This window comes from Oratosquilla oratoria, chromosome 2 (genome assembly GCF_046742065.1).
Source record: "Oratosquilla oratoria isolate Oo_2021 chromosome 2, ASM4674206v1, whole genome shotgun sequence".
NCBI lineage: Eukaryota > Metazoa > Arthropoda > Malacostraca > Stomatopoda > Squillidae > Oratosquilla > Oratosquilla oratoria.
Window position 1 is genome coordinate 61,529,803 of NC_134778.1, and position 57,500 is coordinate 61,587,302.

General features: G+C 38.9%; 2 protein-coding genes across 5 annotated transcripts; one reads left to right on the forward strand and one right to left on the reverse strand.

The window, feature by feature from the left end:
• The first annotated feature begins 18,201 nt into the window (after window positions 1–18,201).
• Window positions 18,202–44,885, forward strand: mldr (mitochondrial ribonuclease P catalytic subunit). Of its 4 annotated transcripts, none has more exons than XM_076209579.1 (8): window positions 18,202–18,308; window positions 28,079–29,093; window positions 29,214–29,286; window positions 29,499–29,675; window positions 32,979–33,118; window positions 33,394–33,462; window positions 35,885–36,005; window positions 44,332–44,885. In XM_076209579.1, exons 2-8 carry the CDS (start codon window positions 28,108–28,110, stop codon window positions 44,701–44,703), a joined length of 1,938 nt encoding a protein of 645 aa, XP_076065694.1. In that variant the 5' UTR covers window positions 18,202–18,308; window positions 28,079–28,107; the 3' UTR covers window positions 44,704–44,885. The 4 variants fall into 4 exon arrangements, with proteins under 4 accessions (XP_076065694.1, XP_076065685.1, XP_076065678.1 ...); XM_076209570.1 differs by lacking the exon at window positions 18,202–18,308 and adding an exon at window positions 18,509–18,637; XM_076209563.1 differs by lacking the exon at window positions 18,202–18,308 and adding an exon at window positions 18,783–18,860.
• A 4,969-nt stretch (window positions 44,886–49,854) lies between these two features.
• Hsc70-3 (heat shock protein 70 cognate 3) lies at window positions 49,855–53,643 on the reverse strand. Its single transcript, XM_076209592.1, has 3 exons — window positions 53,485–53,643; window positions 52,072–52,188; window positions 49,855–51,919 (listed from the first exon to the last, which is right to left on the reverse strand). The coding sequence occupies exons 2-3, from the start codon at window positions 52,185–52,187 to the stop codon at window positions 50,077–50,079; spliced, it is 1,959 nt and encodes a 652-aa protein (XP_076065707.1). The 5' UTR covers window position 52,188; window positions 53,485–53,643; the 3' UTR covers window positions 49,855–50,076.
• Window positions 53,644–57,500: the final 3,857 nt, after the last annotated feature.

The window sequence follows — 57,500 nt, forward strand, 5'->3', positions numbered from 1 at the left end:
ATAAAAATAATAAAAAATGACAATAATAATAATAATAATAATAATAGTAATTAATAATAATAATGATAATAATGATCAATAATAAATAATAATAATAAATAATAATAATAAATAATAATAATAAATAATAATAATAAATAATAATAATAAATAATAATAATAACTAATAATAATAAATAATAATAATAAATAATAATTATAAATAATAATAATAATTAATAATAATAAATAATAATAATAAATAATAATAATAAATAATAATAATAAATAATAATAATAAATAATAATAATAAATAATAATAATAAATAATAATAATAAATAATAATAATAAATAATAATAAATAATGAATGATAATGAATAATAATAATTAATAATAATAATACATAATAATAATAAATAATAATAATAAATAATAATAATAAATAATAATAATAAATAATAATAATAATAATAATAATAATAATAATAATAAATAATAATAATAAATAATAATAATATATAATAATAATAGATAATAATAATAAATAATAATAATAAATAATAATAAATAATAATAATAATAAATAATAATAGTAAATAATAATAATAAATAATAATAATAAATAATAATAATAAATAATAATCATAAATAATAATAATAAATAATAATAATAAATAATAATAATAAATAATAATAATAAATAATAATAATAAATAATAATAATAAATAATAATAATAAATAATAATAATAAATAATAATAATAAATAATAATAATAAATAATGATAATAAATAATAATAATAAATAATGATAATAAATAATAATAATAAATAATAATAATAAATAATAATAATAAATAATAATAATAAATAATAATAATAAATAATTATAATAAATAATAATAAAAATGAAAATTATAATTAATAATAATAATAAATAATAATAATAAATAATACTAATAAATAATAATAATAAATAATAATAATAAATAATAATAATAATAAATAATAATAATAAATAATAATAATAAATAATAATAATAAATAATAATAATGAATAATAATAATAAATAATAATAATAAATAATAATAATAAATAATAATAATAAATAATAATAATAAATAATAATAATAAATAATAATAATAAATAATAATAATAAATAATAATAATAAATAATAATAATAAATAATAATAATAAATAATAATAATAAATAATAATGATAAATAATAATAATAAATAATAATAATAAATAATAATAATAATAAATAATAATAATAAATAATAATAATAATATATAATAATAATAAATAATTATAATAAATAATAATAATAAATTATAATAAATAATAATAATAATAAATAATAAGAAGAAATAATAATAATAAAGAATAATAATAAATAATAATAATAATAAATAATAATAGTAGTAATAATAATTAATGATAATAATTGATAATAAATTATAATGATAATTGATAATAATAATTGATAATAATAATTGATAATAATAATAATGATAATAATAATGATAATAATAATATTGATAATAATAATGATGATAATAATGATGATAATAATAATGATAATAATAATAATGATAATAATAATTGATAATAATAATTGATAATAATAATTGATAATAATAATTGATAATAATAATTGATAATAATAATTGATAATAATAATTGATAATAATAATTGATAATAATAATTGATAATAATAATTGATAATAATAAATTGACAATAATAATTGATGATAGTAATTGATAATAATAATTGATAATAATTGATAATAATTGATGATAATAATTAATTGATAATAATAATTAATTGATGATAATAATTGATAATAATAGTAATGATAATAATAATAATGATGATAAAAATTGATGATAGTAATTGATAATAATTGATAATAATTGATAATAATTTATAATAATTGATAATAATAATTAATTGATAATGATAATAATTGATAATAATAGTAATGATAATAATAATAATGATAATAATAATTGATAATAATAATTGATAATAATAATTGATAATAATAATTGATAATAATAATTGATAATAATAATTGATAATAATAATTGATAATAATAATTGATAATAATAATTGATAATAATAATTGATAATAATAATTGATAATAATAATTGATAATAATAATTGATAATAATAATTGATAATAATAATTGATAATAATAATTGATAATAATAATTGATAATAATAATTGATAATAATAATTGATAATAATAATTGATAATAATAATTGATAATAATAATTGATAATAATAATTGATAATAATAATTGATAATAATAATTGATAATAATAATTGATAATAATAATTGATAATAATAATTGATAATAATAATTGATAATAATAATTGATAATAATAATTGATAATAATAATTGATAATAATAATTGATAATAATAATTGATAATAATAATTGATGATAGTAATTTATAATAATAATTGATAATAATTGATAATAATAATTGATGATAATAATTAATTGATAATAATTAATTGATAATGATAATAATTGATAATAATAGTAATGATGATAATAATAATGATGATAAAAATTGATGATAGTAATTGATAATAATAATTGATAATGATACCCCCAATAATGAAATGATAATAATAATAACTACAATAATAATGATAATAATAATAATAATGATAATAATGATAATAATGATAATAATGATAATAATGATAATAATGATAATAATGATAATAATGATAATAATGATAATAATGATAATAATGATAATAATGATAATAATGATAATAATGATAATAATGATGATAATGATAATAATAACAATAATAATAATAATGATGATAATAATAAAAATAATGATAAGATAATAATGATAATAAATAATAGTAATAATAATGACATAATAGTAATAATAAGTTTATTTGGCATTGAATCAATGTACATGAAGTGCAGATAGTGAAAAGAACACATTGTCATGGCCCCGACAAGTGAGAGGGGGGGGAGTCAATGCCACGCGGCGACACGTTTTTTTTTTTTGGGGGGGGGAGGGGGCGGCACTTTTGGTGAAAAGAAGGTAAAGCAAATTCCCCCTAGTGTACTTTTAATGCATCATTTATTTATCATGAGTTGTGTGTATGAATGTTGTGTGTATAAACGTTGTTTTGTGGATGGATGTTACATGTGAATCGTGCTACTAATGACCATCAGATGTGGAAGGTGGTGGTAGTGGTGGTGTGTGTGGGGGGGGGGGGCGGAACTTACCCACGTCGGGGCCCTGATCATGGTTCGAAATAACAACTACAAATGCCGAGTATAACACCATCTCATCAGTCTACAAAGACAAGAGATAACCACGAAATTAAATCTGCTCACAAAGCATTTTTTTTTTCTTTATGGCAACTACATATCCCCACACAGCAAGATTAGTCATAAACAGTCGTCAGAAAAGTATTTTAAATTGATTCATCCTTCAAAGTACAAAATAGTCTTGAGAAAGGGTAAGAAACTTGTCTATCACAATCCAGTCTTTAAAAAGTGTCGATTATTTCTATTATGGAGTCGAAAAACTTTTATCTATCAAATACTCTTTAGAAAGACTGGATCATGTCAAGATTAGCAACCCAACATTATAAGAATATTATTCTAAAAATCATCCTGCAAATAAAGCTAAATTACCTAACCTAACCTACCCTTACCTAACCTAATTTAGTTAAAGGATAAAATTTAGAATAGTATCTTCATAATGTTGGGTTCGCTAATCTTGACATGATCAGAAACTGTTGAATATTTTACAAAACATAGTCTTCAGAAAGACTGTCTGTTTTTGGATTAGGCAGAAAGTCGTTAGAAAACTGTTTGGAGCAGAAGATTCATTGAGATAAGAGTAATCACAGGACGTGTAAAGAACTTCGGGGGCTTCCAAAGGGAGTGATTTATCTTCTCCATCTCTTATCTTTCGCCCCATCTTCATGATATTATTTCTACCCTGCCATAGTCATGGTTCTCTAGCATTACAGGCTCCGCTGTTTCATCCTCATTTACGTTGCACACCTGTCAGACTGTCGTGTTGTCGGAACACCTGTTATTTTTTATCATTCCTTGCGTTCACGACCAGTGACTCACGTATTGAGCAGCATAGACTATTGAGCAGCATAGATGAATAATGATGAATATGATGATAGACCTTATATACCCTTGTTTTGTTTTCACAAGACGAAAATGTAGTAGCACATTTAGTAAAATGTTTTAATTACCCACTGTCGGAGAAACAAAGCAAAAGAAACAGACGAACTGTATATTTCGACCACTACTGTGGTCCTCTTCAGCAGATAGATACAAGGTAAGATGTACTTCCTTATTACTATAACTTAATTATCTATAAGATATTTGAAAATTACTAACATATTATAGACATTATAGCAAATTCTGTAAATAACTGAATTACACAGGGGAACACTTTTTCAGTAACTTTGAGTTGCATTGGATATTTTAACGGATTTTGAAAGAGGCGCTGATTTCAAATCTGAAATTAGTTTTTCTCTACAAGCTCTAGTTTGTATGCAATTTGAGGTTAATGAAATTGTACATATGTGAACTTGCGTAAACCATGTATAAGCATTTTAACGTCCATATATATAGATAGCTTCTAATATTTTGATCATTCTTCTTTTGTTTCAGTTCAAACATGGCTTCCAGAATGAGACATCATTGCAGAAACAAGCCTGATGCCTTCTGCTACATATGTGGATGCTACACACTCAATCGTCAGAGACGTAACATATCCTCGTTCGTCAAGCGTGCCTACAAGGCATATTTTGAATTTCATCTTGGTGATCAAGACAAGCAATGGGCTCCTCATGTTGTGTGCCACAATTGTGAGGAAATGCTTCGAGACTGGACCAAAGGAAAACACAAAGGTCTGCCTTTTGGAGTTCCAATGATTTGGCGCGAACCCACCAACCATGTAACTGACTGTTATTTCTGCATGGTAAACACAACGGGTGTTGGGAAGAAAAACCGACATAAGATTACGTATCCGAACATTCCCTCAGCTATTCGGCCTGTTCCGCACTCTGAAGAAGTACCTGTTCCAGTTTTCAAAGGCTTGCCTTCATTGGACGATAAAGACATTGGACATGGTACAAGCCAGCAAGACAGTTGTGACAGTGAATTGTCAGAAAAGTGTTCACAATCGGAGGACTGTTCTTCAGACACTGAACCTTTCCCCGTCCCTAAGCCTCTTCCCCAGGCTGAACTGAATGATTTAGTGCGGGATTTAGGTCTTTCAAAGAAAGCAGCAGAGCTTTTGGCATCAAGATTACAAGGCAGAAATCTTGTTGATCACTCTGTTAAAGTATCATATTTCAGAAAGCGTGACCAGCTTTTTGTGACCTTCTTTTCAAAAGACAGACAGTTTGTTTACTGCCATGACATCCCAGGGCTTCTCAAAGAACTGGGTGTACCTTACTATAGTCCTGCTGAATGGAGACTCTTTTTAGACAGTTCAAAACGCAGTCTAAAGTGTGTTCTTTTACATAATGGCAATGTTTATGGAGCAGTACCTGTCGGTCACTCAGTGCATTTGCGGGAAGACTATGATGATATGAGAATGGTCATGGACTTATTAAAGTATCATGAGCACAATTGAATAATTTGTGTAGACTTAAAGATGGTCAACTTTCTTCTAGGACAACAGAAAGGTTTCACCAAGTTTCCATGTTTCCTCTGTATGTGGGACAGCCGAGCACGAGACAGACATTGGGTCCAGAAGGACTGGCCTATTCGTGACACCCTTGAAGCAGGCATGCCAAATATCATACAAGACCCAATTGTAAACAGAGATAAGATCATCTTTCCTCCTCTTCACATCAAATTAGGTTTGATGAAACAATTTGTCAAGGCACTGGAAACCGAAGGTGAATGTTTCCAACACATCATCACAGCTTTACCAGGGTTATCATTTGAGAAGATCAAAGCAGGCGTGTTTGATGGCCCACAGATTCGAACCCTAATTCGTGATGATCAGTTTGTTGCTAAGATGACCGCTTTAGAAAGGGCAGCATGGTTATCCTTTGTGGCAGTCGTTCAGAACTTCCTTGGAAACAATAAGGCGGAGAACTACAGTGAAGTTGTGAACAGAATGCTCCTCGCTTTTCGTGATCTCGGGTGCAACATGAGCATCAAGCTTCATTTTTTGAACAGCCACCTTGATCAGTTCCCTGACAACCTGGGGGCTGTGAGTGACGAACAAGGAGAACGATTCCACCAAGACCTAAAGATCATGGAAGAACGCTACCAAGGGCGCTGGGACAAAAGTATGATGGCTGACTACTGCTGGAGCATTAAACGAAATTGCCCAGATGAAATGTACACACGCAAAAGTTACAAACGCAAATTCCTGCCTGAAAAAAATACACAAAGAAATTGATAAGCTTCCATCAGCTGTGGTGATGTTCTGAAGGATGCTAATCTAACTTTGGGATAGATGTTCTGTTAATGTTCTGTTTCTTTTGCCTTAATAAATGTACAGAAATGGCTTTCATACTGTTTTAAGATTCAAGTGAACAAAAGAATTGTGGCTGATATTGCAATTTCCTATAATAACGAAAATCTAAAAAATAAATAAAAATGTCAAATTGCATAAAATCTGTAGCTTGCAGACAAAACCCGACTTCAGATTTGAAATCAGCACACTCAAGTTGACTATAGAAAAGTCTTTTTTTAAATGCAACAAAATGAGTGTTCCCCAGTGTTATCTAAGCAAATTCTAGTTTTCTTCCTTTAGAAGTTGGACAACATTTTCTTTTCTTTTACAGCAGTGACCATATATTATACCAATCTTAGTCAATTTTTCGGAGAATTGAAAAAATAATAATTTGTTGATATGTGGCATACTATTCTGTTAGGGTTTTACATATTCTAAAAAGTTTTATAGCCCGCTGTAGTTTTTGTAATGACAGGCTTCATTTGCTAGAAGGAATATTAACGAATACCAGATAAGCATGGTATTGTTACGGATCTCTGCAGTTAACTTGTGGCAAGCCCTTCCTTACTTAATTATTGTATATGCATCTCCTTTATTGTATATGTAACACCTCTTTATTATACATGAGTATTTAATATCAACATATATTTATTGTAAATGTATTGTATGAGTAAGCTTATGTAGTCATTACATTATATAAGTGCCCTATGCACAATCATATAACCGATTATATATACGTCATTAGGCGCACGCTACATGCGTATGCGTCCATGCCAATTTTACGTGCCATAGCATTAAGGTATTTAGTATATGTTACCCTTAACCATTTTGCATGTATATTACAAAGGATTACAAAGGCGGAGCATGCCGACAGGAGACCTTTTGATCCATATCTAGGTCGGATGCGAAAAAAAATCATATTAATAATAAAATAATAAGTAAAAACTATGATAATGTAAATAACAAATAAAATACATAAATAAATGCATAGGTATAGTTAGATAATAAACAAACAGGTAAATAGTAAATAATAATAAATTGACATATAACTAATGATAAATGAAAATCAAACAGACAAATGATAACAAAACAAAAACAAATAATGTAAGATAAATTATAATCATTACAGCATCTTAGGTATTTATCTAAATGATTCTTAAAGCTTCGAACTGAACTACATTGCACTACCAGTGCAGGAAGTTTATTCCATTCATTAACTACACGGTTGGCAAAGTTGTTTCTACCTACTTCCAAATTGAATCTATTTCCGGACAGTTTGAGACCATTGTTTCTTGTCTGATTCTCATTCAATGTGAAAATTTGGTCACTTTTGATGTTGTCAATTCCCTTTAGAATTTTAAAAACCTGTATCAAGTCACCTCTGAGTCTACGTTTTTTTAGGGAAAACAGATTCATGTGTTTTAGTCGATTTTCGTATGATTTATTTTTGATATTTGGAATGAGTTTTGTGGTTCGCCGTTGTACTTTTTCCAGTCTGTCAATGTCTTTAATGAGATTGGGTGACCATACGGAAACAGCATATTCTAAATGTGGACGAACTAACGATTTATATAGTTTGTTAATGCGTGATGGACTTTTGAAATCAAAAGATCGCGCAATGAGTCCTAGAATCTTATTTGCTTTCTCAGAGGCTGAAATACACTGCTTGGATGATTTGAGGTCGTTACTGATAATTACGCCGAGATCTTTTTCACTATCCACTATTGTTAACGAATTTCCAAATAACTTGTAATCGTACTTACTGTTATTTTTACCTATGTGCATTACCTTGCATTTACTTGTGTTAAATTTCATTAGCCTCTTTTCAGACCATTGCTGTAATTGATCTAAATCTTCTTTAATATCTAATTGGTTTGAGTGATCATTTGCCACTCCGCACAGTTTTGTATCATCAGCAAATTTGGAAACAGTAGATATTCCTCAGTATATGTACTTGTTCTCTTGTTTCTGTATATTCTTATGTATTTACCTAGGGATGTTTATATGTATTGTTTTACCTAATCTTTTTCCCGCCTGTCAACAATGTATCAGGAAGAGGGCGTGAGCGCGTCATGATGCCAAGGCTAGGCCCCCTAGCATTCGCTGGTGACAGATCACTTCCTGCCATACTTGTGTGTAGACCTACGCAATAAACTCCTACCAGAAAGTACAGTGTGTTTGGCACTTACCACAAACTCACCTTTTCTATTGCACATGGGTCGTGATCAGTGTGTCACGAGCGATGGACGAATCTTTCATGGAATTGTCCGGGGCAGGGAAAGGCAGGAGTGTCACTTTCTTCACTTTATTCTAACTAACGAATATGAGGATTTTATACGCGTGCTCAACACCGGTTCTAGGCTTACTCTGCATGCTATCCGGGCAGTGCATCCACAGCAAAAAAAATTCGTTACCCAAGACAGGTGTGTCAATTAGCATATATTACCCTGAATTATAACTTAATCATATATATATCAGAGTCGCCTCTGATATATGTTCGAATCCCGTGCGCTACTGTCAAGGAGATTGTCTGATATATATATATATATATATATATATATATATATATATATATATATATATATATATATATATATGTATATATATATATATTTCTTTTTTTTCTGGCAAATAATAGAACTGCATAAGAACAGTATTATGTAAGTCAAAGTCACGTTTATGTAAAGATTTAGGTATTTCTATAAAAACAACAAGTACAATACTGAGCGTCATCCAGAAAATAAAGACAGAACTCCTGCTTCCAAATAGGTGTAACATGCTATTTTATGAAGTACTGGAGACCGTAATCCAGAAAATGAAGACAGAACTCCTGGTTCCAAATAGGTGCAACATGCTATTTTATGAAGTACTGGAGCTAGGTTCTCCCCTTAGAGCAGCAGATTCTTTGCAAGTAGCACTGCTCTTCACATTTCTAACAGCTTTAAGTAAACTTTCGTCAATAATTAAGGTATTTGCTTTTGCATTGATGTTCTTCATGTGGTAAATTGCGTGCATGAGCCCACAGATTGTTTCATTTTTCAGATTGTTCCTCTGGGATGTTTGGGTTAAATTTAGTTTGCTAAAAAACCTTTCAACAGCTGAGCTGCCGGGCCAACGGTCCAATTCTAAAAGGGCAAGGAGTTATTCTAAATTGCTTTTGTTCTAAAGGAATGTGAATGTGTCTGATTGCCCTAGATTCTCTATTTGTACCCCAAAATTTGCCCAATAACCTTAAAAAAAAAAATTACCCTAAACTCTACCCCAGCATAGGCTTACATACATACATACATACATATACCAAGGCTTTTTTTCCCCTTACAAGGGAGGTAACCAAAAAGAAAAAGGCATAAAATCATTTCCACCCATTCCATCCCTGAATACACTCCACACCCCTCCATCCTCCCTCTTATCTTAGCACCTCCCGGCTGGCGAGTCATCCCTGCACCTTGTCCACTGCCCTGGGTCAGAAGCAGTGTCGCAAGACACAGCACATCCACAGCAAGGCCGCTTCATTAAATCAGCGACCCCCCGCCTCTCCGTCCCCCTATTGCATAAAAGGAGAAGACGGGGAGAAATCCCTTCGGGCTGCGTCAAATTTTGCTCACACATACTACCTCACCCCCCATCCCCCCACCCATTCCACCTCATGCATCACAACATCCTCCATATACAACCATTCTCCATTCACCCCTGTCTTCTGTCCTCTCCCGTCCTTCCTCAACAGACATTCCCCTCTTCCCCAAAGCCCCCTTCACCCCATCCATCCACATCTGCCTTCCACACCTCTTTTACTAGTCTTTCTTCACTCATTCTTTCCATGTGTCTAAACCATCCTAATACTCTTTCATCAACCCTATCTCCCAACTCCCTTTCCACCCCCGTTCTCCTCCTCACCTCATCATTTCTCACTCTATCTAGCCTAGTAACCCCCATCATACTTCTCAGACACCTCATCTCAAACACATTCAAACTCCTTCTCTCTTCCTCTCTTATGTTCCATGTTTCTACCCCATACAGTGCTGTTGGCACAATCACTCCTTCATACAGTCTCCTCTAAAATAGGGTAATTACCCTAAAAGTGGAAGCACTGTATCTGGGGTATGGCGGGCGACGCCGGGACCCCCCCTGGCGTCCCCCCACGCATACCCTCGCTACATACCCCTTGCTTTCTCTCCGAATCACGCATCACTCACACGTTACAAATCACGTCACATCCATACTAACCATCCAGGCGCACTATGCAACATTCATTCATGCTCTTTCGCCACATTATCCCTCTCTACAAAGCTTGACGACCCGTCAGCTTTCATCTACAAAACAGACTTACAAAAGAACTTAAACAAAACATTTTGTATCAAAACTAAAACATCACTTCTACATATACAAAGAACACATTAATCAAATCCAATATCATATCCAAATAACACATTAATAACATCAAATGGCATATCCAAATAACACATTAATCACATCAAATGTCAATCACATAGTCCGTTAACCACGCTGGTAGCTTCCTATTTCTGGGAAGTCGACCAGGTCTCTGATCTCTCTCTACTTCAACTTCACTTTCTTTCTCCGAGTCTTCATATGCTACACCTTCGTCACCCTCAGTGTCACTATCACTATCATGTTCACGTTCAACACCAGGACTATGATCACCATTATCACAATTACTATCACTGCTGTCACTGTCTCTCGAATCTACATCACGTTCACCCCCAGGTAAACTTCTCCCTCGCCTGGGTGTTTCCATAACCGATCGACATGCACTATTTTACTCGCCCGTTTTCTGCCAGGCATTTCTAGTCGGTAATTCACTGCGGATATTACTTCCGTCACTTTATATGGTCCTTCCCAGTCAGATTGGAGTTTTGGTGACTTGGCAGGCTTTCTCTGTGGATTATGCAGCCAGACCAACCCGCCGGGCTGATGTTCTGCATTTCTGGCGCGACCTTGGTACTGCCTCCACATAGCCTGACCTGACACTCGCAGATGCTGCCTCGCCCAGCGGGAAGCCCCCTCCAGGCGCCGCTGCATTGTCATCACGTAATCACTATAGGTATGTGGGAGTTCTGCTCCCGGTGGTCGACCGGTAGAGAGGTCGACTGGCAGACGAATTTCCCTGCACAAACATTAACTTGGCTGGCGTGAATCCCGTGGCCTCATGCTCAGCTGAACGATAGGCCATGAGAACGTACGGCACCCACAAGTCCCAATCGCGCTGGTCCTCCTGACAGTACTTGGCCAGCTGCTGGACAATCGTCGCGTTAAATCTCTCCACCATACCGTCGCTCTGGGGCCTCAGGGGAGAAGTACGAGTCTCATTGATGCCAAGCAGACTGCAGCATTCCTTAAAGACCCGCGACTCAAACTCTCGTCCTTGGTCTGAGTGCAGTTCCCCTGGGACTCCATAGCGCACGAACACCTCTTACACGAGGAACTGAGCCACAGTCTTTGCCTCGTGGTTAGGTAGAGCACAGACTTCCGGCCACTTCGTGAAGTAGTCCATTACCACGCACAGGTACTTGTTTCCCCTCTCTGTGCACAGGAAAGGGCCGGCGATATCCACAGCCAGGCGTTCCATCGGCGCCCCGGTGTGATATAACTGCAGGGAGGCACGAGTCTTGTGGGCGGGGCCTCTCTTGGCTGCGCACACACGGCAAGTCTTGCACCACTCCTGAACGTCTCGTCGTAGGCCCACCCAGTAGACTCGCTGCCCCAACTTTTCGAGAGTGCGTTTCACTCCCAGGTGGCAGCTGGTATTTCCCTCGTCCATCTCTTTCAGCAGCTCCTGCCGCCGAGAGCATGGCACTACTACCAGCCAGCTTACCTCTCCTGTTCGTGCGTGCGTCCAACGCCGGTGTAGGATTCCTCCTCGCAGACTCAGTGCCTCCCACCGGTCAACAAGGCACTTGGGGTAGCAGGACTTTCGGGTAATACTGTCTCTTTGGGAGGCCTTTCGCTGCTGGCCTCTAACCACCCAATCACCAGAGACAGGTCAGAGTCCTCTCGCTGGTTCCTCTTCCACTTCTCGTCTGCCTCGGTGGTGCTGTGAGCGACGGTTACTTTCCGCACAGCCACCTCAGGCTCCCACCGTGAGCAATGCACACACTCGGGTGGGTTGGGACAGTTACTTAGGCTGTCGGCGTTGTTATGCACCCGGCCAGGTCGGTGCTTGATCTCATAGTTGTACTGCTCCAGTTTTCCAATGCACCTGGCCAGCTGTCCTTCCGGTTCCTTCATCGTCTTCAACCATCTCAGGGCGGCGTGATCCGTACGAATGGTGAAGCGCGTGCCATACAGGTAGTGATGGAAGTGGGCGAGTGCTTTCATCACCGCTACCAGCTCCTTCTGTGTGACGCAGTAGTTCCTTTCCGCCTTGCTAAACTTAGCACTGTAGTAACCCACGACATACTCCTTTCCATCACGAAGCTGTGACAACACGGCTCCCACACCCTCTTGGCTAGCGTCCGTGTCCACAATGTACGGCAAGCCCATCTGGGAGTAGGGAAGCACTGGCGCTTCCACCAACGCTCGCTTCAGTGCCACGAAAGCTTGCTGGCACTCTCGTTCCACTCGAAAGCTACTCCCTTCCTCGTCAGATGGTGCAGTGGGGCGGCGGTAGTGGTGAACCCTGCCACAAACCTCCGGTAGTACATGCACAAGCCCAGGAAACTGCGCAGCTCCGAGACATTCTGAGGGACTGGCCATCCTTCCACAGCGGTGACCATGAGTGAGTCCGTCCTCACACCTTCCCTGCCGACGACATGTCCCAAGAACGGCACTTCTGACTTGAATAGAGTGCACTTCTTTGGATTCAGCTTCAGGTCAGCCTTCCTCATGCGGCTGAACACTTATGTGAGCCTAGCCAGCTCTTCCTCGAAGCTGTTTCCAAACACCAGCACATCAGAACATAAGAATAAAGGAGACTGCAAAAGACCATAAGGCCTACACTAGGCAACTCCGAATCCATCACCACCTGTCGTCCCCATCCATAAAGCTGTCTAATCGTTTTTAAAACAACTGATAGTTTCAGCGCTTACTACATAGTTACTAAGTTTATTCCATTCATCGACCACCCTATTAGTAAACTAATTCTTGCCTATTTCCTTCTTAAATCTAAATTTGTCCAGTTTATACCCATTACTGCGAACCCTGCCCTGTCGTTTTATTATGATGACCTTGTTTACATCACCCTTGTTATAGCCTTTGATCCACTTGAACACTTCTATTAGATCACCCCGCACTCTGCGTCTTTCCAGAGAGTGTAAGTTTAGGTGCCTAAGCCTCTCTTCGTAAGGCAAATTTCTGAGTCCATGTATCATTTTAGTCATTTTTCTCTGTACTGATTCTAGTGAATTTATGTCCATTCTGTAGGATGGAGACCAAAACTGTACCGCATAGTCGAGGATGGGTCTAACTATCGCTAGATAGAGTTTAATAATTACCTCTGCACTTCTATTCGTTACCGTCCTAGCAATGAAACCTAATGCTCTGTTAGCTTTATTTCTGGTGCTAATGCACTGCTTCCTGGTTTTAAGGTCCGGACTCACCAGAACTCCCAAGTCCCTCTCGCACTCAGATTTTTCTAAAAACGTGTTATCTAAGATGTATCTATTTTCGGGGTTGTGTAGCCCTACGTTTAACACGCTACACTTAGAGATATTGAAGATCATTTGCCATTTTACCGACGACTGCCGCCTTCCATTGCATACCGTCGAGTACACGTTCCATGAGTCGCTCAAAGACTCCAGGGGCGTTCATGAGGCCAAAGGGCATCACGTTCCAGTGCCACAGGCCTTGCCCAATCGAGAAGGCTGTCTTCTTTTTGTCCTCAGGCGCCATCTCGACTTGATGATAGCCTGACTTCAAGTCCAGCGTGGAGAACCACTGGACCCCACTGAGAGCGTCTAGCGTCTCGTCGATGCGGGGGAGAGGGTAAGCGTCAGGGACAGTGACGGCGTTCAGCGCCCGGTAATCTACGCAGAACCTCCGGCTTCCGTCCTTCTTCGTCACTAGGACTACCGGCGAGCACCACGGGCTGTCTGACCGCTCAATCACTCCCGTTGCTGCCAACTCTCGGACCAGCTTCTCCATTTCTTCTCTCTTCGCTGGTGGGACCCGACGAGGCGCCTGCTTGATGGGAGGACTATCTCTAGTATAGATGCTGTGTTGAACCAATGACGTGCGACCCAAGTCCATGTCTCCACTGCTGAACACGTCACGGTACTGTGCAAGTAATGCCTTCACTCTACTCGCCTGCTCAGCTGTCAGCTGCGTGATACTCCTCTCCGCCAAGTCTTCCAAGTACTCAGGCAGGCCCTCTGGTCGGTCCTTCTGTTTCTTCTCCTCCTTCGGTGGCTCCATCTTGCTGTTAGCGGTGGTGATAGTGGTGGATGCGGTGCGGTGCAAGGTCGTAGTAGCAGAGGTGCGGGCCACTCTTCCCTTCCGCGCTTTACCTTGGCTGGGTGACTTGACGGCCTGAGATCTCTGCCCTCTGGGTTCCCTTACCTCATCCCTCGTGGCGAGCTCTCCATTAGGATTCAAAGGCACTTCATAGCCTCTCACTGACATCCTACCCTCCTGGAGATCAACACACGCCCCCACGCGATTAAGGAAATCCAACCCCAACAGGCATTCATCTCCCATCTCCGCCACAAGTATAGGTAGGCGTTCAGTCACCCTACCTACGACCAGATTCACCCACATCGGTCCCTTCACCGGTACACAGTCTCCTGTAACTCCGCACAGTAGCTGACCCACGCACTTCGCACCACGTTCCGGTAGGGCTCCCTCTCGTACGAAGGTCCTCTCTGCCCCCGTATCCACTACCATCTCCACTTGGCGTCCATTGATACTTCCCGTCACCTTGAAGGCGTCGGACGCCGCCACCTGACGACACCTTAGATGGCTTGGGGCGCCTGAGTGCTCTGCTGGGAAGGTGCCCCGGCCCCCAGCTGCTTCAAGTTTACCGCCGACGGCGTCACCCCCTTGGGCTGGCGGCACTCAAAGGAACTGTGCCCTCGTATTCCACAACTCCAGCAGCAGGGCTCGAACACCGGTCGCATTCCGTCCTCCAGCGACCATGCCCTCCTCTTGCAGTCGTGCTTTTTGTGACCTACCTAACCATAGTTGAAGCACGATCCTTTGAAAGGCTTGGAGCTTACCTTCCCACCAGGTTGGGACGCCTTGCCACTTGCCTGCGCACGCTTGGCCCAAGCACGGCTCGGGCGACGCTTCCACCCCGACGCGTCGCTGGGAGGTGGGGGAGCAGCAGGGCTGACGCTCATGAGAAAGGCTTCAAACTCCGCTGCCCTTGCCAAAGCCTCTCGCACGTTCTTGGGCGCAGCCTGCTTAACGTGTATCTGTAACTGCCGGTCTTGAAGGGCGTCCACGAAGCAGTCCTTGGCCAACATATCCACGGTGTCCTCCGTGGCCATGGGGTAAGCGCCCCTCACTAGCGCCTCCACGTCCTGCGCTAGTAAGGGAAGGGCCTCGTCCTTCCCTCGCCTCCTCGTCCTTCCCTCGCCTCCTCGTCTTCAGTTGAGCCCGGAACACCTCCGGTTGCCGCCTCCTGCCGAAGCGACGCCGGAGAGCCCCAGCCACACTGTCGTAACATCGCAGTTGAGCGGGGGTTAAGTGCTCCAGCACTTCCAACGCCTGTCCTTTCAGCACACTCACCAGCTGAAAGGCCTTCTCTTCCTGTGACCAATTTTGACGAGCTGCAACCACATCGTACTGTGCCTGGTACGCGTCCCAAGACACCTTCCCGTCATATTCAATCACCTTCCTCTCTTTCTCGTACCGCGTGACCTCACCACCTCCACAGGACCCCCTGGGTTGCAGTTCAACTGAACGACTCCCCAGACGTCTCCCTGTGAGGTCATCTTCTGGGTTCACGTGGCAACAGTCGCCCCTCGGCCGTAGAGACGCCGGTGGCGGCGAGAGGCTACGAGGAGGTGAGGGTGGAAGTGAGGGTGGTAGGGTAATTGTGCCCACCGCTACGCGACGCTTAGCAAAATTGCACCATGTCACGGTATCGAGATTTGCTGCAATCTCCCCATTTTCCTGTCTCAATAAAACCGCTTCAAGTGCCAATACCTTGTCAAGGCACGTCTGCATGTGCTCACGGTACCTCTCTTCTATTGCTTTCATCTCCTCCTTAACCTCTTCCTTTACTGCCACCACCTCTTCCTTAACCGCTTCCTTCATTGCCACTACCTCTTCCTTAACCTCCTCTTTCACACGGTGGTACACGTTGTCAGTATACTGGTTAGCACGTGTTTCTAACGATCCCATATTCTCCCCCATAATAGCCCTCAGTTCCTCTTTCACTTCAGTCATGACCTGTTTTTGCTGATCCATTTGGATCGCAAGCATATCTGCCATAACCTGTTGTTGGTGTTTCAACATCTCGGCCACTGAACGTTGTGCCAAGAGCAACACTGACTGAGGAACGTGTTCTGTAGCCTCCCGGTGCAACACCGTGTCATCCTCACATTCACTCGACGCCATGACACTCGACGCCATGACACTCGCCTCCTGCCTTCCCTCAATTTCTCTGTCTTTACCATCACCGGTGGCATCCATGATCACTTGAGTCACTTATCACTTCAATATCAAATCACTTATCACTTCGATATCAAGTCACTTATCACTTCGATATCAAATCACTTATCATTTCAACATCATCCCACTTCTGACACCAATTGTTACGGATCTCTGCAATTAACTCACCTTTTCTATTGCACATGGGTCGTGATCATGGTGTCACGAGCGAATGGAAGAAGATCACCTCTACAATTGTCCGGGTCAGGGAAAGGCAGGAATGTCACTTTCTTCACTTTATTCTAACTAACGAATATGAGGATTTTACACGTGTGTTCAACACCGGTTCTAGGCTTACTCTGCATGCTATCCGGGGTATGGCGGGCGACGCCGGGACCCCCCCCCCCTGGCGTCCCCCCACGCATACCCTCGCTACATACCCCTTGCTTTCTCTCCGAATCACGCATCACTCACACGTTACAAATCACGTCACGTCCATACTAACCATCCAGGCGCACTATGCAACATTCATTCATGCTCTTTCGCCACAGTACAGTATATTATACTAGGCAATGATAACATTGTCATCATCAAATAAAGTTTATATGTAAACTAGTTCCCGATGATACCTAAATATATAATAAGAGCCAGAAATCTAACCCTTTGTGGATAAGAAACAGAGAAATTGTTGGGGGAGTTTTTTGCAGATAATATAATTTTAAAAACATTCTTTGTATTCTTTCTGTCCTTATATTGACTTGCATCATTATAATACTACAAAAGAAAATTATTATCTATTTGTCATCAACTTTGCCTTTATATTTTATTTGTAGTCAGCGAAATATTAAAATTCTTGCCACTGTAGTGCGTATTTGTTTAGTTGTGTACATGCACGCGATATAGCGTTAGAAAATTAAATATTAATTTTGTAAATTATAATATATGAACGTAATATGCGATTTTCTTGGCGGAAATAGAAATAAAAAGTACCTTGCAACAAGTAAATAGACTAATGAACGAAATCGGTAGCATAGGATCGGGACGCCATCTTGTCGTTTGTCAAGTGTCTGACTGGTCTAGTTGAGGCCTGGAATACGCCCTCGGTACTTCCGCCAGTACCTCGCGAGGCATATATTCTTGATGGAATGTTATGGAGCTGAAATCCATGCATTCCTTCAAGCCAAGGAAACCTATATACCCCGCAATCAGAAAGAGTGCCAACATCTGTGACGACGGCGACGACGACGATCCGGATGACCTTAAATTACAGGTACCGATTTACTAAATACGTTAGGTTAGGTTAGGTTAGGTTAGGTTAGACGAATTTATCATCCTTTCATTTCTTCGACGTCGGCATCTATCATAACAAGCATGGCGTACCATTCGTCCGGCGCGACTTCGTTACTTACGAAATCTGTTTTAGCAACTTTTTTGGTTTTTATTTCCGCCAAGAAAATTGCACATTACGTTGATACATTATAATTTACAAAATTGATATTTAATTTTCTAACGCTATATTGCGTCCATGTACACAACTGAACATTTAACCTTTTGTGTGGCCAGACGTCTAGAAATATGACATAATATCAGTTCTTTCAAGTAAGTTTTGATAATTTGTTTTAGTTAAAAAAGAAGCTTCTTGAAATGTGTATCTCATAGACATATGAGTTGCTTGACAAGTTGTTTGTTCTTCATATTAGTTTAAAAACGATCTTGCACTATCTATCATTTGGTAAAACAGGGTTACTGCAGCAGATTGCCGTAAGATTGTAAATAAACAAACTTTGTAAATGTAGCCGACGGTTCTTAAATATAAGCCAGCGTAATTATTGTTATATTTGTGTGCGGTTATACTAGTATATGTAAAGACCCACCAAAGCATATTGATGGTTCAATTAATTCCATTTAGATATTTCAAAATATAGATGAATATTACCGAAGGTGATAGTTACCTAGCCTAGCCTAAAATCATAAAATGTAAGTGGCAGTGGGCGAATAGTTCAATACTAATAATAGGGGTTTGATTTGATATGATTTGATTTGATTCGGATTCAATCATATATACAATAAAATACAATACATGTAAGACTCATATTATTCATAGTAAATACAATTGTATTTCATAGTCGTACAGGGAGAAAGCCATAAGTGCATACATGTATACTCATACATGATACTCAGATACTGTAAGTGTGTCTGCAGGGAATTGTCAAGAAGGAAAATTGGGTAAAATTTTACTTTCGACCACTGTAGGAATATAGCAATACAAAATGAAATAGTCATTTTGTAAATTAAAATGTATGAACGTAATATGCAATTTTGTGTGCGGAAATGAAAATAAAAAAAGTTGCTAAAACAGATTTCTTAAGTAACGAAGTCGTGTACTACGAATGATACGCCATGATTGTTGTGGTAGATTCCGACGTCGGAGAAATGAAAGGACGATAAATTTGTCTAAACTAAAGTAAACTAACCTAACCTAACTTAACCTAACCGGTAAAATTTTACTTTCGACCATTGGAGGAATATAGCCATACAAAAGCTGAGAGAGTGGTTGAAAAGCCCGCCAACGTCTCTCACGACGATGACGACGAGGACCAGCCGGATGATATCTAATTTGCAGGTAATGATTTATTAAACACAGGGTAGGTTAGTTTAGTTTAGACAAATTTATCGTCCTTTCATTTTCTGACGTCGGCATCTACCTTAACAAACATGGCGTACCATTCGTCGTACACGACTTCGTTACTTAAGAAATCTGTTTTAGCAACTTTTTTATTTTCATTTCCGCACACAAAATTGCATATTTCGTTCATACATCTTAATTTACAAAATTACTATTTAATTTTGTATTGCTATATTCCTACAATGGTCGAAAGTAAAATTTTACCGAAAATTGTCATAATCATAAGGCAGTATTTCTCAACCAGGGTTCCCCGGAACCCTAATGTTCCGCAAAAGGTCCCTAAGGGATCTGCGAGAACAAATGAGATAAGCAAATACACTTTTGAGTTTTTATCTAATTTTAAATATGTAACATAAACAAGCATGACATACTCTTAGTTATTGTAATAATGTAATATAGACATCATCCTATCTAACCCATTATGATGAAAATAAAATGAGGAAGATATGGTAAATGTGTTCTTTTTGTATGCAAGGGTTCCTTGAGACATGCAATTTATTTTAAAGGTTCCAAAAGGGTTAAAAGGTTGAGAAATGCTGTCATACAGTATGATACATTGTTTTACTTACTCTGTATAATTTTGTCCATCTAAGGACATAGCTGACGTGGGTGTCCATGGTTTGCAGGCATCTCCACGTTTCCTAAGTCTGCTGTAATGATTGGAGTGTGTTAGTCATATGTCTGATGTATTTTGGAATAGGGGGCTGGTCAGGCACTGTTTGTACCCACTTGTCCAGCTGTTTTTGAAGCAATCTGGTGTGATGACAGTCAGGCTTCTTATCTTTACTGGGACAGAATTAAAGAGGCACGTCCTTGTAAATGTGAAGCTGCAGTTGATTATGATCTTAACTCTCTGAGACAAGCCTTCTGCTCTTTAGATGTGGCATAGTCAGCCCTGTCACGGGTGATTGTTGACTTATAAGCTGATATTTTCCTCACACATATACTTGTTTTATATGTTGGAAGTTCTGGTAGAATCACCACAGCCAACTTGATAGTCCACTGCCTCCACACATTTTTTTAATGTGTATACTGCAAATAGCTAAATAGGTAAATTTTCAGTAGTGCACACTTATGTAATATAGCATTAGAAAATTATATATTAATTTTGTAAATTATAATACATCAGTGTAATATATGTTTTCTCAGCAGAAATCAGTAACAAAAAATGTTGCTAAAAGTGATACACAAATGAACGGAGATGTGTAGGTTGTTTGAGACACCATGTTTGTTTTGATAGATGCAGAGGTTGAAGAAATTAAAGTATGATAAATTCATCTATTCTAAGCTAACCTACCTAACCTAATCTAACCTAAACTACCTAATCTAACCTGAACTTAGTAATGTGATACCTGTAATTCTAGAGGTAAGCAGGGTTGTCATTGTCTTTGACCTCCAAATCCATCATAAAAAAAGATGGTGTCTCAAGGAGTTGCCACAGTTCCTTTCATTTATGTACCAGTCTTAGCAACTTTTTCTGTTATTGATATGATATGTTATGTGAAGGTGGAGGTAGAATGTAGATTGAGAGAAGCGAGTAAATGCCTTGGTGGTTTAAAAAGTGTAATGAGGAATAGGAATCTGGGAATGGATGCTAAGAGGAGACTGTATGAAGGAGTGATTGTGCCAACAGCACTGTATGGAGCAGAAACATGGAACATGAGAGGAAGAGAGAAGGAACTTGAATGTGTTTGAGATGAAATGTCTGAGAAGTATGATGGGGGTTACTAGGCTGGATAGAGTGAGAAATGAGGAAGTGAGGAGGAGAACAGGGGTGGAAAGGGAGCTGGGAGATAGGGTGGATGAAAGAGTATTAGGATGGTTTGGACACATGGAAAGAATGAGTGAAGAAAGACTAGTAAAGGAGGTATGGAAGGCAGATGTGGAGGGAGTGAACATGAGGGGACGTCCTAGGATGAGATGGATGGATGGGGTGAAGGGGGCTTTGGGGAAGAGGGGAATGTCAGTTGAGGAAGGACGGGAGAGGACAGAAGACAGGGGTGAATGGAGAATGGTTGTATATGGAAAATGTTGTGATGCATGAGGTGGATTGGGGTGAGGTAGTGTGTGTGAGCAAAAATTTTTGACGCAGCCCGAAGGGATTTCTCCCCGTCCTCTCCTTTATATGGGGGGACGGAGAGGGGGGGTCACTGATTTAATGAAGCGGCCTTGCTGTGGATGTGCTGTGTCCTGCGACACTGCTTCTGACCCAGGGCAGTGGACAGGGTGCAGGGATGACCCGTCATCTAGGAGGTGCTAAGATGGGAGGGAGGGTGGAGGGGTGTGGAGTGTTTTCGGGGATGAAATGGGTGGGAATGTTTTTGTGCCTTGTCCTTTTTGACTACCCCCCTGGTAAGGGGGAAAAAAGCCTTGTATGTATGTATGATATGATAAATTCATCTATTCTAAGCTAACCTACCCAACCTAAACTACCTAATCTAACCTGCATTTAGTAATGTGATACCTGCAATTCTAGAGGTAATCAAGGTCGTCATTGTCTTTGACCTCCAAATCCATAAAAAAAAGATGGCGTCTCAAGGAGTCACTACACCTCCTTTCATTTATGACTCACTCTTAGCAACTTTTTCTGTTCTTGATTTCTGCCAAGAAATACATATATCACGTTGATGTTTTATGATTTACAAGATTTTTATTTAATTATCTAATGCTATACTGCATAGATGTGCACTTCTGAAAAAATACCGTCAATCATGCTGTTTCATGCTGCACCCGTGGGCTGTGCAGAATAGGAGGCTCATCTGAAATATTTTCCAGAAAATTATTGAGTCTCCTGTTGAATGCTTCTGTGCTGCATTTTGTTGTGGCCATTATTTCTTTTGGTAGACAGTTTAACAGCCTGGAACCCAAAGTTATTGAAGTGTTTTGCCTTAATTGTTTTTAGTCATTGTGAAACAGAAGTAAGATTTTTTTTTTTTTTTTTTTTTTCATGTTCTACCAAACCTGTGATGGTCTGGCTCTTGATGGCATCTTCTTAATGTGGAGATGGATAGGGTACCATTCCTTTCATCAGGATCTTCCAGATATATATGATGTAGTGCTCTTGTCTTCTTTGTAGGGAGAGGGTGGTGGATGGAAGGGTGGTAGGTAGGGCTTTAATGGACTATATAGTGGTAACCAGGAAAAGAGTAGGAAGAGATTTTTGATGTACATGTTCTTAGGGGAGAGACTGGGGGAATATCAGATTATTATTTTATTTTTTATGGAAGGTAAGTTGAGAGTGGAGGTTAGATGAAGAAAGAGGAAAAAGGTGGAAGGTAGGGAGGTGCTTAGAGTAAACTGCTTAAATAAGAAAGAAAAGGAGAAAGAGTACAAAAAAAAAGCTGAGAGAAGAGTGGGAGTGAAGGATAGAGTACAACTAGGAATGGGGATGTTTTAAGGAGGGAGTCACAAGGTGTGCAAAGATTGTGTGTGGAACAAGGAGGACTGGAGGAAATCGAAGGAAGGGTAGCGAGTGGTGGGATGATGAAGCAAGGAAGATTGAAGAAGAGAAGAAATGAACATTCACAGATTGCTTACAAAATAGTACAAGAGAATTATATGAGAGGTACAAAGAAGAGAGAAGAGAAGAAAAGCATAAGATAAAGGAGGCAAAGAGGAGAGCAGATGTGAAATGGGGTAAGAGTATGGCAGAAAATTTTGAAAGTAATAAAAAGATGTTTTGGAAAGAAATTAAAAGAGGAAGAGGAGGTGAATCAAGTAAAAAAGAAAAGGTAAAAGGTGTAGATGGAGAAATGATAATGGAAGAGATGGCAGTAAGAGGAAGATGGGCAGAGTATTTTAGGGAGTTGTTTAATGTGAAGGAGGATGGGAAGGGAAAGGTAGTTGCAGTGGGAAGCTCTAAGAAAATGAGAGTGATAAGTGAGGAAAATGGAGAAGAAATGAGATGAGGTGAAAATCGTTATTAAAATGATGAGAGTAGGGGTAATTCACCTGGGTTAGATGGGCGCCATGCGGAGTGTCTAAAAAATGGAGGTACAGTGACGGTGGACAGGCTGCTGAGTTGTTGTTGTTGTTTTTTTGTTGTTTTTTTTAATGTTTGTCAAAAAGAGTATAGAGTACCAGAGGAGTGCCTGTATGGTTTCACTTTACAAGGGAAACGATGACAAGTGTGAGTGTAGTAATTTCTGAGGGATCAGTGTTTGAAATGAAATGCTTGTGAAGTATGGTAGGGGTTACTAGGCTGGTTAGAGTAAGAAACATGGTGATGAGAAGGAGAGCAGGGGTGGAAAGGGAGTTGGGAGATAGGGTTGATGAAAGAGTATTGGGATGGTTTGGACACATGGAAAGAATGAATGAAGAAAGATTAGTAAAAGAAATGTAGAAGGCAGAGGTGGAAGGAGTGAATATAAGAGGGTGACCAAGGAAAAGATGGATGGATGGGGTAGGGAAACAGGGGAATGTCTGTTGAAGAAGGAAGGGAGAAGACAGAAGAATGGGGTGAATGGAGAATGATTGTGTGTGGATGGTGCTGTGATGCGTGGAAGGGAGTGGGTCGGGGATGGGGGATGAGGGAGTATGTGTAAATGATATTTTGACACAGCTGAAAGGGATTTCTCTCCATCTTCTCTTTTTCTGCACGAGAGGATGGAGAGTGGGGGTTGCCAATTAAATGAAGTGGCCTTGCTATAGATGTGCTGTGTCTTGCTACATTACTTCTGACCTAGGGCAGTGAGCAAGATGCAGGAATGACCCATTTTTGATAGAGTATCTTCAATAATATCTTCATCTGCAGTATAAATGTTTCTCCTGCAGGGATTTTGTTCTTTCCATACCAGATGAGTTCAAATTTATCACTGTTGAGTGTCATGTTGTTAGTTGATACCCAAGTACATATCTTTATAAACAATGCATTTTATTTGCCATCATATACACACATATAAAAATTCACTGTTTAAAATTGCAAAAATGTCACAATAAAGCACAAGACACTTATTTCCATTGTGGTCCTCTTAAAAAAAAACAAAAAAAATCTAGATATGATTAAACAAGAATTACTATAATTGAACTGGCAGAAATCAATAACAAAAAAAACATTGTCAAAAAGCAGATGGGAGGTGATTTTCTTTTACATTTGTATTGCAGGAATATTACATGCAGGTAGCCTACCTATTGTTGATCCCTGAAGTTATTTTAGATTGGTGGAAGATTCAGATAAAGGGCATTATTTAGATGTGATAATTACATTAATTCAGATAAAAAATGAACTTGCTGTAATGAACTAATTCAGTCAAGACCAAGTTCATTAAAGAAAAATGTTTGTGATCTAGTTTTTTTGTTGTCCCCCTTCTCCAGTTTACAAATTTTCCACTAGGTAGAGTATGCACATATTTTATATATCTTTCATGGCTATCTAATGAAGACAGATTTTTTGTTATTGATTTTTAATAAAAAAAAAAACACACTGCTATCTAGAAGCATGCTCTTTTTAGCAAATTTTTTTCACAATATGGAGAGTTTTTGTGGGACTTTTTAGTTCTGCTATTGGGGGAATTTATTATATCAAGCTCATACTGAACATTCTTTACAAAGGATTACAAAGGCGGAGCATGCCGACAGGAGACCTTTTGATCCATATCTAGGTCGGATGCAAAAAAAAAAAAAAAAAATCATATTAATAATAAAATAATAAATAAAAACTATGATAATGTAAATAACAAATAAAATACATAAATAAATGCATAGGTATAGTTAAATAATAAACAAACAGGTAAATAGTAAATAATAATAAATTGACATATAACTAATAATAAATAAAAATCAGACAGACAAATGATAACAAAACAAAAACAAATAATATAAGATAAATTATAATCATTACAGCATCTTACTTAGGTATTTATCTAAATGATTCTTAAAGCTTTGAACTGAACTACATTGCACTACCTGTGCAGGAAGTTTATTCCATTCATTAACTACACGGTTGGCAAAGTTGTTTCTACCTACTTCCAAATTGAATCTATTTCTGGACAGTTTGAGACCATTGTTTCTTGTCTGATTCTCATTCAATGTAAAAATTTGGTCACTTTTGATGTTGTCAATTCCCTTTAGAATTTTAAAGACCTGTATCAAGTCACCTCTGAGTCTACGCTTTTTTAGGGAAAACAGATTCATATGTTTTAGTCGATTTTCGTATGATTTATTTTTGATATTTGGAATCAGTTTTGTGGCTCGCCGTTGTACTCTTTCCAATCTGTCAATGTCTTTAATGAGATTCGGTGACCATACGGAAACAGCATATTCCAAATGTGGACGAACTAACGATTTATATAGCTTGTTAATGAGTGATGGACTTTTGAAATCAAAAGATCGCACAATCAGTCCTAGAATCTTATTTGCTTTCTCAGAGGCTGAAATACACTGCTTGGATGATTTGAGGTCGTTACTGATAATTGCACCGAGATCTTTTTCACTATCCACTTTTGTTAACGAATTTCCAAATAACTTGTAATCGTACTTACTGTTATTTTTACCTATGTGCATTACCTTGCATTTACTTGTGTTAAATTTCATTAGCCACTTTTCAGACCATTGCTGTAATTTATCCAAATCTTCTTGAATATCTAATTGGTTTGAGTGATCATTTGCCACTCCGCACAGTTTTGTATCATCAGCAAATTTGGAAACAGTAGATTTTAGTCCATGGTCTATATCATTTATATATACTATGAATAGAAGTGGCCCAAGAACGGAACCCTGAGGAACTCCACTTGCAACACTTTTCCATCCAGAAGTTTGTCCATTTAAAACAACTCTCTGTTTTCGATCATTCAACCAATTACTAGTCCAACCTAATAGGCTACCACTTATTCCATGCAAAGCTAATTTAGTAAGTAGTCTTTTGTGTGGGACGGTATCAAAAGCTTTTGCAAAGTCTAGATATACTAAATCTATATTGTTTCTTTTGTCATAATTCGAGATAACTGCGTTGTAGAATTCGAGTAAGTTAGTCACGCAAGAACGTTTCCGTCTGAAACCATGCTGGCTATCATTTATCAAACGGTTACTTTCTAAATGATGTTCGATAGCATCTCTGATGATAGTTTCCATTATTTTTCCTACGATTGAAGTCAAACTTATAGGCCTATAGTTATTTGGTTTCTTTTTGTCACCTTTTTTGAATATGGGAGTAACGTTAGCTAGCTTCCATTCTCTTGGGACATCTCCGGATATGATGGATTTCTTGAAAATAATTTCTAATGGAACAACAATCTCATTTTTCATTTCCTTTAAGATTCTTGGATGTCAACCGTCAGGCCCTGGTGTGTTATTAACTTTGAGTTTGTCTATACACTTTTTAATTTTTTCTTTTGTTATATTTACCGTACCGAGTAAGTTTACCCTAGACTTTTCACAGGTTTCAGTTTGGAATTCACCTTGAGGTGTTTCGTTTACGAATACCGAGCTAAGATAATTGTTTAAGATATTAAACATTCATTATTTTTAATATTCAAGTTGACCGTCAGCAGATAATAGTGGACCAAAGTGATACCGAACAACCTTTTTATCTCTAATGTAACTATAGAATTCTTTGGGAGTCTCTTTGGATTTCTCAGCGATGATCATTTAGTAATTTAGTTTTATTTTTATTATTTTATTTTTTAAATATATCTGTATTTATACATAACTTTCATAGTCATTAGATACACCCGAGCACTTATATTTCTTATAAGCCTGTCTCTTTTTAGCAATACTTTTTTCAGTTTCTTTGTCGAGCCACTTTGGGCGAGCCTGATTTGGGGGACGTCTGTCCTTAAAAGGAATGTAAGTTTGAATCATCTTAGTGAGCGTATTTTGAAATATTTCCCACATCTGATCTACAGGTCTTTCGTTTAATTTTGCCTCCCAATCTGTAAGCTGAAGCTCCTGACGTAGTTTTATGAACTGAGCTTTACTGAAATCGGGTATTTTAGAAACACAAGTATCTATTCTAAAATTGTTTAGGAGTTTGAATCTAACTAGGTTGTGATCGCTATTTGCAACAGATTCACCGACTTCTACATCAGTTACCATGCTTTCGCGGCTAGTGATCAAAAGATCGAGTAAGTTTCCATACCTTGTGGGCTCTTTTACATGCTGAATTAAGTAATTGTCACCAAGAAAATCAAACAAGCGACTCGTACACTGAGAAATGACCTCCTCTCGTCATCCAGTACTGTATTTACAGTTTCTTACTGGTAACTCTCCTTAGTTGCTTCCTCTCTCTTCCTGTCACTATTTCTCCAAAAACCCGATTATTTTCTGAAAGAAGGATGTGCACTAGTAACAGCTTTAATGTAATAAAAAAAAGTAACAAGTTTATTAACAGAAATAACTAACTTTTTTTTATCTTTCAGGAAACTTTATTCAGGTTGAAGAAGCCACCATGAATACGTACAGGATGGCTGCATCAGGACTGCATCTGTTGCAGATATCTGAAGCTGTTGTTTCACACAAATGCAAGACCTTCTGTAGCACACATTTCTTGAAGTCTTGTTATCAAAAATTTCTCCCACCAGTTAGAAACCAATTTTTATTTGCTGGTAAAATGAATTTTTCAAATGCTTCACAAAATATGCTTACATCCAAATCACATAACACAGAGCCTTGCATGGATGATGAAGAATCAGAAATCAATGAACTTAGTGATGTTAACCTGGACTTCAACAAGATGCATAAGCCTAATACCCAAGAATGGGAAGAGATAATATCAAGTATGAAAGTGACTAGAAAAGAAGTAAATGCTGAAAATTGTGATGGAATCATAATGAAAAAATGTATGTCTTCTCCACAGAGCTATCTTATGGCATCTTCATATTTAGAATACATTCATGCTATGGGTAGAACACCAAATATGTTAACTTCAGCTTTGTACCTTGAAATTTGTGGAAGATGTGTCAACCAGTGTGGGGAGGAAGAAGTCCTTCGCACTTATGAAAACTTCATAAAACGCTTTAGTTTACTCGATGTTAACTGTAGTGAAATTGTTGCCATTGCTCTCTGTTCAACAAGTAAATGGAAGGAATCTTTCAAGTACTTAAAAGTGATCCAAGCTCTGTGTAGCATCAGTGTACGGTTATATAGTGCCATCATTGCAGCAGCATTTAGATGTGGTGAGTGGGACATAGCTTGGAAGTACTTTGACATGGCATATCTAGAAAACAGACAGCTCCAGGAATACATATACCTCGACTATTTGTATTTTTGTCAAAAACTTGAAGATAAGGAAGAAAAAGAAAAACTCGTTAAGGTTCTTGTTGAAAAACTAGGCACTTACGAAATACTTCCTAATGAGGAAGTCATTTCCTTACTTTCCAAAGTATGCCAGGAAGATCTTCTGTGGGCCAGCACTACTGTAAGAATAGGAAGAAGGTAAATCTTTAGAAATCATCATACTAAAAATTGACTTTATTGTTCTGTATCATGATTGTGTATCTAGTTAGTGGGTTGTATGTAATCCAGTAAGACTTTTATCATGTAATGATCTTACAGAGGACAATGCCCTGCCTGCAGTGAACAACTCAAATTGTCATCAGTTGATTCAGAAAAATTTTCCGAGTTGAAGGTACAGTACGCATTTTAAGAAAGTTGGAAGTCACTACCCTTTGTACCCAAACAGTATGACAAGTATTCATGTGACACACCATGTATATATTTTCAGTCAACAATCTAACAATGCATATAACTATATCATAAAATTTTCACCCTTAAAGAATTATTTGTCATATATTTTAAGGGTCATTTCTTCCTAAAATTAATGATTAATTATCTTTGCAGGAAATCTTTGCATCTCGTATTTTACATGGTTCTGATATCTTCCGATCAACAAGCCCAAAGGAATGGGCAGCATTTGAAGATTTTGTATTGAAAAATGGACCATTCTCTGCTGTTGTTGATGGCCTTAATGTTTCTTACATAACTGGACAAAAGCCCTCATATGTAAAAGCAAATATTGTAAGTACAGTAAATCTTTTTTTTTGTATCCCATATGTAGTCAGGGTGGAGGGGAGTGGAATATATAGGAAATGGAATGGGTGGGAGTGGTTTCTATGCCTTTTTCTTTTTGGCTACCCTCCGTGTAGGGGGAAAAAGCCTTTGGTATATATATTTATGTGTGTGTGTCTGTATGTTTATATATATATATATATATATATATATATATTATATATATGTATATATATAACATACATACATACATATACCAAGGCTTTTTCCCCCTTTCAAGGGAGGTAGCCAAAAAGGGAAAGGCATAAAAACACTCCCACCCATTTCATCCCTAAATACACTCCACACCCCTCCCACCCTCCCTCTCATCTGAGCACCTCCTGGATGACGGGTCATCCCTGCACCTTGCCCACCGCCCTGGGTCAGAAGCAGTGTCGCAAGACACAGCACATCCACAGCAAGGCCGCTTCATTTAATCGGCGACCCCCCTCTCCGTCCCCCCTTGCATATAAGGAGAGGACGGGGAGAAATCCCTTCAGGCTGCGTCAAAATTTGCTTACACATACTACCTCACCCCCACCCCCCCACCCATTCCTCCTCATGCAATCACAACATCATCCATATACAACCATTCTCCACTCACCTCTGTCTTCCGTCCTCTCCCTTCCTTCCTCAACAGACATTCCCCTCTTCCCCAAAGCCCTTTCACCCCATCCATCCACCTCATCCTAGGACGTCCCCTCATGTTCACTCCCTCCACATCTGCCTTCCATACCTCTTTTACTAGTCTTTCTTCACTCATTCTTTCCATGTGTCCAAACCATCCCAATATTCTTTCATCAACCCTATCTCCCAGCTCCTTTTTCACCCCTGTTCTCCTCCTCACCTCCTCATTTCTCACTCTATCTAGCCTAGTAACCCCCACCATACTTCTCAGACACCTCATCTCAAACACATTCAAACTCCTTCTCTCTTCTTCTCTTATGTTCCACGTTTCTGCCCCATTCAGTGCTGTTGGCACAATCACTCCTTTGTATAGTCTCCTCTTCGCATCCATTCCTAAATGTCTATTCCTCATTACACTCTTTAATCCACCAAGGCATTTACTCGCTTCTCTCAATCTACATTCTACCTCCACCTTCACTCCACCTTTTCCTGCTACACTTGCACCCAAGTATCTAAAACTATCCACTTCCTCCAGTCGCTCTCCCTTAATGTTCACTTCCAGTCTACTGCCACTTTCACCCCTTGTACATCTCATCACCTTACTTTTACCCACATTTATCTTTAGCTTTCTTCTATCACATACTCTCCCAAACTCTGCCACCAGCTTCCTCAATCCCTCCTCCGATGCTGCCACAAGCGCAGTGTCGTCCGCAAACAACAGCTGGCTCACCTCCCACTTTTCTCCATTTTCTTTAACCATCTCCAATCCCTGACCCACTACCCTTGCATTCACCTCTCACACCACCCCATCCATGTATAAGTTGAACAGCCAGGGTGACATAACGCATCCTTGACGAAGTCCCACCTTTACCTCAAACCACTCACTCTCTCCATTTCCAATCCTGACACAAGCTCTACTACTCTCATAAAAACTCTTGACAGCTCCCAAAAGCTTTCCTCCTATCCCATAAATCTGCATAACCTCCCACAGTGCCTTTCTGTCTACCCTATCATAAGCCTTTTCCAGATCCATAAAAGCCCAAAAAACATCCTTCCCCTTTCCTATAGCTTTCTCACATATCTGTCTTACCACAAAGATCTGATCTACACAACCTCTACCTGTCCTAAATCCACACTGTTCCTCACCAATTACTCCTTCTGTTCCTCTCCTAATCCTCTCAATCAAGATCCTCCCATAAGCCTTCCCAACTACACTTAACAAGCTAATCCCTCTGAAACTACTACATTCACACTTGTTCCCTTTTCCCTTGTAAAGAGGAACTATACAGGCACTCCTCCAGTCCTCCGGTACTCTACCCTCTCTCCAGCAAACATTAAATAACCTCACCAACCAGTCCACCATCACTGTACCTCCCTTTTTCAGACATTCTGCATGGCATCCATCCAGACCAGGTGCCTTACCTGCTTTCATCATCTTAACAACTGCCTTCACCTCATCCTTCCTTATTTCTCCTCCATTCTCCTCACTCATCACTCTCATTTTCTTTGCATTTCCCACTGCAGCTATCTTTCCTTCCCTATCCTCCTTCACATTTAGCAACTCCCTAAAATATTCTGCCCATCTTCCCCTTACTGCCTTCTCTTCCATTATCATCTCTCCATCTGCACCTTTTACCTTTTCTTCTCTACTTGATTCGCCTCCTCTTCCTCTCCTAATTTCTTTCCAAAACATCTTTCTATTACTTTCAAAATTTTCTGTCATACCTTCTGCTTTACTTCTCTTTTCTTTTCTTTGTACCTCTCATATGTCTCCCTCGTCCTATTTTGTAACCAATCTGTGTAAGCTCGCTTCTTCTCTTCTACAACCTTCTTTGTTTCCTCATCCCACCATTCACTACCCTTTATTTTACTTCCTCCTGTCCTTCTTGTTCCACACACCATCCTTGCACACTTTATGACTCCCTCCTTGAACCATCCCCATTCGTCCTCCACACCCATCTCTACTCCATCCTTTACTCCCTCCCACTCCTCCTTCAGCTTCTTTCCGTACTCCTTCTCCTTTTCCTTTTCATTCAAGGAGTTCACTCTAAGAACCTCCCTACCTTTTGTCCCTTTCCTCTTTCTCCATCTATCCTCCACTCTCAATTTACCTTCCACCAAAAAATGATCTGATATTCTCCCACCCTCTCCCCTTAGCACATGTACATCCTTAACTCTTCCTATCATAATCCGATTTACCACTACATAATCTCCCATGTGTACTTATGCTTGACTTTCTTCCGAAACACTGTATTTGCTATCATCAACTCTCTAGACACATTTCCACCATCAACTCTCCACTACGATTCTTTCCTGGAACTCCACACTTCCCAACCACTCCATCGATTGGACCATTTCCCACCCTAGCATTAAGGTCTCCCAGTACTATTACATTGACATTTCTTCCTAAACCCTCTATGCACTCATTTAAATATATATGTAAATATATATATATATATATATATGTATATATTTATGTATGTATATATATATTCATATATATGTATATATATACATGTATTACCCACATGTTAATTATTAGTTCCTGTAATAGGACTTTAGTATTTCATTGTACAGATATTTTGAATCTGTCAAGGGATGGCTTGACTTAATTTATCTTTGATTAACTTTCAAAAACCTTACTAGCTGCGTCTGGTGGTGGAAGAGGTAGCAAAACGTCATGGTGGAAAGGTTTTAGTGATTGGCAGAAGTCATATGAACTCATGGTCTCGTCAAGAAATGACAGCTATAAATAGGATAGCACATCTTTACATGCTGGACAACATGTAAGTAATCTAGTGTTAATTCCCTAAAGCCTTTACTTGTTAATAATTACATCTTTGGGGTGAGATACTATGTGACTGAACAAGGAAAGAATTTTATTAGAGCTGATCTGAAAGAAAGTGTTTATGAGTATATCCTTTGGTATTATTTTTCTCTTTTGAATTATGTGACCCATCTTTCCTTCCAAGTCAATTAATCAAATCTGTAGCATTGTAATATGATGTGGAGGCATACACTTTATATATATTTTAAACTGACTTTTGATTTGAATGTTCAGGACCAAAGATGATGGGTTCTTCTTGTATGCAGCACTGCAGTCTAATGTTGGAACAGTCTTTGTGACAAGGTAAGTGCATCTCTCGAGTTCAGTGTGAAGATGGTAATGTTATATTATTTGAACATAGGTCCTTGCCTATTTCTGTTTTACTGAACAGAGATAAATGTCATGGTACCCAGTCTTGATATTTTAATATGATTTTGTTGATACCAAAATATGATAGCTTGCTTTAGATTTATACTTTACATATACATATACCAATGGCTTTTTCCCACTTACAAGGGAGGTAGCCAAAGTCAAAGGCATAAATCCACTCCCACCCATTCCATCCCCACATACTCCATTCCCATTCACCACCCCTCCTTCCCTCTTTTCTTGGCTCTTCCTGGATGACGGGTCATCCCTGCATCTTGCCCACTGCCCTGGGTCAGAAGCAGTGCCACAAAAGACAGCACATCCATAGCAAAACAGGTTCATTAAATAGGCAACCCCCCCTCTCTGTCCCCTCATGCAGAAAAGGAGATGGGGAGAAATCCCTTCAGGCTGTGTCAATTTATGGGAGCGGAGTATATGGGGATGGAATGGGTGGGAGTGGATTTTATGCCTTTATTTTTTTGGCTGCCTCCCTTGTAAGGGGGAAGAAGCCTTTGGTATATCAATGTATGATGCCATGGTTGTTGAATGTGTACGTGGTTGGGGTGGTATGGTTGGTGAATGTGAGGGTAATGGGCAGGAGACTAGAGATAGTTAAAGATAATGGAGAGAAGTGGGAGTCAAGCCAGTTGTTACGTGTGGATGACACTGTACATGCGTCAGGGTCAGAGGAGGGATTAAGGCAGTTAGTGACAGAGTTTGGGAATGTATGGGACAGGAAAAAGTTGAAGGTAAATGTGGGTAAAAGTAAGGTGATGAGATGTACAAAAGGAGAGGATAGCAGAGAGTTGGAAGTAAGTCTTAAAAGAGAGAGGCTGGAGGAAGTGGATAATTTTAAGTATTTAGGGTGGCATGTGGCAGGAAAGGGAGGAGTAGGGGTAGAGGTAAATTGTAGACTGAGAGAAGCAAGTAAATACCTTGGGGGATTAAAAAGTTTAATGAGAAAAAGACATCAGGGAATGAATGCATAAAGAATATGAAAGGATGATTGTGCCAACAACAGTGTATGGGGCGGAGACTTGGAGTTTGAGAGAGGCATAGAGGAGAAATTTAGATGTGTTTGAGATGAAGTGTGAGAAGTAGGGTAGGTGTTACAAGGTTGGATTGAGTGAGAAATAAGGAGGTGAGGAGGAGAGTGGGGGTGGCAAAGGAGATGGCAGATAGGGCTGATGAAAGAGTGTTGGGATGGTTTGGACACATGGGAAGAATGAGTGAAGAAAGATAAGTAAAAGAGGTGTGGAAAGCAGAAGGGGATGGAGCAAACATGAGGGGACATCCATGGATGGATGGATGGAGTGAAAGGGGCTTTGAACAAGAGGGGAATGATTGTTGAACAAGGAAGGGAGAAGGCAGGGGATAGGGATGAGTGGAGAAAAGCTGTGTATGGATGATTCTTTGACCTATCCTGAAGGAACAGGGAATGGTTGCTGATTAAGTGAAGTGGCTTTGCTGTGGATGTACTGTCTTTCTGCATTGCTTCTGACCCAGGCAATGGGCAGGAGACAGGGATGACCCTTCATCCAAGAGGAGCTAAGAAGAAATGGGAACAAGGGTGGTGGAATGAGTGCTTGTCTTTGACTTGCCTACCTCCCTTATAAGAAGCTTGCTAACTGAACGGGTTAGGTTGTCATTACTTGCTACGAAGGTCAAGGTGATGGTGGTTTGAATCCTGCCACTGGCAAAGTTGAACCAAGGGCTTGGTTCATTATATTCCACACTACAAAGTCCTCTGTAAGGGGCACCATCCTAGCCTCCTGATAGGGGGGAGTTTGTGACATCAAACAATATCACATCACCTCCTTTATAATGGGGAAGAAGCAGCCCTTGGTATCTAGGTAGATTTATGTATGACCCAAGTAGTGTGATGGGGAACAGCAGGTCTGCCTTTCATAAGATGGATAGATGGGATAGGTAGTTGGATGGATTTTATTTTGGGTCTTGCTACAAAAAATTCTAAGTTATTGTGCCTTAATGTGTACGAGGCTAATGGAGATAATTTACTGTATATCTTCTGGGGGTTGCTGAGTAAGTGAAGTGGTTTTACTGTGGATGTACTGTGTCTTGCTGCATTGCATTTGACCCAGGGCAGTTGGCAGATGCAGGGATGACTCATCATCCATAAAGAGCTGAGATGGGAGGGGTAGAAAGGGGTGGTGGAGGGGAGTGAAATGTGTTGGAATAGGTATGTGCCTCTGACTTATCTATCTCCTTTATGAGGAGAAAAAAGCTTTTGGTATATGGGTAGAATAGAATATTTTCTGTTCTTCATGTTCATTTTTTGTAATAACTTCTCCACATTCAAAAGTTTGAATTTACAATTTACTTTGCTCTTTTCCAGTGATTTTCTTCGTGACCATACTTTTCGCCTCCAAGATGTTCATCTCCGTGAAACCTTTCTTAGATGGCAGCGAGCTCACCAGATTCATATTGAATCGACCCCTGCAGGAATCAGATTAATAGTAAGTGGATCCACCATAATTTTTCTTTTCTTTTTGATTTGTTGTTGCTGTTGTTGTTCCCTAGACTGTCTGGCTGAGTAGTTCCATCTCCCTGAGGAATCCCATGGGTGGAATAGGGTTTTCCCCACAAATTCTTTATATGCAGGTTTTCCTCACTATTCGATGGTTTGATATCCGATATTTCGTTTATATGATCCTTTTGAATTGATACCATTCGCTCATTTTTTTATGTAGGTGCTTGATTATAGTCACCAAACCATAAACAAATGCACTGGAATCACAGTGCCATCTACACCCCATTGACCACCCATCAAAACTCGTTCCTGATTTTTATTCAGTTGTCTTTACTCCCTCGGCCCATGTATCAATGTCTGTGTTTTGTGCTACTATTTCACATTTACTGTTGCTTTTACGAGAGTAATACATAATGTAATGGCTTCCAAGCAGCCTGCAACAACTACTACTGGTTAGATTATTTGTCTGTTTGTTTAATATTATTCATGCCAATTTATTATTAGTTGTTGTTGTTGTCGTTCCCTAGACTGTCTGTCCGAGCAGTCCCGTCTCCCAAGGAATGCCACAGCCAAAACTGGGTTTTCCCACAAATCCTTTATAGAGTGTATGTTGTGTTGTTTGCATGCATGATTGTGTATAATGCAGTCTTCCATTATGTGTTGTTATTATTAGTTGTCTGCAATACTGCCATCCAGCCTCCTCTGGTAGCTTAGAAAGGCTGGATGGTGTCCACATCACAGTGTAGCCATGTGGACTCTGTCCATTTTGGGGAGAGAGGATTCAGAGGGATGGATATCAGGGAGTCTGGCATGCAGCAATGTATTGTCTTTCAGTTTGTTGATGGAGCAGTGAGTGATATGATTATGGATATGCTTCTGGAGGCTGGTGTCTGGTGGTTGTGGAGGAAGAGAAGATAGTATTTGTATGTAATATATGTATTTGGATGTTGATGCTTCTTGGTGTACTGTGTAGTGCAGTGGGGTATGCTGTGTTTGTGGAGGCTGCAGCAAGTGATTGTGTGCTTCTCATGTCAAGTTTATCCTTGACTTTGAGAACTTTTGCTTCATGGTGTAAATGGTCTGTAGATGTTTTTATTTGTGCAACCTGAAGGGTGTTGTGGTGTGTCTTAGTGAGATTAGAGGCCCATGCAGGGGTTGCATAATTCATCAGTGAGCATATACATTGTTTGTATTATGTAGTATTAGATCCTTTGTTTCGTCCAAATGCTGTTCCTGTAATTGATTTGAGCGTATTAACCTCTTCCATACGGTGCCGCCTACGTAGGCAGCATGAGGAGCAAGTGGATGCATGAGGCTGCCATATCGGCGTCTTGATTATATTTATTGTAGTTGCCCCTGCGTAATGACATACTCTCTAAACTGTCTTCATCACATTTTCTGTGGTTATCAAAATTCACGGGTGAAAGAGAGAACGATCAATAAAAGCGGTGACTATTTTTGATGATGCGAGTATTATGACGCAACATCGTACATCTGGCAGCCCGCGAGATTTTGGCCTGGAGTGAAGTGGTTAAGTCTAGGTTTGCATTTAGTTCTTATGTTTGTGATGTGTTGTTTGAATGACATGGATGTGTCATATGTTATGCCGAAAATCATTGGTGTATGTATGTGTGGTATGAGAATGTTGTTGATATAGAGGTGTGGTATGTATTTGTGTTCTGCCGTTCAGTTGGTGAAAAGTGTGGCTGTAGATTTGGTTGAGGCTGTTTTCAGTCTATTTGTAGTTAACTAGATACTGAGTGTATTGAGGTAAGGTTGTGGTATTCCTGCAGCTTTGTCTGAGTTACAATTTGTGCATGTAATTGTTATTTCATCTGCACAAGAAGAGATTTGTATTTCTGAGGTGTTTGGGGTATGGTCATGTCTTCATCACGGGACGACCACCCTACAACCCCAAGAGTTGGGGGCCAGTCAGTCACAATGTACCTCTGCCACCAGCTCTCATGCAGGAGGCACTGATCCCTGATAGCAGATTTGGTTACATGGGCGAGCACCACAACCCTTTTTACAACAAAGATTTGTAAATGTTTTCCATGGTTTTAAAATTTTCTTTTATTCTTTTTGTTGAGTGTTGAGTGTTTCTGTAATGTATTTTCAGGATATGCATTGTGTTCTTAGAGCTTCAGAATTCAGATGAAATCATGTTAATCCCTTCAGTATGAGTCAATTTTTCACGTGCAGCTATCAGATGCTTGAGGTACAAGATGCATCACTATACTTACAATATAAGATATAAAATCACTGCTGATTTACTCATTTTCTGTCACTCTGAGTAATGATATATACATATACCAAGGGCTTTTTCCCCCTTACAAGAGAGGTAGCCAAAGTCAAAGGCATAAATCCTCTACCACCCATTTCATTTCCACTCCCATTCACCATCCCTCCCTCCCTCTTTTCTTGGCTCCTCCTGGATGATAGGTCATCGCTACATCTTGCCCACTACCCTGGGTCAGAAGCAATGCAGCAAGATACAGCACATCCACAGCAAGGCTGCTTCATTTAATCGGTAACCCCCTTTCTGTTCCCTCGTGCAGAAAAAGAGAAGATGGGCTGCATCAAAATATCTTTCACATCTACTCCCACATGCCACATCTATTCCCTTCCATGCATCACAGCATCATCCATACACAACCATTCTCAATTCACCCCTATCTTCTGTCTTCTCCAGTCCTTCCTCAACAGGCACTCCCCTCTTTCCCAATGCCCCTTTTACCTCATCCATCCATCTCATCCTTGGTTGCTCCCTCATGTTCAGTGTTCTCTCTGATTTTTTGCTGTGAGTGTGCACAGATATTTGCTTGTGTACAAACTTTGCCTTCTCTGAAAAGTAAGTGTGGCACACCTATGTGAGTCACCATCGTATCAGTTAACCAAATATGCATAATTTGTAAGTTTGTATTATATATTACCTCCACCAAACAGTGGTGGAAATCATTTATAAACATTTTCAAATGATTTCTACACTCCAGCCAGGTGGCAAAGTCATTTCGTTCACAATTGACGCACTAGAGTTAGAAGAGGAGAAAAAAAAACAAAGCAATTATTGGTTTGACGGTTGGCAAGTTACCATATTTTTAGAGAATTTAGAAGTTGATATTTAGTTGGAACTTCTTTATTGAATGGATTTTAATATCATTCGAAAACCATGTGTGTGCACATTTTTCTTTATGTGCGTGTGTACATGCACACAGCTTAGAAGGAATGTCACTCATGTTCACTCCCTCCAGCTCTGCCTTCCACACCTCTTTTACTAATCCATCTTCACTCATTCTTTCTGTGTCCAAACTCCCAACACTCCTTCATCAACCTTATCTCCCAACTCCCCTTCCATCCCTGCTCTCCTCCCCCCTCTCCACCTCTCACTCCATCCAGCCCAGCAACCCCCACCACACTTCTCAGGCATTTCATCTCAATAATAAACATGAAAAATGCAGTCAAGCCAGTTCACAGAATTCAGGGGTCACTCAGGTACAACTGGTGATAATGATGATATGGTTTAATGTCACACACTCCTCCCATCAGAAGGCTAGGATGGTGCCCCTTACAGAAGACTTTGTAGCATGGAATTTAATGAGCCATGCCCTTGGTTCAACTTCGCCAGTGGTAGGATTCAAACCGCCATCCCCTCAACCTTTGCCACAAGTAACGACGCCCTAACCCACAACAACTACAGTACAAAATAGATATAATTTGGACGCTAATGCCAGCATCCTTGTATATCCACTCGTGCCTCATGATGCCTACATAGGCTTCATGGTATGGAAGAGGTGAAAGTAAATGAAGACCAGTTTTGCATGGGAGACTGTCAATGAAGGAAGAGGTGTTTGTTGATATGTGGAATGAGCATTTTGAAGAACTTAAATGTGAATGAGGATAGAGAAGTTGAATTGTTGATTCGGGGAGAGATGTAATGAAAACTGATTAGAGCTGAATCAATACAAAATGGTGAAGAAATGGGGAAGGTAGAAGCAAGTTGAAAAGCATTGGGACTGGATGATGTTAGGGTGAAGATTATTCAAAAAGTGGCAAGGCAGTGAGGGAGTGGTTATTAGTTGTTTTTATTTGTGATCTGCTTGCGATGTCAGTGAAACAGGACACCAGGGCAATAGAGGTATCTGTTGATCCACACAGGTTCTTGTCAAAGGTTTTCTGTGACATATATTTTGTATTTACATAATTGTGATATATTGTAATAAACAATGCCCATACAAAAACATATACACTTTCAAATCACAAAACAAGCACACCAAATACTATACTTCATGAAACTCCCCCAGTCAAGAAATTATTCCCAAAACAAATAAAAACTACACCGGTTCACCTACATTAAGGTTATCATGCATTAAATAAGGGGTCAATACAGAATTGGCCTGGCAATAGATTCCAGTTGCCCCTGATGTAACCAATACATGGAAGACAGAGCACCATATTCTAGATTATCCTGCACTCACCCAATGCAGATAAGAACACAAAATCTCTTCTACGAGTGATTTACTGGCTGAATAAGTGGCCATGATTATTACCTTGGAGTTGCAAAGGAGACCTGGATTTTTTTTTTTCTTTTTTTTCCCCTATGTCTTAGCTTTAAATTTTCTTTTGATTTTAGGTTGAAATATGTCTTCTTTTAGAGGTCCTCCACTCCAGATATGTTATGTTTGTGCCTGTCTCTTTTTCCTCCTCAAAGTATACCATCCATGTATCATTTACACAGTACATTTTGGCCATTGTACTGGGTGAAGACCTTTAAGTTAGCAGTGCCTCCCTGTTTCCTCCTTTAAAGACAATCGGCCCTTGATTTGACAGACCCCATTTGACATATTTTGGAGGCAACAAACAAAATCATGCAACTCAAAATAGATTTCAAAGTCCCCATTATACAATCAAGGTGTATTAAGAACCCATGTTCACAAACCTTGGTAAATCTGGTGTTAAATTACAGTAAATATGTTGAGTTTGTTATATTTATTGAACCAATGTTACCCCCTTTTGTTCATTAAATGAAGAGATGTGTGAACACACATTTACCTCGATGAACTAAACTATGGCTGACACAAAACATAAAGTATTTCCCCCAGATCCTCATTGATGATGCTTACCGCAAAAATCAATTTAAATGGTCATCCTTTTCTTCACCCTCCACATTAAAGACCTCACAGTGAAGGCAAATAAGAAACTAAAAATACACAGAACAGTGGCAGGTGCATGATTTAGAGAACAGACTTATCACTATATATGAACAAAGCCATGAAAGAGCTCAAATGAGAGGGAAGCAGTGGATGGTGGATGAGAGTTTAATGGGTGGGACTGGATGAATGCCGTAGCTACCTACCTGTTCAGTAGGTAAGAAAACAGACAACCTATTAACATCACCAAAGTACTACAAATAATAACTAGTTGCACTAAAACAACAAACACATCTACATTCAGAAACCACAGTCATTCCCAAAGAGCATAGCATAAGAATGATAGGTACAGATTTCTATGCCAAACCCAAGAACCCTGACACCCTTCATACTGTATCACACAAACACAGCCCACTAAATGTAACATAAAAACAACCTCAGCAGTATTCTCAGACATGTACAGTACATTAACCTGCCCTAAATGCACTGCACTACATCCATACAAAAACACATACACACTCAGGTCACAAAACAAGCCTTTCATAATGGATATCCAAATTCTATTCTTCAGACTTTCCCAGAAATCAACCCAATGGAGAAATCACTCACAAAACTTAAAAGAATTGTACTAACATAGGCTACCTACAGTCAGGTGACCACCCTGCATTAAAACAGTACTGACATAGAATCAGCTAGGTAGTGGATTATAGTTCCATGAGATGCACAGATGCACCATACAGAAGACACAAAAGACTTCATAGTATGCTGTGCTTCACTCATCACCTCCAGAGAGCAACACAGAATTTCTTTACTGAGTGACTTATGGGCTGAACCAGTGGCTGTGAGCAGCTTCCTGGGGTGGCCATAGGTCTCCTGCAAGAAAGAACCAGGGCAGCAGAGCTATTGATTTGTCTTTACCTCTAATCATATTCACGTGGTTTGTATTGAGGACAGCGAATATATTTTGCAGGTGTATATTAAGAAATAGACATTTGGGATGCTAAGAGGAGATTGTATGAAGGAGTGATTGTGCCGGCAGCACTGTACGAGGCAGAAACATGGAACATAAGAGAGGAGTTTGAATGTGTTTGAGATGAGGTGCATGAGAAGTATGATAAGGGTTACTAAGCTGGATAGAGTGAGAAATAAGGAGGTGAGGAGGAGAATAGGGGTGGAAAGGGAGTTGGGAGATAGGGCTGATGAAAGAATATTAAGATGGTTTAGACATATGGAAAGAATGAGTGAAGAAAGACTAGTGAAAGAGGTGTGAAAGGCAGAAGTGGAAGGAGTGAACATGAGGGGTCAACCTAGGATGAGATGGATGGATGGGTAAAAAGGGCATTGGGAAAAAGGGCGATGTCTGTTGAGGAAGGACGGGTGAAGACAGAAGATAGGGGTGAATGGAGAATGCTTGTGTATGGATGATGCTGTGATGTATGAGGGGTAGTGGGTGGGGGAGTATGTGTGAGAAATAAATTGACGCAGCCCGAAAGGATTTCTCCCCATCTTCTTTCTTGCACGAGGGGACGGAAAGGGGGTTTTGTCTATTTAATGAAGCAGCCTTGTTGTGGATGTGCTGTGTCTTGTATTTTTCGGGACAGGAGCTATGCTCGTAATGACCCGTTTTTGTATCTCGCCACATCCAGTTTATTCTTGAAATTGTGTATAGTTCTGGCATTCACTGTTTCTCTGTTCAGTTTGTTCCAGACATTGATCACTGTGTGGGAAGCTTTTTTTTTTTTTCAGGTCTCTTCTGTAACTGTCTTTCCGTAGTTTCTTTTTGTGTCCTCTTGTTTCTCTTGTGTTCCATTTTAATAGGTCGTCTCTATCGAGAACTTCCATCCCTTTCATAATTCTGAAAATGGTCAACAAATTGCCTCTTTCCCTTCTCTGCTCTAGTGTTGACAGCTGTAATTTCTCCAATCTTTGTTCATATGTCAGATTTGATAGTGTGGGTGCCATTTTTGTTGCTGCTCTTTGGAATTTTTTTTTGTAGGTGTCCACATTGATACAGTATATTCTAATTTTGGTCTTATCAGTGTAAAGATTATTTTCTTAACCATCTCCTCATCCATGTAATCGAAGGCTACTTTCATTGATCTTAATAAGTTGAAAGTCTCTCCAAATAATTTATTTACATGTTTGTCAGGTGTCAAGTCACTAGAGATGATTACTCCTAGGTCTCTCTCTGTGTTTACTTTTCCAATCGTATATTTTCCCGAAACTCTATTTTTACCTCTTCCAAATTCCATTATGCTACATTTCTTGATGTTGAAGTTCATCTTGTGTCTCTGGCTCCTTTTCCATACTTTATCCTGGTCATCTTGCAGCATGGTATATGTATGCATGTATGTTAAATTGATTTGGTTTGATGTCACAAACTCCATGCTATCAGGAGGCTAGGAGAGTGCCCCTTACAGAGAACTTTGTAGTGTGGAATTTAATGAACCATCCCCTTAGTTCAACTTCGCCGGTGGCAGGGTTTGAACTGCCATTCCTATGACTTACTCTGTAAGTAGCAATGGCCTAACCTGCTTGGCTAGTGAGTTTTGAGTATATTAACCACTTCGGTATGATGATGCCTATGTAGGCATCATGAGGCATGAGTGGGTACATAAGGGTGTTGGGATCAGCATCTTGATTATATGTATTTTTTTTTTTCTGTGATTGTAATGATTTTGTGCATGGGGGGGACGGAGAGGGGGGTCGCCGATTTAATGAAGCGGCCTTGCTGTGGATGTGCTGTGTCTTGCGACACTGCTTCTGACCCAGGGCAGTGGACAAGGTGCAGGGATGACCCATCATCCAGGAGGTGCTAAGATAAGAGGGAGGGTGGAGGGGTGTGGAGTGTATTCAGGGATGGAATGGGTGGGAATGATTTTATGCCTTTTCCTTTTTGGCTACCTCCCTTGTAAGGGGGAAAAAGCCTTGGTATATGTATGTATGTATGTAATGATTTACCCCCAGATTCTGTGAACTGGTTTGATCACATTTTCTGTGTTTATTATTACTCAGAGTAAAAGAGAACAAGTAATACAGCAGTGACCTTATATTTTATAATGCGAGTAGTGTGTTGCAAATTACATATGGCAGCCAATGCTGTGCACAAAAATTTGAGTCGTACTGAAGTGGTTAAATACTTTAATTTCTTTTTCTTTTATTCAGGAGCCTCAAGAATTCTGCCAGTGTGCCCAAGAAAGCTCAAACATGCTGCATGTACCATTCAATGATGGAAAGACTGAAGTTACAGTATTCAATCCACCAACCAGTTGGCTGTGTATACAAACCAAGGAAGGAGTTCTTGACTTCGAAAAGGCTCGGCAGAGCCTGGCACAACCAGAACCAAAGGCAGTATACACATTGATTAAACTCGCAAAAGAAAAATATAATACATTCAAAGGACAGAATACAAGTAAATTTAACAAACCTGACAGGCCAATACGTGCCAAAGATAAACCGATTCTGCAAGGTGATAAAAAGAACAGAAAAGGGAAATCTATAAAGAAACTACCCATTGATTATAGAGACTTGCTATAACAGCACTAGAATTTAGAGTGAATTATTAAATTTCTGATAGTCATTTGTTAATAATAATGTACATAATTCCTGATGAAATTATTAGCAGGGGTAATATATGTGACCAGAAATTGTTATTAGTTTTGTCAATTTGTATGACTAAAAGGTTTATTATAATTTTTTTCTAAATATATAACAAGAAATAAGCATTGTGTTTTACCTCCTTTCTACAGTAAATATTCTACATGCTTGTAATCAGTATCTCTAATACACACTATAAATAGAAAATATACTTGCATATACATGCTAAAAGCCTTTTCCCCCATGTAAGTGGGTGGCCATAGTAATCACTGTTTTCCAGAACTTGAGTTTTTGTGGATCTGCTCATCTACACTGGTCTGTTGATCTTTCACAATCCTTTCAAATAATCACACTATTGTGCTAGTCAGTGATACTGGCCCATAATTAAGTGGTGTCTCCTTACTTCCACTTTTGTGAATTGGTACAGCATTAGGTCTTTTCCTATCAAGCAGTACTATACCTTTTTTTAACAAGCTTACAATAAGACTGAATCTTGTCCCCCAGTTGTTCCTTACATTCTTTAAGTATCTAGTTTGAGACCCAAAAGCAGTGGTTCCCAAACTGTGGGTAAATTACCCCCTGGCGGGGAGGTAACAAATTTTCGGGGGTAATGGAGGGCTGACAAAAAAATTGAAAATAAAATAAAATAAAATAAAATCAAGAAAACATTACGGTACCCGGCATTAGGATTAAGGTTAACTTAGTACGTATAATTGTAAAACTAAAAAAAAAAAAGTTTGGGAACCACTGCCCTATAGGGTCCTGAAGCTGTGTGTGTGTGTGTGTGTGTGTATTTACTTAATTGCGATTTACAGGAAAGTAGCAACACTCATTGAATCCTGACCCTACTCTTCATTTTATCATACCTAGCCTCAAAGTCATGTACAGTTCCAAATTAATCAATACCTTTGATTTACGATTATCATATTTAGATTTTAATTCATATATTGTTCCAACTTGGGGTATGTCTAAGCCATTCCAGTATTTATGCATCAATATGGAAAAATGTATTTCTTCATATCCTTTAGAAATGTTGTCTTCCTTAATTTGTTCTCATGACCTCTAAAACCCCTCCTATCCTTAATAAAAAGAATTCATCTGTGACCTGAATACTGTAATCATATTGCCTCTTACTCTTCAATCTTTCAAAGTTAATAGACCCAGCTGGCACCCTTTGTATTCTCTCAATCTTGTTTCTATCCTTCACTCTGTATGGGGACCATACATCTGTGGTGTATTTCAGTCTTGGATGGATCAGGGTTTTGATGAGTTTTCTCGTCATCTCTTCATCCATGTAGTGAAAAGCTACTATAATCTTCTACAGCAATCTGAAAGTTTTTCCCTCAATTCTGCTGATATATCTATTAGGTGACAGGTTGACTTTCATCAAGTCCCAAATCTTTCTCTATTTTTGTTTTTGTAATGGGTTCACTTGCCAAGTAGTTTAAAGATGGTCTTTTGCAGCTGTTGCCAATTTTCAATACTTTGCATTTTTTGGTATTTCATTTCATTTCTCATTCTAGGCTCCATGCAAAGATATTGTTTTAATCTTTTTCCAATAGTCTACAATCATCCTCCTTTTTCACTTTTTTCATGATTTTTGTATCATCAGCAAACATATTGGCATAGCTCCTACTTTCCATCATGTGTATGTATTTATTTGATTATAGTAAAGGAATGCTTGTCGAGTCATGTCTTCTACTCTCCGATTTCTCATAATAGCCTCAAATTCAAATAGGTCCAAATTAATACATATCCTTGATTTCTTAGCATCATACTTATATTTGAATTCATGCATTTTGGGCTATAACACCTTCTAAGCCATTCCAAATATTTATGCATATATATGGAGGTAAATGGAAGGGGAATGGAGATGGTGAAAGAAAATGGAGAAAAGTGTGAGGTGAGCCAGTTGTTTGCTGATTAACCACTTCAGTACTAGTCAAATACTCATGCATAGCATTAGCTGCCACATGAATGATACATCACACTACTCACATTATGAAATATAAAAGTCACCACTGTATTACTTGTTCTCTTTTACTTTCAGTAATAAAACACAGAAAATGTGATCAAACCAGTTCACAGAATCCAGGGGCAACTCATGTACAACTACAAATTATATATATATATATAATCAAGACGCTGACACCTCATGATGCCTACGTAGGAGGCATTGTACTGAAGTGGTTAAGGGAATTAGGGATGGAGTTTGGGAAGGTATGCAAGAGAAGGAAATTGAAGATAAATGTGGCTAAAAGTAAGGGGAGAAGATGACTGAGTTGGAAATAAATCTCAAGAGGCTGAAGGAAGTAGATAACTTTAGGTATTTGGGGTCACATGTTGCAAGAAAGGGGGCAGTGGAAGTGAAGGTAAGTTACAGACTGAGAGAAGGAAGTAAATGCCTTGAGGGATTAAAAAGTGTGACGAGAAATAGGTATTTGGGAATGGATACAGAGGTGATTGTATGAAGGGGCGATTGTGCCAATGGCACTTGGACTTTAAGAAAGACAGAGAGAAAAGTTTAAATGTGTTTGAGATGAAATGTATGAATATAGTAGGGGTTACAAGGTAGGATAGTGAAAAATGAGGAGGTAAAGAGGAGAGTGGGGATGGTAAAGGAGATGACAGATAGGGCTGATTAGAGTTTTGGGATAGTTTGGACACGTGGAAAGAATGAGTAAAGAAAGGTTAGTAAAGTGTGGAGGGAGTGAACTTAGGGGATGATAGAAGATGAAATGGAAGGACTGGGTGAAAGGGGTGTTGAGCTACAGGGGAATGTCTGCTGAGCAGGTGATAGGGGTGAGTGGAGAATGGCTGTGTATAAATGATACTGTGATGCAAGGGAGGAGTGGTTATGTGTAAATGATATTTTGATGCAGCCTGAAGGGATTTCTCCATTTTCTTTTTCTGCATGAGGGGAAGGAGAGGGTTGCTGATTAAGTAAAGTGGTCTTGCTGCATTGCTTCTGACCCAAGGCACTGGGCGGGGATACAGGGATGACCTGTCATCCATGAGAACTTGAGATGAGAGGGAAGAAAGTTTGGTGGATGGGAGCGGGTATATGCTTTTTCACTTGGCTACTTCCCTTGTAAGGGAAGTATACACAAATATGGAAAACTATTTCTTCACATCCTTTAGACAAACATATACCAAAGGCTATTTCCCCCTTACACAGGAGGTAGCCAAAAGACAAAGACATAGAAACCACTCCCACCCATTCCATCCCCTACAAACTCCACTCCCCTCTACCCTCCTCCCTCCCTCTTATCTTGGCACCTTCAGGATGACTATTCTCCATTCACCCCTATCTTCTGTCCTTCCTCAACAAACATTCCCCTCTTTCCCAATGCCCCTTTTACCCCATCCATCCATCTCATCCTAGGACACCCCCATTAGACACACAGGTCTCCTTAATTTGTTCTCATGACATTTGAAAGCACTATCCTCAAAAGATCTCCTGTCAATATAATCTATCCCCTTTAATGACCTGAATGCTAAATTATATCTTCCTTTGATCTTTGAAAGTTGGCAGACCCAGTGCTTTTTGTCTTTCTTCATAGGATTTCTCCCCCAGACTGGGACCAGTGTGGTTGCTACCCATTGTATTATTTTGATTTTGCTTATATCCTTCACTGCATGGGGACTGTACCAATGATGCATGTCCATCTTAAACAGGTCAGGGTTTCAACCAGTTTTTTCATATCTTCATATAGTGAGAAGCCACTTTAATCTTCTGCAGCTGTATTTTGGCAGCAATAAATGAAACTCCTGTACTTAGGAGCAATATCACACCAGACACGGAATCAGAGTAGATGCTTAAAAGCAGAGGGATAGAAGTTAAAAAGAATCCTTATTCTTTTCTGAGTGAAGATAAGTCTCCACTCAAAGGACTAGTGACTGTCTGTAGGGGTGTCACTGAAGTCTAAAATATCAACTGTATGAAATATGCACTTAATATCCCATATGGGGTCATCTCAGATCCATGTAGAGATAATTCAATCATACCTTCTTGGGTCACAAATTTTCTATGACCAACATTCCCAATTCACCTGTTCACTTGAGTAGTTGTATTTACCATTGAACAAGTAACACTTTGTCAATTTTTGTTTAGATCTTCCGACATGGAATGGACCGATGCAGAGTTCCAGCTTGTGGTGGTCTTGAAGAATGGACAGCAGAATCTTTGTTGCCCATTTTTAAAATCTGTTGACCACCATCTGGAGGTACAGATACTTTGCATTAAGATTGGGACCAAGATTTCCATTAACTTCAAATGTGCCGTTCACCTTATGACACATGTTGACCCAACAGGTGGCTCCAGGATGTAACACTTCACCCCATACCATACAACACAACATACGCTCTATAAAGGATTTGTGGGAAAACCCAGTTTCGGCTATGGCATTCCTTGGGGAGATGGGACTGCTCGGACAGACAGTCTAGGGAACGACAAGAACAACAACAGGTGGCTCCCCTATTACATTATCGGTGACAAACAGGCCCATATTAGACATCTATGGGGCTCTGGGTTTCTGGTATGCAAGATTCAAAGCAGCAATTATGGCCATTAACTTTGGGGGGGCAGTGACAGGTACCTACATGGATTGATGTTTTCATTGTGGGAACAATGTATGGATTTTGGATGGGTGTACAAGCATCAGTATGCCTGGATAGTCATCATTAAAGCCATTTTAACATTTGCAAATTGCTATAGTACTTTCCAATATGCATAGATTAATCATTGTATTAGTGCTTAAAAGGGCAGTCCTTAGCATTATTTTCAGCCTGCTTTACCTATCAGGATATGGGAAATCTTGGAAGCCCTTCAGAATTCCCAAATACCAACAGATCTAAATGTCAATTACTACAATCATTCCCATGGACTTTTTGCATCAGCTTCAACTTGTTGGTTCTTGTCTCTTGCAAAAGACTTACAGCCTTAACATTTGTATGTTTCCATGATAATGCAAAAATATATTTTTGTAAGTTAACCAATTAATAAGTGGAACTTTCATGTCTTTGGTAAAAAGATTCTGCATCTATTATGAAGAATAGAGTTGCAAGTAACAGTTGGCAAAGAAAACAAGATTAATTTTTAATTTTATTATAAACCCACTTACGCTCACACATGGAATGAGTTGTGCTAATGATGAATACACCAAAATAAAACTTTGGTCACGCCTTCAATCACACATGATAGAGATCAAAGTATGGACATTCAAGCTTAAGATCACATGATGAGGCTATGAAACAGCAGAATAACTTATGAACAGAAATGTACAATTCTATATCCTAAATATTGTTCCATATTTAGAGTTCGTCCTTTTCATAATCTTCCTCTTCGGTTGGAGGGGGAGCACCACCGGCACCCTGGTACAATTTGGAAATGATAGGTTGTACAAGATCTTCAAGTTCTTTCTTCTGTGCCTTGAATTCTTCAGATTCAGCATCAGCATTCTCTTCAAGCCACTTGATCTTTTCATCAATAGCTTCTTCCATCTTTTCCTTATCCTCATCCGATAGCTTGGCTCCCAACTTTTCCTTATCATTAATCTGATTCTTCAGGCTGTAAGCATAAGATTCCAGTTCATTGCGGGCTTCCACACGGTCCTTAAGTTTCTTGTCCTCATCTGCAAAGACTTCAGCATCCTTGATCATCCTTTCGATGTCTTCTGGTGTGAGCCTGTTCTGGTCATTTGTGATGGTGATTTTCTCCTTGTTTCCGGTACCTTTGTCTTCGGCAGACACTTGAAGGATACCATTTGCATCAATTTCGAAGGTAACTTCAATCTGAGGTACACCACGAGGAGCTGGGGGGATGCCGGTAAGATCAAATTTACCCAAGTGGTGGTTATCCTTGGTCATAGGTCGTTCACCTTCAAATACCTGGATGGTAACAGTGTGCTGGTTGTCAGAAGCTGTGGAGAAGACCTGAGACTTCTTTGTAGGGATAACCGTATTCCTTGAAATAAGTTTGGTCATCACTCCTCCAACCGTCTCAATACCCAGAGTCAGTGGGTTGACATCCAACAAAACAAGGTCATTAGTGTCATCAGCTCCAGACAAAACACCTGCCTGCACTGCAGCACCATAAGCCACTGCCTCATCAGGGTTGATGCCACGGGAAGGTTCCTTGCCATTGAAGAACTCCTTAACCAACTGTTGAACCTTGGGAATACGGGTTGATCCACCAACAAGAACAATTTCGTCAACTTCCTTCTTCTGTAGATCTGCATCTTCAAGCACCTTCTGCACTGGTTTCATGGTCGATCTGAAGAGATCCATGTTTAGCTCTTCAAACTTGGCACGAGTCAGGGTTTCTGAGAAGTCTTCACCCTCAAAGAAGGATTCAATTTCAATCCTGACCTGGTGGTTGGAGGAAAGTGCACGCTTGGCCTTCTCTACTTCACGTCTAAGCTTCTGCACAGCCCTGTTATCCTTTCTGATATCCTTGCCCTTCTTTTTCTTGTACAGCTTGATGAAGTGGTCCATGACACGCTGATCAAAGTCTTCACCTCCAAGATGTGTATCACCATTTGTGGCAACTACTTCAAACACTCCAGAGTCAATGGTGAGAAGAGAAACATCAAATGTACCACCACCAAGATCAAAGACAAGGATATTCTTCTCGCCGTCTTTCTTGTCAATACCATATGCAATAGCAGCAGCAGTGGGTTCATTGATAATTCTCATTACGTTGAGTCCCGCAATAACTCCGGCATCTTTTGTGGCTTGGCGCTGGGCATCGTTGAAGTATGCAGGTACTGTAACAACAGCATGGGTTATAGACTTCCCAAGGTAGGTCTCGGCAGTTTCCTTCATCTTGCCCAGAACCATGGCAGAGATCTCCTCTGGGGCAAAGGTCTTCTCTCCCTGTGATGTCTGTACCTTGACATGAGGTTTATTATTCTTTTCAATAACCTGGAAGGGGAAGAACTGGATGTCATGCTTCACAGATTTGTCACCCCAATCTCTGCCAATGAGACGTTTTGCATCAAATATGGTGTTCTCTGGGTTGGTAGTAAGCTGGTTCTTCGCAGCATCACCAATCAAACGTTCACCGTCTTGAGTAAAGGCAACATAGGATGGAGTAATGCGGTTACCCTGGTCGTTGGCGATGATTTCAACACGTCCGTTTTGGAACACACCCACGCTGGAAGGGAAGAGGAACAGAAGTTAGTCTACCAAATCTATGAACATTGACCAAAAGCATATTTTGCTTGAACAGTTCTTTGCAATGCATTTGTAACATTTAAGTCAATTTATGTCCAATATTTCATATGGGGAAAACCCAAGTATGCTTACCATGAGTAAGTGGTTCCCAAGTCAATACCAATGACTGTACCAACATCTTGGTTCTTCTCCTTCGCAGATGCGAATGCTGCCAAGGCAGTCAAACCAAGAAGCCACACTAATCTCATTCTGAAAAGAAAAAATCAGCTGTTAAAATAATGAACATTCACAAGAACATCAAGTATCAGTCATGAAAATTTAAACTATTACTGATGCATCAAAATGCCCAGAGTTTGATTTACCAAGAACCAGCACAGCCCTACACCATTTAATGCAATTTTTTTTTAGCATATACAAGTAACTGTTTATAAAGTAATAGAAATATTTTTAAACATAACAGCTGTTTGGTACTATTGTTATTTTTCCACAACTAGGAGTATAATCACTAAAACAAGTTCACAGGGCCATCTCTATGATCCATTTATGTAAATAAAACTATGAAATGTATCAATGTTTTGTAGCTTCAACTTCCTCTACCTATTGATCTCCATCTTCGGCAAAAGCCCTACACACCAATGGGAATGTTTTAACATGAAAAGCCAACACCTAAATATGGATACTACTTTCTATGCATTAACTCGTCCACCCTATGGCTGATAGCAGGAAAATAGTCAATTATCAATTCTTGGAAAATCCCAGCCTCTTCACTTAGGATTTCATAAGGATCATGTTCCTCAGCTGAGGGCACAACCACCTGTCATCTGGCCACTGACTAGTCAAATTCTGCGAGATTACTTTTCATTTTACGTCATCATCGTACCGTTGTTCAGGAATACATACGGAGCACTGATATCTAAAGCTGAAATTGTATCGGCTTCTTTAACTTAATAAACTTTTGACACTGACATGATCTGTAGAACATTCCAAACCTTCAACCAACTACTTTCTAAATATTAAATTGTATACTGGAACGTAAAATAAAAAATGTTAAGCTTACGCTGTAACCAGGAGGCCGACAAATGCCGGTCAATTTTACGAACGTCTACATAATTTCAATAGGAAAATTTTGTTAATCGTACTTCATATTTATGGATTACAATTACAAGTGCTCCCAAATAAGTTTTTCTGGCTACATTGGACCTTAAAACATGAGGTACTATTCTTAGCAGGTGTGACGCGTACCTAAGGTGTCAAAACAAGAACTCTACTGCTACCACCTTCCACCATCTTCTAGAACATTCCCTACAGCCTGACATTAGGAATCTATCCCCCACCAAAAATAGTAGTGTATGCATATTTATGTGAACGTATACCTCGCCAGAACATCGTTTAAAGATGTATCGACAGAGATTATAAGCATCACAACCAATCCAACCCACCGGCGTATGTCAAATGAAGCCTTTTTGACATTTCACAATAAATGTAATAATCTACTATATATAAATGCCACACAATCACAATTTGTACTGCTGTTATTGTACTTACTTTGTTGTACTTGGAAGTCCAATTTTGTCACAAAATTTCTTTTAGATTCACTCCACAGGTCCACTTCGTAACGTAAACCGTCGGTGAATGACACTGTTCGCAGATTCCTGGTGTATAAAATCGTCTGCTTAGGTCTCGTGGAGAGCTCTGATTGGTCGCACTAAACCACGTGGTACAACTCCGAGCTTCCTCATTGGTTTACGTCACTCTACAAGGCTCCAGTCCATTGGGCCACGTCTCCCTACATCGCAGTCAGTGATGTGACACAATCATGTAAAATTGTTGACACATTTTGCCCAAAACTTGTATCACATACAACATATCATATAAAATTTATATTATTCAACCAATAGTCACTTCCAATCAATATAGATATCTTACATTTCAAATGTAAAAAACAAAAAATAAAAATGAAGATTTAGTATAAATAGCACCCCTTACCATCAATTTTTATATTGTATTACCTTATCTTAAGATATCATAGTTGGGGGTGGTCTCCTACTAGCGAAACTGATAGGCTGATAAGCTTATTGAGAGATATTATGAAACTTAGACGGTACTTCCAATCTGTATGCAATTGCCCCGCGTTATTTTCCATTATTGTAACATCGAAACCGACTCACATTCAAAGCAGTAGGCATGCATAGGAGGTAAATGTCAAATAAGATAAATAGGAAATAATAACAACTTCCGCCTTTATCCGGGTTAATTAACCTTTCCATCGGTTGGTGTGAATTATATACATAACATTAAGACATACAAGAACCCTTATTGTAGGCATACAGTAATTGAATTCCAACTGAATAAAATCGTATGGCGGAAGCTAGAATATTGTCGGAAATCTGTCCCGGATGCAGGATTGCTCGTTGACGCCCTGGCTTCAGTGACGTCACCAGTCCAACGAAATCGTCCGACGTCAACCAGAATAAAAACATAGCCACATCAACTCAGCAAGTACGGGCTTCCCCTGACCTCTCAGAATCTATGACACCTCATCTGAATCGTATGGCCTTAACCAGAATTCAATTAATCAATAGTTTGCCACCGAATTGGCCCGCAAGTCACTCCAGGGAAGAAATATTGTGTTATTATTTTATTTTTCACATGTAAACATCACTAGTGAGATATTCCTGAGACAATGTGTTTACCACACCGCAAAACTCTTGGCCTAAAATTCCATGCATCTTTGAAATGAGTATGTAGGACACCTTTTAAAAAAAAATTAACAGTTTGGCGATCATAGACAAACCAACACCAAGACTTTGGTGTGTTTAGAAATATAGATAGACCAAATAAATAAATAAGTCAGCAAATAAATACATGCATGAAGAATTGGGCGTCCCAGATCACAATAACTTCCTGCTGGCTTCCCTGGGGACCAAGATGGCCTCAATAAAAAATGTACCTTTAACATCCTTAGCGAAGGGATGGGTAGGGGCGGGGATGGGGGGTTAATAACCGTTACTTTGAGACGCGGGCGGCCTGGCATCTCCCAATGCTGTGTTTTCCCAGTGACTATCTTTTTGCCAGAAATTTGCGTCATGTGTTTCTTCTGAATAAAGATGTGAGTGAAAATGATTATGATGGTTATGATTATAACCTGTCTACCTATCAAGGGCAAGTCACGCCATTCCACACCCAATGATAATAATGATAATTATAGTAATGATGATGATATTATGATGATAATGATAACAATGATAATAATAATATAGTAATAATAATAATAATAATAATTATTATTATTATTATTACTATAATAATAATAATAATAATAATGTGGATAGGAGGTAAGGGAACACGGGCTGAGGGAAATACTTTTATTCCTGACTAGTTTCGCCTGAGTGGCTTCTTCAGAGGAACATAGTTTGAAGTCAAGTTGGTCAATATATATGGCAAAAGAAGTATTTCCCTCAGCCCATGTTCCTTTACCTCCTATCCACATTCGTCACAATGTATACACAATAATAATAATAATAATAATAATAATAATAATAATAATAATAATAATAATAATAATGATAATAATAATAATAATGATAATAATAATAATAATAATAACAACAACAACAACAACAACAACAACAACAACAACAACAACAACAACAATAATAATAATAATAATAATAATAATAATAATAATAATAATAATAATAATAATAATAATAATAATAATAATAATAATAATAATAATAATATAATAACAATAATAATAATAGTAATAATATAATAATAGAAAGGATTACAAAGGCGGAGCATGCCAACAGGAGACCTTTTGGTCCATAATTAAGTCGGATGCGATTTTTTCTTAATGATAAATAAATAGATAAATAAAAATATTATAATATAGATAAATAATCAATAAAAAATAAATAAACAAATGCATATATACATACATACACACATACATAATACACACACACATACATACACACATACATACATACATACATAAATACATACATACATACACACATACATACACACATACATACATACATACATACATACATATACCAACAACTTTTTTCCCCACTACAATTGAGGTAAAAAAAAAAAACATAAAATCCATTCATATCCATTCCTTTCCCACATTCTCCCCCTTCCTCTTGGATCCTCCTGGATGACGGGTCATCCCTGCATCTCACGCGCTGCCCTGAGTCAGAGGCAATGTAGCAAGACACAGCACATCCACAGCAAGGCCGCTTCGTTGAATCGGCGAACCCCCCTCTCCGTCCCCTCATGCAGAAAAAGAGAAGACGGGGAGAAATCCCTTCGGGCTGCGTCAAATTATTATATATTTTTTCACATATATTTCCTCACCCACCACCCTCCACCCACTCCGTTCCATGCATCATAGCATCATCCATACACAACCATTTTCCAATCACCCCTATCTTCTGTCTTCTCTCGTCTTTCTTCAACTGACATTCGCCTCTTTCCCAATGCCCCTTGTACCCCATCCATCCATCTCATCCTTGGTTGCCCCCTCATATTGACTCCTTCCACCTCTGCCTTCCACACTTCTTTTACTAATCTTTCTTCACTCATTCTTTCCATGTGTCCAAACCATCCTAATACTCTTTCATCAACCCTATCTCCCAACTCACTTTCCATCCCCGTTCTCCTCCTCACCTCCTCGTTTCTCACTCTATCCAACCTAATAACCCCTATCATACCTCTCAAGCACCTCATCTCAAACATATTCAAACTCCTCTCTTCCTCTCTTATGTTACATGTTTCTGCCCTATTCAGTGCTGTCGGCACAATCACTCCTTCATACAATCTCCTCTTAGCATCCATTCCCAAATGTCTATTTCTCATTACACTTGTTAATGCCCCAAGGCATTTACTTGCTTCTCTCAGTCTACAGTCTACCTCCATCTCCACTCCAATTCCTCCAACCTTGCTCTCTTAATATTCACTTCCAGTCTGCTGCCACTTTCTCCCCTTACACACCTCATCACCTTACTTTTACTCGCATTCATCTTCAACTTCCTTCTTTCGCACACTTTCCCGAACTCTGTCACTAACTTCCTTAATCCCGCCTCTGATCCTGCCACAAGCGCAGTGTCGTCAGCAAACAACAACTGGCTTATCTCCCACTTTTCTTTTCTCCATTTTCTTTAACCATCTCCAATCCCCGGCCCATTACCCTTACATTTGCCTCTCGCACCACCTCATCCATGTATAAATTGAACAGCCAAGGCAACATAACGCATCCCTGGATAAGTCCCATCTTTACCTCAAACCACACTCTCTATTTATAATTCTAACACAGGCTCTACTACTCTCGTAAAAATTTTTGACTGCTCTTAACAGCTTTCCTCCTATCCCATATATCTGCATTACCTCCCACAGTGCCTTCCAGTCTAAACTATCATAAGCCTTTTCTTAATCCATAAAAGCCCCCAAAAACATCTTTACCTTTCCCTAAAGCTTTCTCACATATCTGCCTTACCACAAAAATCTAATCCACGCAACCCCTACCTGTCCTAAACCCACACTGTTCCTCA

Coding starts and splice junctions, on each gene's coding strand:
- mldr (XM_076209555.1), top strand. Junction 33,119..33,393: donor CTTTACATGCTGGACAACAT/GTAAGTAATCTA, acceptor TTGAATGTTCAG/GACCAAAGATGATGGGTTCT. Junction 36,006..44,331: donor CTGCAGGAATCAGATTAATA/GTAAGTGGATCC, acceptor TCTTTTATTCAG/GAGCCTCAAGAATTCTGCCA.
- Hsc70-3 (XM_076209592.1), bottom strand. CDS start 52,187: ATGAGATTAGTGTGGCTTCTTGGTTTGACTGCCTTGGCAGCATTCGCA. Junction 51,920..52,071: donor TTGGGAACCACTTACTCATG/GTAAGCATACTT, acceptor CTTCCCTTCCAG/CGTGGGTGTGTTCCAAAACG.